General features: G+C 41.2%; 2 protein-coding genes across 11 annotated transcripts in view; both read right to left on the bottom strand.

Annotated features, from left to right (window-relative positions):
• Positions 1-5950: 5950 nt before the first annotated feature.
• Positions 5951-38725, bottom strand: ZNF793 (zinc finger protein 793). Of its 10 annotated transcripts, none has more exons than XM_023541487.2 (8): positions 37873-38725; positions 35484-35622; positions 30601-30704; positions 14417-14462; positions 12207-13337; positions 11693-11828; positions 11064-11159; positions 5951-9066 (listed from the first exon to the last, which is right to left on the bottom strand). In XM_023541487.2, the coding sequence occupies exons 5-8, from the start codon at positions 12357-12359 to the stop codon at positions 8084-8086; spliced, it is 1368 nt and encodes a 455-aa protein (XP_023397255.1). In that variant the 5' UTR covers positions 12360-13337; positions 14417-14462; positions 30601-30704; positions 35484-35622; positions 37873-38725; the 3' UTR covers positions 5951-8083. The 10 variants fall into 10 exon arrangements, with proteins under 10 accessions (XP_023397255.1, XP_023397266.1, XP_064149337.1 ...); XM_023541498.2 differs by having other exon boundaries at positions 12207-12288; positions 37873-38719; XM_064293267.1 differs by lacking the exon at positions 30601-30704.
• Positions 38726-57307: 18582 nt separating this feature from the next.
• The window catches only part of LOC100660932 (zinc finger protein 875), a 19193-nt gene continuing 9860 nt past the window's right edge, over positions 57308-66640 (bottom strand). The window contains exon 5 of the mRNA XM_010601592.3: positions 57308-64152. Coding sequence (XP_010599894.2) covers positions 62654-64152 — 1499 coding nt within the window. The 3' untranslated portion in view covers positions 57308-62653. The remainder of the gene's footprint in view (positions 64153-66640) is intronic.

Below are 66640 nucleotides of genomic sequence, written 5' to 3'. Positions count from 1 at the left end.
ACATCTATCTTTATGAGTTCAATTTCATTTTTGACAATTTCCAATTTTCCTAGTTTCATACTTTGTGCATTCCACTTTCCAATTATTAATTGATGTTTGCAGCTGTTTCTTCTCATTTTGAGTTCTGCCACATCAGCAAATGCAGGTCCCAAAAGCTTGACCCCTTCCATGTCATTAAAGTCAACGCTACTTTGAGGAGGTATCTCTTTCCCAGTTGTCTTTTGAGTGCTTCCCAAGCTGAGGGGCTCATTTTCCAGCACTATATTGGACAATGTTCCACGACTCTTCATAAGGTTTTCACTGGCTAAATTTTTTCAGAAGTAGACCGCCAGGTCCTTTTTCCTCGTCTGTTTTAGTCTTGACATTCAGCTGAAACCTGTCCACCATGGGTGACCCAGCTGGTATCTGAATACTGGTGGCAAACCTTCCGGCATCAGAGCAACATGCAAGCCCCCACAGTACAACAAACTGATAGACACATGGGGGTAGGTGCAAGTATGACTTTGTAAGCGTTATTATTTGGAGATTACTTATGGATTAAGATGTGCCAATGTGACAAGGGGTAGACTTTGATGGTTAATGTTATCTGTCAACTTCGCTAGGCTATGATTGTATGATTTGGAAGTCACTATGTAATCTATTTTGTGATCTGATGTGATCATCCAATCAGTTGAAAGGGGAGTTTCCTTGGGGGTGTGGCCGGACCTCCTGTATTATAAATTGCAAAGCTCTCTCTCTGGCCCCTGCACTCTTTTTGTCACCTGACCTCCACCTCTTTTCCAATCTTTTTCTTTTATTCTGGAATTTGTCTTTCCATATCTTCTGCCAATTTTTGTATTTAGTTGATTTTTCTTATTTTTTCAAAATTGTACTTTAGATGAAGGCTTATAGAACTAGCTTCATTAAACAGTTAGTACACAGATTGTCTTATGACGTCGGTTACCAACCCCACGACATGTCAACACTCTCCCCTCTCGGCCTTGGGTTCCCTATTACCAGCTTTCCTGTCCCCTCCTGCCTTCGAGTCCTTGCCCCTGGGCTGGTGTGCCCCTTTAGTCTCGTTTTGTTTTATGGACCTGTCTAATCTTTGGATGTAACCTCCACTTCTTGGGACGTAAGCCTGCAAAAACCTTCAGCCTGCTGCCTGACCCACGGATTTGGGACCTGCCAGCCCCTACAACTGCATGAGCCATTTTCTTTAAGTAAATCTATCTATTTATATATAAATTTATATATTTATGCTCCTCTAGAAAACACAGATCAAGACATTCTGTTTAGTGGAGAACTCCCAGCAGGCACATCTGTTATCTGTGCTGTCATGACGCCCATAAGCAGTATGTTACTCATTTAGACCTCTGCCCTAACGCTCACTTAAAGGAGTGCAAGGAATTTCCCTGATAATGTAGGTAAGGTCCAAGATGGCCCCCCAATGACCTCTGCATCCTTGCAGTCATGCCCTTCTGTAATTCCCTCTTTGAGTGTGGCTGGGACCTGTAACATGCTTCTAACCAACAGAATATGGCAAAGGTGATGGGATGTCACTTCCATATTGTGACATCCATATTGGATACAAACTGTTTTCCTTGCTGGAAGCAAGCTGCTATGTTGTGAGCTGTTCTTTTAAAAGGCCAGTGTGGCCAGGAACTGAGGGTGCCCTCTAACTCACAGAAACCTGAGGTAATAAATATATGTTGCTGTAAGCTACTAAGTTTGTGGTAATTTGTTAGGTAGTAAAAGAAAACAAACATGCCTGAGTTACAAAAGTTAAAGATCAATGTCCACTATGGTCATAATTCAGTGTTTCTCATTACTTATGTTCTTCCAGGAAGAGGATATTTTGTTTTGGGCTAATGATCAGAGGTGTGATCCATAACAGCAACCCACCCTTGGCTGCCCACCAGAATTATTGGGGATGCCCAAGCTACTAAAATGATTTCTGGGGCTGGGGCCCATTAATACATACTTAAAACAAACAAACAAAAAAAACACGACTCTCTCTGCAGAGTATCTCGCCAAAGATATTTATTAACCACAAAGGAGAAAAAATGCTTTATAAGTGGAATAATTAGCAGTGACCACCTTAACCAAGTGATTGTTAACATCACCAGTAAAACATATCAACATCATATATCCTCTGATATGATGCACTTCTGTGGTATTACTGCCAAAAATGTAAGAACCTCAACAGAATCATGAAAAAACACTGGATAAAACCCAAATTGAGAGATATTCTATTAAAAAAAATTGGCTAATATTCTCCAAAAGGAGCCCTGGTGGCGTAATGGTTAAGAGTTTGGCTGCCAACCAAAAAAGTTCAACAGTTCAAATCCACCAGCCACTCCTTGGAAACCCTATGGGGCAGTTCTACTCTGTCCCATAGGGTCGCTATAAGTCAGAATCGACTTGACCATGAGTTTTTTGTTTTTTTTTTTTGGTTCATCCTCCAAATGTGTGTAAGTCATGAAAGACAAGAAAAGACTGAGGAACTGCTACAGATTGGAGGAGATGAAAGAAAAATAACTAAATGCAATCTGAGATCCCAGGTCGGATCATGGGCTACATAAAGATCGTCAGTGAGAAAATCAGTGGAATTTCAGTAAATTCTATAGTTTAATTACTGGTATTATATCAATGTTAATTTCCTAGTTTTGATAATTGTACTATGGTTATACAAGACTTTAAGGGAAGCTGAGGGAGGGATATATGGGAACTCTCTGTTTTGCAACTTTTTTATAAGTTTAAAATCATTTCAAAGTAAAAACAAACAAAAAGCCTCTATTTGAGGGTTTCTGAAAGTCTTTACTTTTGCTCTTCAAAATCTACACGTTTTCCTCTTACTTTGATGATATCACCAGCGTTGGGCTGGGGGAGAGGCAGGAGACCATGCCAGAGAGCCATCTTGTCAGAAAATAGAAATATTTGCAAGGCTTCATGCATTCTGAAATATTTTTCCCCTTTGTTTTTCAAATTACAAGACTAATATATGTAATAATGAGTAAAACAATACAAAGACATTTAAATAAAACAACTACTTATATTTCTCTTCCCCGCCAAGGTAGCCAATGTTAACACCTTGGTGTGTACCCTCTCACTTTCTCCTTGTTCACATAAACATGCATGTGCATATATAAACATACAGGCGTTTATAAAAAGCAATTTAAATAGAAACAGAATCATACATATTATTCTGCAGTCTTTTTAATTAACGATATGCTATGAACATTCTCACAAATTGTTATAGTTCTAGCTCCCCCTTCCCTCTCCCAAAATTTCTTTACTCACTCAGACACATGAGATATACTTTTTTTGTTTTTGGTCTAGTCATCTACATACTTTTTCTTTTGGCTTTCCTTTCCCTCTCTGTCTGAATCCCCTATAACCTATAACAAGCCCCCCTCAACCCAACACACTCTTCTATACCTTTTTCCATGCATATAAAACCATACACAAATATGGACACCACTTATCAGTCATAAACTAGGGGCATTTCGTCACTTGTTTACAAAAATGGGGTCATACATATACTTTTCTCTATCTTGCTTTTTTTCAGTCAAGAAAATACTGTGGAATTCCTTTCAAGTCCACAAATATTCCATTAATTTGTCCACTTTAATGGCTGTATAAACATCTGTGGAATGGACATACCTCCCCCTCCACATTTCCCTACTGATGAACATTTATTTTGATTCCAGTGTTTTTGACATCAGTAATAATTTTACAATAAATGCCCAAGTTCATCTGTCCTTTACGTACTGGAGCTTTTATTTCTAATGGGAAGATTCCTCAAAGTGGCATTGTGGGGCCAAACGATTTGTATGTTAACTTTTAACAGACACTGCCAGATTGCTTTTCAAAAGAGCTGTAGCAATCTGTTTCCCCCAGCTGTGTATAAAAACATCCTATGTGCCTATAGCAAAAAGCATTCCTGCTCTTAATTTTGCCAGCCTGACTGCAGAGTGTTATCATAACTTCAATCTACATTCCCCAAAGACTCCTAAATAAGCCTAGACATTTTCTGATATGTCCATCAGCCACTTGCATTTGTTCTTCTCACAACTGTCTTTTCATGTTTTTTAATATTTATCTTGATGTTGAGAATATACACAGAACATGTATCAATTCAGTAATTTCTACATGTGCAATCCAGTGACACTGATTACATTCTCCAAGTTGTGCAACCAGCCTCACCCTCCTTTCCAAGTTGTTCCTCCCCCACTAACATAAACTCACTGTCCCCTAGGATTCCTATCTCATGAGATGCTGTTGTCAATTTGATCCAATATAGATAAATCTTAAAAGAGCACAATGCTCAAGGAAGACATTCTTTACTAGTTAAGCTAAACAATTTTGGTTTAAGAAGGCTTCAGGGGATATTTCTGGTTTAAGGTTTAAAGACTATCTCAGGGCAATAATTTCAGGGGGTCACCAGTCCGTGGCTCCAGAAAGTCTAGAATCCATGAAAATTTGAAATTTTCCCCCATCTGATCAGAATTCTTCTATAGAATCTTTTATCAAAATATTCAGTAGTAGTAGCTGGGTACCATCTAGTTCTTCTGGTCTCATAAGAAAAGGGGCAGCTGATCATGGAGGCAATTAGCCACACATTCCATTTCCTCCTCCTGCTACTGACTTTGCCTCTTACTCTGTTCCTCCAGGAATACAGAGACCAATTTTTGTATCTCAGATGGCCACTTGCAAGCTTTTAAGACCCCAGGGACTACAAAACTAACTAGGAGGTTGAACAGACACATTAAACACAATATTAGGCTAATTAACTGGGCTGTCCCATGAAACTACGACCCTAAACCTCCAAACCAAGGAACTAAATCCCATAAGGTGTTTGGTTGTACATAGTAGCCTTAGCAGCTAATCTTTTTTTTTTTTTTGTCGTAAATATATCTATACACAATTTTTTCAATTCAACTTTTTACTGGTGTGCAACTCATTGCCAGCAATTATAATAATCAGCTGTGCAACCCTATCCTTAATCGATGAAATTTATTCACACTCTTTACCCATGTTTTGCTACTGGATTATCTTTTTCCCGTCAATTTGAGGAATACCTTTTCTCTGATGTCCTCTGTAGATATTTTCTCCCAATCTATTGTGTATCTATTTTGTTGATGACACCTTTTGTGATTTAAAAGACTATATATTTTATGTATTCAAATATTATTCTAAAATAACTTTTGAGTATTTTAAGCTGGTAATCTCTCCCAACTCTGAGACTATACATGTAGTCGCCTTGATTTTAAGTATTTTATTGTTATTTTATAATTTTAAGTCTACCTGGGATTTATTTTTAGAGACAGTGTGTACTGTTGGTCCAACGTTTTACTTTTGCATATTACAAGCCAATTATGCCAGAATTCTTTTTAAATAAACTACTCCCTTCCCCTATGATTTTTTATTCCACTTTTTCCATGTATAATAAAACCTCATATACACTGAGGTCTATTTCTGGATTTTATATTCTGTTCCCTGATGTATTCATTTATTTCTTTGCTACTGTTATATTAATTTGATTAGAGTGGCTCCATATTATATTCTGATATCTGGTATAGCATTTTTCTTTTTCATACTTTTCTTGTTTATTCTCAGTCTTTTTTCTATATGAATTTTAAGATCATTTCATTAAGTTAAAAAAAGATCATTGAGTTTTAGTGTAATTCCAAAGGAAATGCACTTTAAATTATTAGGTGCTTGTTTTGATTGCAAAGAAAAGCTCTTGATTTCTGTACCCTGCCTTCTCAGAAAATGATCTTAACTAAAAAAAAAGAAAAAAAATTAGTTTCCTCATTTATTGGTATATAATCAAACCATCAGCAAAAAGGAAGACTTTTACCTTTTCCATTGTTTATACCAGTTATTTTTCTTTTTTGTTACTTCACTGGAACCTCCAAGACAATATTTAAAAATAATAGACATATTTGATAATAATATAGTGGCACCCTGATTTCCAATACTATTAAATTCCTGGGCTTTTTTTTTTTTTTTGGTAACAGGACTCTAAATAGCTACCATCTATTACAATTTAATTTACATTAGAGTAGAAATGGCTGCAAATTCTCTTAAATGCCTTGTCAGCATCTATTGATAGTTTACATGAGTTTTCTTTTAAGCTATTAATTTTATCGATATACGGTAAGACCTGATCATCTGACTTACGGACAACTTGTACTTGCCCTTTAATGTTACGTAAATTTGCCCTCACTTTGAAACGATCTAACCAACCCCTACTCACAACAAATTCTTCATTACAATCACCTTCGCCTGCTGCACACGCAGCTTTCACATCATTGAAAAGGCTTCAAACCTCGTCTTGCACTGAAGCGAGGCTCAGTAAGAGCTGTATGCACCTGTTCTGACTCACCTACGTTCGACTTAAAGACATACCTAGGAATGGATCTTGTTTGTAACCTGGAGATGCCTGTACTTCCTGTTACTGAACTGGCGCTGGGTTCTTGGAATAACTCTGGTTATTCCGGTTATCACAATATAGCATTCATTAAGTATACTGCTGAAATTATTTGCTGTCACTTTCATTATAATTTTTGATTCTGTATTCATGAATGAGACTGGTCTGGAGTTTTCAATTTTTCGACTATCTTCACTAGGTTTTAGTGTTAAATTTATTCTGACTTCATAAAATAAATTGGGGAGCACAGTTCATGGACTGAATATTTTAAGTAGCAGTGGAATTACTCCTTCTGGAGAGGATAGAACTAATCATGAAAGTAGCTAGGCCTAGAACATTTTTCAGTCATAGATCTTCAATCACTTTTCCGAATTCTTCAACGGTAACTGCCCTACCAATTTTTCTACTTCATATTACAATTTCTATAACGTATATCTTGCTAGAAAACCACCTGTATCTTGTTTTAAATATGCTAGTCTAGAGATGTATGAGGTATCTTCTATTATTCTTTTACTCACTTCCACATCTGAGGTTATGGCTCCTTCCTCATTCTGGATCAGGCATTTTTAAAAGGGAGACAAATTTTGAACAACGTAGTTTCCAAGTAGCCATTTCTTTTCTTGTATGGATGACACAGCAGTTCAGGGAAGCAGAGAGATTTTTTGAAAGTTGAGATTTAGTGTCCAGGGTGTTCACAAGGAAATATAAGGAAGATAAATGGACATTGCTGAATTAATTTGAAAAAGGTAAAAGAAAAAAAAAAATCTCCTTCACAGGTCTCTGCATGAAACATTTCTGGATTATAAAAAATAATAATAACACACACAAAAAAAACAGAGCCATCTAAGACCCATAAAAAGAGCATCCCTTCTATTAACATGTCGTAAGCTATTTTAAGCAAGACTAACGGGAATAGTGCACAATATACCAGTCACACTACTTTTTGTCAAATAGTGCATGTGTTGAGTAATCAAGTTTACAGTATTTTGCTCTCCCAGCATCAGGTTGTTAAAGTATTCCTTAACTTTGCATTTTCAACATAAATAACTATGTTTTTAATAAAGTGTTTTGCTGAGTTAATAGGTTTATAATAAAACATTGATTTATTACTTAAGAAAGGGCTCAGTAACAACTGCTATACCCACTAACATTTATTATGAAAAGACGGAGAAAATGTAGGTATACGGTATGTTAAAGTTATTTTAAAATAGCTGACCATGTTATTTAAATTACTAATGTTGGTTTTTGTATATTTATGACACCAAAAGACAATGGTGGTATCTAGAGTGTAGAAAACCTTGGTCGATGGCATTCTATGTACAATATGGTATATGTGTTTGATATTCAAAATTTATGTTAAATTCATTTATAATTCCAAAATACAAATAATACTTATTAAGTGGCTCATTGAAGAATGTACCATAAGACACCTCTAAGTCTCTTCACATACATTTTGTATTTTGTTGTCCTTCCAATTAATACATTTTTGAATTTTCATAAGCCAGGGTGACCATTTCTATGGTTTATAAAGTATTTTCTATAAAAGTCTGTATCATAATTGGAGCATGAGTTCTGTTATGGCATAACACTTTGCCCAAATTCATTAAGGTCCTAAAATTTCTCCTAAGGATGAATTTCATGACATAATGAAACTGGGTATCTTGCTCAAGGCTTTCCCACAATTATTAGGTTTTCATTCCTGTAGGCATTGTTCCTAGCATGAATTTTCTGATGTCTACTCAGGTTTGTTTTCTGGTAGAAAGCTTTGCCACACTCATTGCACCCATAGGGTTTTTCTCCCGTATGAGTTCTCCAGTGTTTATTGAGACATGACTTTTGGCTAAAGGACTTCCCACATTCTCTGCAACGATAGGGTTTTTCTCCAGTGTGCATTTTTCGATGTACATTGAGGTACGATTTCTCACCAAATGACTTCCCACATTCACTGCACACAAAGGGTCTCTCTCCTGTATGTGTCCTCTGATGTTCTGTGCGGTGTGACTTTTGGGTAAAGGCTTTCCCACAGAAGAAACATTCAAAGGGTCTTACCCCAGTGTGAATTCTCTGGTGTTTAATGAGGGTTGACTTATGTGAAAAGGCTTTCCCACAGTCAGTGCATCCATATGGCTTCTCCCCAGTGTGACTTCTCTGGTGCCTAATGAATTCAGACTTATAGCAAAAGGCTTTCCCGCACTCACTACAGACGTGGGGTTTCTTTATAGGTAGAATCCTCTTCCGTTTATACATAAGAGAATTGGTTACTGATGGTTTAGACATAAGTGCTGAGTTATGGCTGAAAACTTTCTCACACTGACTGCATTCCCAGGGTTTTTCTCCATGAGGTCTCCTGTCATGATTCATAAACTGTAACAACTTCCCATATCTGTAACATTCATCTTGCTTTTTTGAACAGTTTTTCTTAAAACCAATCAAATTTAAATTATGCTTCAAGCTCTTTCCACATGGATCCCAGTTACTGGAGCTCTGAATTGAAGGAAAAAGTTCAGCCCTCAGAAGAGATATTTTCCCAAACTTATTACATCCATGGCTTCTTTCCTTGGGCAATGTTTTCTTGCTGATGAATGTACCTTGCCTCAAAGGTAGGTCTTGATGTCTTTTCCTGTGGACATTAACTTCCCAGGAGTCTTCTGGAGAAAGCACAGTGAACCATTCTTTATGAGTCTTTCTAATATTACGACCTGGAATAAAGCTACTTGAGAATTGCCCTCCAATTTAAAGGGTACACAATATATGAATAGAGAGCATGTAACCAAGGACAATGAAGGGAAGAGTGTTGTAAGGGTAGCGAAGATTCAGAATACTAGCATATATGGAATGAAATGTTAGTGACAGAGTACAGAAATAATTTTGAAGAAGACGGGATGATATTTTAAAGCACGAGTTAGCAAACTCTTAAAGGGCAGGAGAATAAATATTTTAGGCTTTGGGGGCCATACAGTCTCTGCTGCAATTACTCAACTCTGCTACTGCAGTGCAAAAACAGTCACAGACAATATGTGAACATATGGATGAGGCTGTGTTCTGATAAAACTTTATTTACAGTAACAGGCAGCCAACCCGGAGGCTGGAGCCTGCTGATCCCTGTTACAGAGGAAAGGGGATTTAATCTCATAGAGCATCTTGCTGCACCACGTGTGGTTCTCCAACAGGCAACCTCAGCCTCACCTGACAGCCTGTTAGCCGCATAGAACCTCAGGCCCCAGCCCAGACCTACTGCATCAGAGTCAAGTTTTAACAAGATGCCCAGGTGACTCTTAAAACATTAGAGTTTGGCAAGCACTGACACGGCGGTCAGTAGGGGAGTTCATCACGTTGGGTTAGTGGCCAGGCAAACGGCAGCAAGCTCTAAGGGGAACTGGATAAGAGAACGGAATCAACAAAGTTAAATAAGACTTAAAGCAGGGTTTCCTGACTTGGTAGATAGAATTCAGGGGGGTTGTGAATTTGGATAGGAAAAATATTACATCTTTATGTTTTAATAAGCTCTAAACTGAATCTAACATTTCCTTAGGTTATGAATGTAAACAATAAAATACAGTTGTATTAGCAGTTCCTGTGGCTTTGTGTTGGTTTGTGAATACGATATTTTGTCACATAATAGTTGTTGGCAAAAACACCAGTTGTGAGCAACATGTGGTCTCAGAATGGATGGGCTCTTTGAGAGAGTTACACCTGGGGAGGACAACCAAGTTTGGATGACCAAAAATGCAGCTGCTGCTGGGAAGGAAAGGGCTGGGCTGGAGCCAGGGAAACAGAGGGTACAGGGCACCCAGAAAGGAGGGCTGACCAGATATATTTTTGTGGGATTTACAGTTAATCAACAAAATTCTTGAAAGAGTCAAATGAAGCAGAAACACACCCTAGAGGGCACCAGTGTGTAGTGGTTTAGAGCACTCGTCCTGGCGCCTAACATGAGTTCAAATCCCTGCTCTGTCCTCTACCTGCCGTATGTCTTTATAGACAAGTTTTTCAACCTCTCTCTGACTGAGCCCTCACTTATAAACGGGTAATGAAGCTGGCAACCTCACAGATGTTGTAAGGGTTAAATGTGTCGCTATATGTAAAGTGCTCGGGGAAGACCCTGGTATAACCGTGAATGCTCCCTAAGCGTTAGCCAATAATCCTAATGCTGCTGCTGCCACTTCCACAACTACTGAGAGCTGGATGTTGGTAACTCCAAAGGCCATGTTTTAGGGAGAAGCATGAAAACGACCCGAAGGTTTTTTGGTTTGTATACAGTCATGCACTGCATAACGTCTGTTCAGGCAATGTCCGACCACATACATGTTCGTAGTCTGATGAGGTTATAGCAGAGTTCAGAAATCCTGATCGGAATCGATGCACGTCACAAAGCAGCACCCGTTTGTTATTACGAACCATGGTATGTATCTCGAACTTTTTAATATAATAGGCTTTATGATGGGGGTTGGTTCGTAAGTTGGATGTCTGTAACCCCAAGACTGCCTGTATATAATATGGTGTCTGCCCAATGTCCAAATCACATAACGTCCTATTTCACAAAACGTATTGTGGACGTTAAGTGATTACAACACTAAGTAGCATAAGAAGACTCTGAGCAAAATTTCCAAGGTGCCAGCCCCTTTGCTGGATTTATCACACTCACCCCGACAGTGGCAACCTGGGCACGCCACCTCAGAAATCCACGGCGCTTCTTCCCGCTCCAGTTTGAGTATCACATCTGGTTTGGTGCCTTCATAACCTGTCCCAGGGAAACGATCCAGGCCTTGGGCTGAGCTCCTTGGTCTTCGGGGTCTCTCAAGGGTGAGGACATGCAGTTTTAGAGGCTGTACAACAGATGGTGTGCTGGGAGCAGACTGTAACTGTACACACACCTCATCCAGAACCCAGAAGGAACTTGGAATCTAGGACCACTGAAACTCGGGCCAAACTCAGTGAGGCAGCACAGTACAAGCCTATGAACGCAGACTGTGCAGCCAGGCTGCTGGGGGTTCAGACCCTGGTGGATTACCCTGGGCACGTTGCTTCACCTCTCTATGGTTCTGTTTCTCGATCTGTAAATTAGTCGTGTTAACAGCACCTACCTCATAAGGCTCTTCTGAGGCTTAAATGACTTAATAGTTTTAAAGTGACTAAAACTTCCTGATACGTAAGAAGTACTAGACAAGTGTTAAATAAATAAATTAGATACCTCAGAAGCTCTACTGCTTTTAGCAACTGAGAAAGAAAGGTGGTCATTCAAGCCTGTAAGTTATACAGTGGAGCTGTCCTTACCCACTGAGACGAGGTTGCTATAGGTCTCCAGCATCACATCCCGGTACAGGGCCCTCTGCGCAGGATTCAGGCGTTGCCACTCCTCTTGGGTAAAGCCCACGACCACATCCTTAAATGACACCAATTTCTGTGGAAGCTGAAATGATTGACACTGAGTCATGTGGAAAAATGCTGGCAGGAGTGGACGGGTATTGACTTTTACAATGTTCACAGGTCAAAGCTTACAGTGATCATTTATGTAGCCATGATTCCTTTTATATTTCTAAAAACCCAGTGCCGTCAAGTTGATTCCAACTCATAGCGACCCTACAGGACAGAGTAGAACTGCTCCATAGAGTTTCCAAGGAGCACCTGGTGGATTCAAACTGCCGACCTTTTGGTTAGCAGCTATAGCTCTTAACCACTACGCCACCAGGGTTTCCTTTATATTTCTAGCTTTGTGCTATAGAGAAAAACAAAAATCATGCTGGAAAGTGCCCACTGTTATTCATACTTAGAGTCAACAAATACTGACTGGAGACCCACTGTGTGTCTGGCCCAGTGCTGGCTGCTGAGGACACAGTCTCAGATGGCTCCTGACCTCAAGGAGCTCGCACCTGGAACAGGGAGAGCAACACGTAAAGCCATCAGGGTGACAGGTGTCATAACAACTGTGATGGCAGGACATCCAGCTACGGCATGCAGAAAGAGGTAAATGAGCCGCTAAATTGCTCAGGGTCTCGTCTGGCTTCCAAGCTTAGGGATGCAGGGAGCTGAGTCTTTTCTGCCAGAAGCTGGGGAAAGAGCTTTCCTTGCAAGAGGAGCAGCAGGAAGTAAGGCATGGAGGCAGAAACGTGATTTTAAGGGCAGGAAGTCACTCAGAGTGACAGGAGAAGAGTATGCAGAGGCTTGTGAGTGATACAAGGATGGGCTTTAAGGTAACTGGGAGTCTATCAAGGGAGACAGGTGTGTGGAAAGCACATTCTAGAATGTACATGATGAGTTTCTTACATTTTCCATGAAGTCATACAGTGGTAACTCTAAGCTTACTGTGAAAAGTCGAGGATATATATTGTATCCACAGAGTTACGACTAAATAACATGGCAAAGAGTTGTTCCTAAAATAAAGTATAAAGAGTTAAAAAAAAAAAAAATTCAGTTAATCCACACAAACGTACACAAAAAAGAAGGAATAGAGGAATAAAAACCAATGGGACAAACAGAAAGTAGATACTAAAACGAGAGACACAAATTTGCCCCTACCAATAATTACACTACACGTATTTTAACGTGAAGACTAAATATCCCTAAAAGTCAGAGGCTGTCAGACCGGATAAAAAAGCAAGACCCACCTATACTCTGCACACAAGAGATACGCTTCAAATACAAACTGACAGCTAGGTTGATATCAGCCACATGAAGGCCCCGCAGGGAAACGTCTTCAGAAGGAAGTACCTGAAAAGCTAGTCTTCCCCTGGAGATGACAACAAGCCTCTTCCTCACAGACAGTGCGAAGCATGGACTAACTGTGTCTGGCTTTTTGCTGGGCTGCCAGGAAAACCAGTTCATGACTCTCTCAGGTGCTCTACTTTGTATATCTGCATTCCAGCAAAAAATATTCCTTGTATCACTGTTGTAATATCAAGTTTGGAAACTGCCTGAATGCCTAGAAATGGGGAACCAATGAAATCAGTCATATCCCGTGCATACGATGGAGCATTACACACCCGATAAAAAGAACAGTGTGACTGTAAGTACTCCTATAGAACAATCTCTAGGATGTTTTAATTGGTGGGAAACTGGAAGAGCAGTACACATAAGTGTCCTGCCGTTGTACAAACATGCAGACAGGAGGCCGTGGTGTCCCACCCAGATCCCCCTGCAGCAGTGAGGTGCTTATTATCCCAGATGATGGGAGAAGGGTGGCCGCTGAGACACTCTCTGAGAACTGCTCTCAGCCAAAGGGAGCTGCCCCACCCAAGGTTATGTCCACTCCCTGGGGCAGCCCACAACCAATGGCTGGGTGATTCTGGAACAGGAAGGCCCCCCTGCCTCCAGTCAGGACACCACTGAGGGCCACCCTAGGTCCCTTGCATCTTGTAAGATTAGCTAAGGCCTTTGTTCAACAATGCCCTCTGCCCAACCCTGCTCCCCTCGCTTCCTTACAGGTGCTGTTCGAGAGCCTCCCTAGTAAACCTCCTGTATGCAAATCTCCATCTCAGTCAGTTTTCTTGAGCACCCAGCCTATGACCAAGTGCATTTTCCCCAAGGAAGGAAACTAGCATGCTTATTTTCACTATGTGCATTTTTGTACCTTCGGATTTTTTTAAACTCATGCATTTCCCGTTCAAAAAACATAAGTAACCAAAAATAACTCCTGCAGTCTTCTTAAAACCAAACAACAGCTTCGCTAAACAAGTGAAATATGTCTGCCTCGAGCATTACACTCTTTTAAGAACGTCTAGATGGCATCAAAGCGACAAGAGCAACGTGAAAAGTTAGATAGAAACCTTAGGGGGCAGTGAGTTTATGTTAGTGCGGGAGGAACAACTCAGAAAAGGAGGGAGAATGGTTGCATAACTTGAAGAAGGTAATCAGCTTCACGGAGCTGTACGTGTAGAAACGGCTGAACGGGTGTATGTTTTGCAGTGTACGTTGTCCGTAACAACAAGATACATTTTTTAAAAAGTAAAAATAAAATCTTAGATGAGAAAAAAAGTAAATTCCAATAAATGTCACACTCACCTGGTATTCAATCATTTTCTGCTATTCTTGGAAAAAGAGCTGAGACCTGTGAAGACAGAGATGGGAGCAGGGAGGGGGAAGTTGGAGAAAGAGAGAACAGAGAACAGCCTTGAAGGATGGACCAGGCTCGACTTCCAATTTGCAAATCACCTATTGTAAATGTTGTACAAAAATAATGCTTTAAATCACAGTTGGCAGAAGAAAAATGGTGCCTTTAGTCACAGCTGTGGAGACTGCAATGAATCATCCACTCAGAACTCCAGAAATACCCACCGCCATAGAGTGGATTCCAACTCATAGCGACCACATAGGGTTTCTAAGGCTATAAATCCTTATGGAAGCAGCGTGCCATATCTTTCTCCTGCAGAGCTCCTGGTGGTTTCGAGCTGCTGACTTTCTGGTTAGCAGTCAATCGCTTCACCCACTGCACCACTCAGCTCAGAGATACAGAAAACACTGTCCAGCTGCCACCGGGGAAATAACAGTTTGCTAACCCAAGCCATGGTGTTTTCAATCGCCTCCTAAGCATGAGAAAGCTCGCCAATGAATAAGGAAGACCAAAGAAGAATCAACACCTTTGCATTACGGTGCTGGTGAGGAATACTGAGTATACAATGGATTGCCAGAAGAACAAACAAATCTGTCTTGGAAGACGTATAGCCAGAATGCTCCTTAGAAGCAAGGACACCGAGATGTCATCTCACATACTTCGAACATGTTAGCAGGAGGGACCAGTCCTGGAGAAGGACATCATACTTCATAAAGTAGAGGGTCAACAAAAAAGACGAAGACCCTCAATGAGATGGATTGACACAGCGGCTCCAACAATGGGCTCAAACATAGCAACAATTGTGAGGACGGCGCAGGACTGGGCAGTGTTTTGTTCTATTGTACATGCAGTCGCTATGAGTTGAAACTGACTTGATGGCACTTAATAATAACACACACTACCAAGGAAGAACTGAAAGTTACGAAAAATAAAACAAAACCAACATCCTTAAAACTTAAATAATTGGACCCAAGTGTATACTGCACAAAGGCTTCTACAACTGCTGTGAAAATATTATGAGGAATACAACGCAAAGTAAAATAGTTGTATAACATTTCTTCAATGCTCAAACCATGATAACAGGTAATTACTATAAGGCTAAACCTTGTTATTTATCCAGTAGATTATTTTTAAGTGTTGTCATTAAAAAATAATTTTCAACAGATGAAAGCAAACAATTGTTAGTTTTAAGCAAGGCGTTTAATTAAAGAAATAACTATATGGTACACAAATTAAAAAGAAAAAAGGATAAATCATATTTTAGGAGTGTAAATAAGTATTTTATGATGTACTTGAATATTTAATGTTAGAACTGTATTAGAATGATCAATGGGACAAGTCATGATTTTTAAAACAGCCTTTTGTGGCTTTTCTCACTGAAATGACCCAGAGTGATGTCACACTGTCTTAGTCATCTACCCAAACCAAACCAAACCCAGTGCCATCGAGTTGATTCTGACTTATAGCGACCCTATAGGACAGAGTAGAACTGCCCCATAGAGTTTCCAAGGAGCGCCTGGCAGATTCGAACTGCTGACCCTTTGGTTAGCAGCCGTAGCACTTAATCGCTACGCCACCAGGGTTTCCCTTAGTCATCTAGTGCTGCTATAACAAAAATACCACAAGTGGATGACTTTAACAAAGAGAAATTTATTTCCTCACATTAAATAGGCTAAAAGTCCAAATTCAAGGTGTCAGCTCCAGGGGAAGCCTTTCTCTGTTGGCTCTGGAGGAAGATCCTTGGCATCAATGTTCCCCTGGACTAGGAGCTTCTCCTTGCAGGAACCCTGGGTCCAAAGGACGCACTCTGCTCCTGGCACTGCTTTCCTGGTGGTACGAGGTCCACCCCCCTCTGCTTGCTTCCCTTTCCTTTCATCTCTAGTAAGATAAAAGGTGGTGCAGGCCATACTCCAGAGAAACTCCCTTTACACTGGATCACGGATGTGACCTTACTTAGTAAGGGTGTTACAATCCCACTCTAATCCTCTTTAACATAAAATTACAATCACAAAATGGAGGACAACCACGCAATACTGAGAATCATGGCCTAACCAAGTTGACATATATTTTTGGGGGGACACAATTCAATCCATGACATAGCCCAACTGGAAAAGCCTGCTGTCCCCCACGAGAACCCAGATTCTCATCTCTACCACTAATTTCCACTAATAAGAACTGGAGCTCCTCGGAAATTGGCTCAGTCCACATCTGGAGCAAATAATACAAGATGTAGCTCTGTAATCTTGGGGGTGTCAGACAGCTGTATACTTCTTCGGAGGATAAGTCCTATCCAGGGTGCTCAAGATCTTAGTCTGTAAAAACCATGAATTTATAATGATATTCAAAATCAAAACATTAAAATTCATTTTCTTGTAAATAATCAGTACTATAATTACAGTGTGACAACTATAACATGGGGGATACCCATTTCTAAAACATTCATGTTTCAAAAAATACAGTATTCAGTACAAAACATTAATAATGTTTAAGGATTTCGCTCACAGGAGCAAGAGACTCTCTAAATAGACCTGAATATACTGTGCCATTATCTATGCCCTGGAAGGAAAATCCACAACTAGGAGTAACGAGAACTCTCACACATGGCTTGTTCGAGTGTAAGCTGGTTCACCTATTTGGAAAACTGGTCACATCTATTAAAGCTGAACACAGAATCTCCTATGACCCAGCAGCTCCGCTCCTAGGTCTACACTAGAGAAATAAATACATGTTGCCAACAGAAAGACTTGGATAAAAATGTTCATTGCAGCTTTCATCACAATAGCCCCAAACTGGAAACTGCCCAGAAGAATAAGTTGTGGCACACCCATGCAATGAGGTACCACCAACAAGAAAAAATAAATAAACCGCTGTTATCTGTGCAACAGCACGGAGAAACCTCACAGACATTGTCAGTGAAAGAAATCAAGACGCAGAGAGAACACACTGTGTAATGCCATTTCTATAAAGTTCTAGAAGAGGTAAAACTAACCCATGGTAACAGAAGACAGAATAGAGTTGGGAGGGTGGAGGTGGAGCATAAAGGAGCCTTCTAAGGTAGGTGTCAGCAAACTTTTTCTGTGAAGTGCCAGGGAGTAAATACTTTAGGCTTTGTACATCATAAGTTGTCCGTCACAACTGCTCAATTCTGTCGTTGTAGCACGAAAGTGGCCACAGATGATAATACGTAAACAAGTGAGTAGCGCCACATTCCAATAAAACTTTAATTACAAAGATTGGACAAGGGCTTCCATAACTGTTTCACAGGCCATAGTTTGCTAACCCATTTTAAGGTGACAGAAATGTTGACCTGAATGGTGGTTACGTGACTGTATACATAGTTTAAAATTCATCAAACTGGGGAAGCGGTCTAAGATGGTGGCATAATCAGACACCTTACAGCGTCTCCCTCACAACAACACTAGAGAAAACAAGTGAATTGGATACAGATGACAACTTTGGAGCCCTGAGCATCAAAGGCAAGGCTGAGAGTCAGACCAAACGCCTAAGTGGAAGGAGAGACTACAAAAACCATGGACACAGAGAATTACGGATCACAGGTGCCCTGACAGCCAAACCTGCAAAGCATGTCATATTGAGACAAAGCAAGCAGCGTTCCCAGCTGAAGTCCCCATCATGTGATGCTGCCAAGCAGGAGCAACAACTGTACCCAATGTCCAGAGCCAGAGGGGGTGCTCCCCAACCTCCAAAAGTTTAGTGCACTCACCACATTCACGTCTTCCCCAGACGCTGGTGCCAGAGGCCCACAGACCTGTGGTGCCCCTCCCACCTACCTCATCCATCCCTTCCCTTCTGCATGCACTTGCAAATCAGAGGCACCCCCCACCACCCCACCCCATGTGCCAGGAGCCTGAGGACTGGCAGTGCCTGCTCCTACACCCAGCCATCCATGTGGGGAAGAAGGATGGGCGGCAACCACTACTCCACGCAGCCACCTGCGCTGGAGACCCGTGGACCAGCTACACCTGTGCCTATGCCCAGCCACCCATGCTGGGGGCCCACAGACTGGCGGCACCTGCTCCCACACCCAGGCACCAGTGCTGGAGGCTTGCGGCCTGGCAACACCTCCACCTCCACCCAGCCACCTGTACCAGGGGCCCGCAGACTAGTGGTGCACCATTCCCTGCGTAGCGTTCGAGTGGACGGGGGTGCACCCGCTGCGCACGTGTGCCTGCCTCACCCCACACACTGCCCTTCAGCAAGCGGAGGCTCACACTTGCTTCAACTACCCCTGCACAGCCCCGCCCACCCAAGGCCCTTGGTGCAAGTTTCCATGCCACCCACCCGATGATCACTGACCCATACACCCTTGCCCCCAACCGTTCGGCAACCGGCAGTGTGCACACACATCACCCAACCTAGTAATGAGTGAGAATGCTCCCTGCACCCATACCCAGATGACCAGCAGACAGACACATCACCTCACTGGCAATGCCAGCTACATCCTGACAGGCGCCAGCTACAACCCTGCCCAGTGATGAACAGCAGACCCTAGTGCCCTCATCTAACGTCCACCCACTGCAACAGCACACATTCCACACCCAGTTCCCGCAAGCCGTTTGCACCTGCGCTGAAACTCCTCCACATCTCACCGCCTACTGAGACACAACTTGTCCACTCAGAGCAGGCATATCTCGTCCATTTCTGTAGCACTCCTTGATGGCAGATATGGGGAAATTCTGCTCTCACCTCCACAGAATGCACTAACCACTAGAACCAAATTTAATGCCTTGGAGACTGCTGGCAATAATAAATCGTAACGAAGAAGGAGGATAAGATGGTTCAAACAAGTGGGCAAAATAAAAGGGCAGAAAACCTTCCTGAGGAAGAAATGGTAATGGAACTACCTGACAAGGAATTAAAAAGGCTTACATATAGGATCCTCAAAGACATCAAGGAAAACACAAACAAAACCTACAAGAATTCAGGAAAACAATACAAGAAAAAAAATGACAAAATAAATGGACAATTAAAAACCATACAAAAACAGCAACTAGAAATTAGAAGATTAACAATAAAATATCAGAAATAGATAACTCACTGAAAGGACACAGAAGTAGAATTGAATCAATAGAAGAAACAATTAGTGAAATAGAGGACAAATCTCTTGATACTAACTTGTTTGAGGAACAATCAAAAAATGGATGAAGAAAAACGAAGAAACCCTAAAAGTTATGTGGGATATTATCAAGAAGAACAATTTATGTGTGATTGGATTCCAGATCAGGAGGAGGCCAAAAAAAAAAAAAAAAAAAGGCACAGAGAGCTTTTGAGAAATTGCTGGCAGAAAACCTCTCTAATATCATGAAAGACGAGAAAGCTTCCATCCAAGAAGCTCAATGAACCTTATACAGGTTAGACTCCAAAAGAAAGTTTCCAAGACATATCATAATCAAACTTTTCATAACCAAAGACAAAGAATTCTGAGAGCAGCTTGGGAAAAATGAAATATCACTTACAAAGGGGCAACAATAAGAGTAAGTTCTGACTTCTTGTAGAAACCATGCAGGCAAGAGGGCAACTGGATGACATATATAAAACCCTGAAAGAAAAGAATTGCCAACAAAGAATCATTTACCCAGCAAAACCGTCTCTCAAATACGACAGTGAAACTAGGATATTCCAAAATATACAAAAATGAAGGGAATTTGTAAAAACCAGACCGTTACGAGAAATATTAAAGGGAGTTCTTTGGACAGAGAATCAATGACATCAGAACACAACCTGAGATTAAGAACACAACAGCAACAGCCAGAGACCAACACAGAAAGAACTCTTAAAAGTAAAATAAAGCTACAAAACTGAAAACAGGGAACCAGAGATATCGATTTGTAATTCATGATAACTTCAAAACACAAAGGGGGAATAAATGGTATAGGTATAGAACTTCCAAATGGAGATGAAGTCAAGGCAATATAAAAAATAACAGATTGTAGAGAGGGCGCAAGGCAGCACGCTCACCTGCAGATATAGGTTTGGTTGTGCATATTTCTACATACATAATTGTAGGTGCTGCATGTATATTGATATAGACAATAGAGCCCACGAGGGGCGGAGTCATGAAAACTTCTAAGACATAACCAACACATCGCTGGACGAAGTTCCTAGGCTCAAAGGCAAAGGACCATAGGACTGGGGGACATCCACATCAACTGACACAACATAGTTCATAAAGACAATGTTCTGCACCCTACTTTGGTGAATAGTGACTGGAGTCTTAAAAGCTTGTGAGTAGCCATCTAAGATACAACTACTGGTCTCTTCCCATCTGGAGCAAAACAGAGTGAAGAAAGCCAAAGACCCAAGGGAGCAGTTAGTTCAAAGGACTAATGGACCACAGGAACCTCAGCCTACAGGACCCTAAGACCAGAAAAACTAGATGGTGCCTGGCTACCTCTACCAACCACTCTGAATGAGATCACAATAGAGCGCCCCGGAAAAACAGGAGAAAAATGTAAAACAAAAAAATCAAATTCACAAAAAAGACCAGATATTACTGGTCTGACAGAGACTGTAAGAACTCCTGAGACTATGGCCCTAAGACACAACTTCTGACCTGGAACTGAAGCCATTCCCAGAGACCATCTTTCAGCCAAATGACAGACAGACCATAATATAAACAGTAACACCCAAGAGGAACGCGCTCCTTAGAACAATCAATCACACAGGATCAAACGGGCAACATCTGCCCAAAGGCAAAGATGAAAAGGTAGAAAACCTGGACAAAAGGAAACAGGGAACCCAGGGCGGAAATGGGGAGAGTGCTGACACATTGTGAGGAATGCAAGCAATGTCACGGAACACTTTACGTACAAATTGTCAAATGAAGAAACTAATTTGCTCTGTAAACTTTCCCCTAAAGCACAATAAAAAGAAATTTTAAATAGAAAAGATTTAACAGGCTGTTTTAAACTTAGGAGGATAAAGGTAAATTTCAGAATATCCACAATTAATACACCTACTCGCTAAAAATGGAAAAGAAGAAAATCTTAGACTCAGTAAACACAAAATCAACAACAAAGAAAAAGGAGAGAAAATTAAGAAGAAAACAGAAACTGTCATACACACACAAAAAAGCATAACAAAGTAAAAGCAATAAATTCATACCTATTGATAATCACCATGAATGTAAATGGTTTAAATGCACCAGTCAAGAGACAGAAAGGGGCAGAATAGATAAAAAAACATGACCCATCAATATGTTAGACACAAAGACACAAATAGGTTAAGAATCAAAGGATGGAAAAAAATATATACCAAGCAAACAGTAACCAAAAGAGTAGGAGTGGCAATATTAATCTCTGATAAAATAGACTTTTAGTCAAAATCTATCACAAAAGACAAAGGCATTAGATAACCATTAAAAGGTCAATCCACCTTCAGGAAATAATCATAATAAATATTTACACACACAATGACAGAGTTCCAAAATACATAAAACAATCTTTAACATATTAAAAAGAGAAATAGGCAGTTCCACAATAACAGGAGGAGACTTTAACACACCACTTTCAATGATAAGACCGACAACTTGAAAAAAACTCAACAGATACAGAAGATGTAAATAACACAATTAACCACCTTGACCTCACAGACATACAGAACCCTCTACCCAACAGCGGCACAGTACATATTCTTCTCCAGCTCATAGGGACCATTCTCCAGAAGAGACTACATTTTAGTCCACAAAGTGAGCCTTAAGAAACCCCCAAAATACCAAAATAATACAAAGCATCTTCTCAGATCACAGCACTATAAAACTTGAAATCAATAACAGGGAAAACAAAAACGAAATCAAATATATGGAAATTGAATACCACTTTGCTTAAAAACCACTGGGTATCAGAAGAAATTAAAAATGAAAGTAAAAAATTCCTAGATTCAAATGAGAATGAAAACACAACATACCTAAACCTTTGAGCCATGGCAAAAACAGTGTTCAGAGGAGAAGTTATAGCAATAAATGTATGTATCAAAAAAGAAGAAAGGGCCAAAATCAACAGCTTAACTCTACAACTCAAACAAATAAAAAAAGAGCAGCAAAAGAAGTGCACAGTCACCAGAAGAAAGGAAATAATAAAGATCAGAGCAGGAATAAATTAGACAGAAACCAGAAAAACAACAGAAAGAATCAACAAGACTAGACATTGGTTTTTTGAGAGGATCAATAAAATTGACAAACCACCAGCCAAAGTGACAAAGGAAAAGAATGAGAAGATGCAAATAACCAAAATAAAAAATGAGATGGGTGACATTACAACAGAATCAAGTGAGATAAAAGGGATCATAACAGAATACTATGAAAAACTGTACTTCAACAAATCTGAAAGCCTGGAGAAATGGACAAATTTCTAGAAACACACTACGTAACCAAACTAACACAAGCTGAGGTAGAAAATTTGAACAGACCCATAACAAAAGAAGAAATTGAAAAGGTCATAAAAAAAAAACCTCCCAACGAAAAAACCCGTCCCAGATGGCTTCACTGGAGAATTCTATCAAATATTCAGAGAAAAGTCGACATCAATTCTACTCAAACTACTCCAGAACATAGAAAAGAAAGGAATACTCCATAATTCATGCTATGAAGCCAGTATAACCATGATACCAAAGCAAGAAAAAGACACTACTAAAAAAAAAAAAAAAAAATCCTCATGAATATCAATGCAAAAATTCTCAACAAAATTCTAGCCAACAGAATTCAACAGCATATCAAAAAAGTAACACATTATGACCAAGTGGGATTTATACCAGATATGCAAGGATGGCTCAACATTAGAAAAGCAATCAACGTAATTCACCACATAGATAAAATAAAGGAAAACAACCACAAGATCATCTCGATGCAGAAAAGGCATTTGATAAAATCCAACACCCTTTCCTGATAAAAACGCTCAGCTAAATAATAAGGGAAATTCTTCTGCATAATTAAGGGCATATACACAAAACCAACAGCCAACATTATTCTCAATGGAGAGAGGTTGAAAGCATTCCCCTTGAGAACGAGGACCAGACAAGGATGCCCCTTATCACCACTCCTATTCAATATTGTACTGGAAGTCCTAGCTACAGCAATGAGGCAATAAAGGGCAACCAAATTGCTAAGGATGAAGTAAAACTATCCCTATTCACAGATGACATGATCCTATACCAGGAAATCCCAGAGATTCCACAAGAAATTACTGGAACTAATAGCAGGATGCATCAAAGTGGCAGGTTAGAGGATCAACATACAAATATCAGTTGGATTCCTCTACACCAACAAAGAGAACTCCAAACAGGAAATCAGGAAAACAATACCATTTACAATAGCCCCCCAAAATATAAAATACTTAAAAATGAATCTAACTAGGGATGTAAAAGGTTTATATAAAGAAAATTACAAAACACTACTGCAAGAAACTAAAAGACACTTACATAAATGGAAAAACATACCATGCTCATGGATAGGAAGACAGAGCATTGTGAAAATGTCAATACTACCCAAAGCAATCTATAGATACAGTGCAATCTGATCCAAATTCCAAAAACATTCTTTAGCGAAATGGAAAAAAAAAAAATCTCTAACTTTACATGGAAAGGAAAGAAGTCCTGGATAAATAAAGCATTATTAAAGAAGAACAAAGTAGGAGGACTCACACTTCATGATCTCGGAGCCCACTATACAGCCACGATAGTCAAAACAGCCTGGCACTGGTAAAACGACAGACATGTAGACCAGTGGAACTAAGCTGAGAACCCAGAAGTAAATCCATCCACCTAGGCACAGCAGATCTTTGACAAAATGTCAGTCTATTAAATGAGGAAGAGACAAGCTTTTTAATAAATAGTGCTGGCAAAACTGGATATCCATTTGCAGAAAAATGAAACAGGATCCATACCTCATACCATACACAAAACTAACTCAAAATGGATCAAAGGCCTAAATGTGAAACCCCAAACTATAAGGTTCATGAAAGAAAACACAGGGATAAAGCTAGGGGCCCTAATTTATGGCATAAACACACTACCAAGCATAATTAAAACTGCACAAACAGCAGAGAATAAACTAGATAACTGGGACCTTCTAAGAAGCAAATACTTATGCTCATCAAAGACTTCTGTAAAAGAGTAAAAAGAGAACCTACAGACTGGGAAAAAAAATTTTGGCAACAACTTATCTGACAAGGGTCTAATCTCTAAAATTTATAGAAAACTTTAACACCTCAACAACAACAACAATAACAAAATTCAATTAAAAAATGGCCAAAATTACGAGGCGGGGAGGGAGGGAGGGTGGGAGAGGGTTTTTTACTGATTAATTAGTAGATAAGAACTGCTTTAGGTGAAGGGAAGGACAATACTCAATACATGGAAGGTCAGCTCAACTGGACTGGACCAAAAGCAAAGAAGTTTCCGGGATAAAATGAATGCTTCAAGGGTCAGCGGAGCAAGGGCGGGGGTTTGGGGACCATGGTTTAAGGGGACTTCTAAGTCAATTGGCAAAATAATTCTATTATGAAATCATTCTGCATCCCACTTCGAAATGTGGCGTCTGGGGTCTTAAACGCTAACAAGCAGCCATCTAAGATGCATCAATTGGTCTCAACCCACCTGGAGCAAAGGAGAATGAAGAACACCAAGGTCACACAATAACTATGAGCCCAAGAGACAGAAAGGGCCACATGAACCAGAGACCTACATCATCCTGAGACCAGAAGAACTAGTTGGTGCCCGGCCACAACCGATGACTGCCCTGACAGGGAGCACAACAGAGAGCCCCTGAGGGAGCAGGAGATCAGTGGGATGCAGACCCCAAATTCGCATAAAAAGACCATACTTAATGGTCTGACTGAGACTAGAGGAATCCCGGCGGCCATGGTCCCCAGACCTTCTGTTGGCACAGGACAGGAACCATCCCCGAAGACAACTCATCAGACATGAAAGGGACTGGACAGTGGGTGGGAGAGAGACGCTGATGAAGAGTGAGCTAATTATATCAGGTGGACACTTGAGATTGTGTTGGCATCTCCTGTCTGGAGGGGGGATGGGAGGATAGAGAGAGTTGGAAGCTGGCAAAATTGTCAGGAAAGGAGAGACTGGAAGGGCTGACTCATTAGGGGGAGAGCAAGTGGGAGTACGGAGTAAGGTGTATATAAACTTATATGTGACAGTCTGACTTGATTTGTAAACGTTCACTTGAAGCTCAATAAACATTAATAAAAAAAAAAAAAAAAACACCAGACTCACTAGCCTGACAGAGACTGGAGAAACCCTGAGAGTATCGCCACCAGGCACTCTTTCAGCTCAGTAGTGAAGTCATTCCTGAGGTTCATTCTTCAGCCAAAGATTAGGCCCATAAAACAAAACAAGACTAAAGGGGCACAGCAGCCCAGGGGCAGGAACTAGGAGGCAGGAGGCAACAGGAGAGCTGGTAACAGGGAACCCAAGGTCGAGAAGGGAGAGTGCGGACATGTTGTGGGGTTGTTAACCTATGTCATGAACAACACGTGTACTAACTGTTCAATGAGAAGCTAGTTTGTTCTGTAAACCTTCATTTAAAGTATGATTTAAATAAAAAGGCATCTGTAAAAAAAAAAATGGCTAAAAGACATGAACAGACATGTCACTAAAGAAGACATTCAGGCGGTTAACAAACACGTGAAGAGAAGCACGCAATCATTACCCATTAGAGAGATGCAAATCAAAAACTACAATGAGATACCATCTCACTCCAGCAATAATGGCACCGATCAAAAAAATAGAAAACAAATGCTGATGAGGTTGTGGGGAGACTGGAACTATTATACTGCTGATGGGATTGTAAAATGGTACAGCTGCTATAGAAAATGATATGGGGTTTTCTTAAAAAGCTAGAAACAGAAATGCCACATGATCCCAGCAGTCCCACTTCTAGGTATATACCCTAGAAAAAGAAAAGCCATGACACAAATAGACATACGCACACCCATGTTCACCGCAGCATTATTCACAACAGCAAAGAGATGGAAACAACCTAAGTGTCCATAAACAGAAGAATGGATAAACAAATTGTGGTACATCCACACAGTGGAATACTATGCAACGATAAAGAATAATGATGAATCCGCGAAACATCTCACAACATGGATGAATCTGGAGGACATTATGCTGAGTAAAATAAGTCATTCAAAAAAGGACAAATATTGTATGAGACCACCATTATGAAAAATCAAGAAAAAGTCTACACAGAGAAAGAAACATTCTTTGATGGTTAATAGGAATGGGAGGAGGGAGAGATCATTAACTAGATAACAGATGTTTGTTAATTTTTTGAAGGGAAAGGCAATACACAATACGGGGGAAGTCAGCATAATGCACCCAGAGCAAAGAATGGAACTGAGAGGTATGCAAGAAAAAAGAGCAACTATGGTAAATACTACAGCATATACAATCTTGCAACAACAATAATAACAAACAATAACTTGTAAGTGGATACACAGTAGATATGTATGCTAAACAGGTGTGGGAGGTTGGACTGGAGTACACCCATGCACATAAATGGGTATGGTTGTGGATATTTCCATATACTTATTTATATGTATGGCATGTATATTTATTTATTTAATAGAGCACACATGGAGCACAGTTATGGAAACTTCTTAGACATAACCAAACATCTCATGGTACTGGGATTGAAGGTTTATGACCAAACACAGCCTCAGGGGACATCTGGGTCAACTGGCATAACAGAGTTCATAAAGATAATGCTCTACATCCTACTGTGGCAAGTAGTGTCTGGGGTCTTAAAAACTTGCTTGTGGGTGGCCATCTAAGATACAACTATTGGTCTTTTCCTGTCCGGAGCAAAGGAGAGTGAAGAAAACCAAAGACTCAAAGGAGCATTTAGTCCAAAGGACTAATGGCCCACATGAACCACAGCCTCCACTAGCCTGAGAGCCGAAGAACTAGATGGTGCCCAGCTACCACTACCTACCGCTCTGACCAGGATCACAATAGAAGGTCCCACTTAGAGTGGGGGAAAATTTGGAACAAAATTGAAATTCACAAAAAAAGACCAGACTTACTGGTCTGATAGAGACTGGAGAAACCACTGAGACTATAGCCCTAAGACATCCTTCTAACACGGAACTGTAGCTACTTCCAGAGATCACCTTTTGGCCAAATAACAGGCAGGCCTATAAAATAAACAGTAACACCCATGCTCCTTAGAACAGTCATCAATACGAGACTAAAAGGGCAATATTTGTTCAAAAGCACAGATGGGAAGGCAGGAAAGGGCAGGGAAACCGGATGAATGGAAACGGGGATGCCAGGGTAGAAATGGGGAGAGTGCTGACACACTGCGGGGATTGCAACCAATGTTACTGAACAATCTGCGTATGAATTACTGAATGGGAAACTAATTTACTATGTGAATGTTTGCCTAAAGCACAATGTTAAAAAAAAATCATCAAGCTGTACATTTAAGATCTGTACACTTTATGTATTCTGTACCTCAGAGCTGACTCATCTCTTTTCAGGGCAGGAAAACCACCTCACCACTGTGGGGCAATAAGCATTTGTCTCCTGATTGGCATTCCTGAGCTGTGGCCCTGACAACTCAAACTTCATCGTTCCCACAGCTGATTCCCACTAGATCCAGACACTGTCCGCCAATAAATAATCTAGGAGGAGAATCTTTAAAACAGCAACGGCACCCATACCTGTCCTCTGCTAAAAAAAAGCCAATTCCTCTGGTTGAAGCCAAGCCCTCTTCTACCATGCAGCCGTGGAATGCCCTATGAGCTCTATAGGAAGGACACCCCAACTTGGGTCTTGATTAGCATCTGGCCAGGGATGATGCTATTTCCCGTTACCTGGGAGTCTCTGCACGAGCAAGAGGTCTGAGACTCTAGGTGACTCCTCCAGAAGGGGATTCTTACCCCAACTTCCCTTTTCCTGGACCAGCAGGTCTTTTGTCTGACCTGCCAAAACCTCAGAGCCCCATCTCTCACTAGTAACTCACCTTCAGCTACAGCCCCTGGCAGGGCCTTCTGTGGAGGTGGCCAAGGTCCAGTGGCCCTGAGGGCTGGCGAGAGCTGGAGAACCCTGCCACCTAGTGAGGTGGTCAGATCTCACGGTCTGCAGGGCATCCAACGAACCTGAAGACAGGCAGGCCTCTTGGTGACACTCACCCAACAGTCCCTCCTAAAACACTCCTAGGGTCTCAGGGGAAGGAGACTGAGAGGACTGTGTAGGAGACAGCTGAGTGATGGCTCTACTCTGGGTTTGGAGTACGGCAACTTCTGGAAAGACCCTGAACCTGGGAGTGACTCAGACACAAGTCTGACACCAAGCAATTCGTCTAACTGACTGAGGGAATCTGGAACAGACACTTATTTCTCACAGCCTCAGTTTCCTCATCCACGAAAACAGGGAGAGGCCATGAACAGAAATTAAGGAGCCAGACGGCCTGGGTTCAAATCCAGGTTCTACCACTTACCTTGGATGAGTTACTTACCCTCTCTGTACCTCAGTTTCCCCATCTGTACCCCCTCACAGGTCTATTGTGAGGATTAAATGAATTTATAGAAAGCCTGAGGACAGTGCCTAGCACATAGAAATGTTTGCCATTATCACTATTATCCTAGCTGAATTTAATGAGTGCCTACTGAGTATTGCGCTAAATAACTCCCAAGGATTGCCTCGCCACAATGCTGAGGTCAGCGTTTTTAATTCTGCCTTTTTTTTTTTTTTTTTAACTGATAAGAACCAGAGGCAGAGGTAGATTGGGAAACAGGTCTAATTTCACAGCTGAGAAAGTCCAAGCTATGAGGCATTCCTGGGTAAGTATCAAGGGGACTGCCTTGGACCCCAGGAGGAATCCCAGGGAACCTTTCGGGCTCCCTCCTAGGGATGAGGCTTCCACTGCCCTAGTGATGACTGAATACAACCTGGTTCAGCTGCTCTCAGCAGAACTGCATGTGTGTATGTGGACCTAAGGCTATGAGGAATGGCTCAAGATGATCGATTTATCCTTGAAAGCAAGCGTGAGGAACTTAAATAGCTGCTTCTCACCCTCTCTTCTGTGTGACAACTCTCCCTGTTACAGCTCTCCCTGTCTTCTGTGTGACAACTCCTACTCTCTCTCTGTGCCTTCCTTTAAGCCTAGTGGGATGGCAAAACTGACCAATCTCCTCATTAGGGTTCCATATACCTCATTCGCATAGTCCCATCCAGTCATTTGGTGGGAGCTACAATGACTATAGCTAGAAGGGCCATATTAAGTAATTCGCTACATTGCAGGAGAAACAGCAGCAGCAGAACCAGGAGACTGGCAGGAGACGGCACGCTAGGCTTCCTGGCGGAGTAGGGTGTCTATGGGCACTTGGCGGAACTAGGTTTGTCAACACAGAGCTAGAGCTGAATGTCTCAAGGCACTTATCGGCAGAGCTAGAAGAACTTTTAACGTTTGCCAAAGCAGGGGCAGAAGTGAGGCTGAGGGACCAGAGAGAGGCATGTCTGTGGACACACCTAAGAGGCTGTCCTGATTGAAGAACTACATCCTGAGCGCTGAACCTCAGTTGTAACCTGTTACTTCCCTAATAAGCCCCAAAATCATGAGTACCGTCTTTGGGTTCTATGTGGCCACTGCAACGAATTTTTGAACCCAGCGGAGAAGTACAGAGTGCCATGAGAGGGGCAGCTGGTGTCAGAATTGGTAAAAGGGTTGGAGGGTGGAGGCATGTGTGACCTGTCTCGTAGGAATCAGCCTTGGGTTGCTGATCTTGATTCTCCTTCCCCCACTTCAGGAAGTTAGAGGAGGTCTGACACCTCTGCCATGCGAGTTTTACACCATTTTTCTGTAAACTTGAGATTGTTTCAAAATAAAAATCACTTTTATTATTTAAAATAAACCAGTGGAGAAAGAATGGCTTATTTGATCAATGGGCTGGTGTTATGGATTGAATTGTGTCCCCTCAAAATATGTGTTGTAAATCCAAACCCCAATACCTGTGGTTATGATCCCATTTGGGAGTGGGTTATCTTTGTTAATAAGACAGAATTAGTGTAGGGTATGTCTTAAATCAATCTCTTTGAAATACAAAAACAGATTAAGCAAGCAGAGGTGGGGGAAGATAGATGCCATACTCACAGTCTGTGAGCAAGAGCCCTGCTCTCCAACGTGCCAATCTTGGGTTCTCCTGTGAATCAGGCGAAGCCTCTGTTCCGATCCACGCACTTGGGACGTTCCAGCCTCTACAACCACGTGAGCCATTTCCTTAATACAAATCTCTCTCTGTATATATTTATACACTTTACTGTTTTCCTTCTTTAGAGAACCCAGCCTAAGACAGCCAACAAGTACATGAAAAGATGCTAAATGTCATTAGCCATTAAACCAAAGCAAACCTACTGCCGTCGAGTCAATTTCAACTCATAGCAACCCTGCAGGACAACACAAAACTGCACCATAGGGTTTCCAAGGTCGTAAATCCCATGCAGCAGCTGGTGGGTTCAAACTGCAGACCTTCCGGTTAACAGACGAGTGCTTAACCACTGCGCCATCAGGGCTACTTCATTAGCGATTAAGGAGATGCAAATCAAAACCACAATGAGATACCATCTCACCCCTATTAAAATCACGATAGTCAAAAAAATGCAAAAAAAAAAACAGGTATTGTCAAGGTTGTGGAGAAACAGGGATGCTTATCCATTGCTGGTGAAAATGTCAAGCGGTACAGCCACTGTGGAAAACAGTTTGGAGGGTCAAAAGGATGAACACGGAACTGCCATATTGTTATGTGCACTTTTGTGATGTTCTCAAATACTGAATTTTATCAATATCCATGTATAAAACAGTATTACGGATGCTTCTATAATGCTTTTCACACTGTTACAATATTTTTCATGTTTTTAAACACCTCTGTATAAGTCACTTGTAATGCGAAGTTAGAGATTTTCCGAACTTAGAAACATGTATACTTCTATAATGCTCTTTAACCATTAACTAAAAATTGTTAAAAAGTTGTTCTAACCTTGGAAATAGATAACAGAAGTACATGATGTTGTAAATAACTTCCCTAAATTGGGCTATGCACCCACACTCTCTGATAATATAAAATTAATCAAATCTCTGTAAAGTGGCCTTGATAGATAAATATGTCACTAAACAATTACCATAATTTTTAATTATTTTGGCCTTGAAACAAAAAACATGTCACTAAATAATGTCATAATTTTTAATTAATCAATCTGACCTTGAAACATTAATATGTCATACAACAATTCCTTTAAATGGCAATGAAACATACCAATTATGGTTAAACATGACAGCACCTAACCCACATCTTATGAAGTCAAGGTGACAAAATTGTATATAACCATCAATTTCTGCTCAATTGCAGAGAAGCCTGTGGCAAAGGTCTCTCTGACTTCTGCTCCCTCTGAATACCGAGAGCCTGCTGAGATACTGTCTGCTGTAACAGGCCCTGAACTCTAGCTATGGGGGACTTGCTCTGAGTTTGAGGGGCGCTCAACATCTCTAAGTCTGGAATTATTTAAAAGCAAAAACAAAATAAAGCAAATCCTTATGTTTGTGGAAGGATGAGGAAGATGAGAAGGGCTGTAAGTTCAAGAAGGAGGTTCTTGGTGGTGTTAAAAAGGAAAATTAACAGACATCTTTGATTTTAAGGTTTTCCTTATCCAAAAAACCAAATATTAACCATAAAAAAGCTTGATTCGAACTGCAAAAGCCTGCCAGAAACTGCTCTACAGCAATGTAAATGTGTCTTTCCCGACAAGAAAAGGATAGTCAACAGAACCATTACCTCCTGATTTAATGAGAAAGACTCAAGGCTCTCCTAATGAATCTCAGAGTCTCAGGGCTGTAGGCGGGTGGAGGGTCAAATTATCAGCAGCTAGGCCAGGAGCAACCTGCTAGCAGGTGATCTCAGTAAAGGGGTAAGGCAGAGTTCATCAATCATGTGAACACTGGCCAATGGTTGATATTGTATTCTCCCTCCTCTTCTCTTTATACGCTGGTCTCCCTACATGCATACAGAATAACTGCTCAGAGTAAACCTTATGTTTCAATTTCTTTGAGTCTGGATTACTTTTAACAATGGCTTTCCTAGTTATGCCAGGTTGTATGCATGAGGCAAAGACCTGGAGTGAATCTACCAGCATCTTCCAGAATCCCTGAGAAAGACTCCTCCCAGAGTACCCTACATTTGTTGGACCCTACCCTAGGACAACTTATTATTTATCTTCAGAAGACGTATGTAATGACTGTATCTGTTTGGCTATATAAAGGGGTGAGCTAGCTAGCTAGCTAGCTAGCTTGCTTTCTTTCTTCCCAAGCTCATTAGCAGATTGCCTGTGACGTGCACTGTAGTCTGGTTTAACGCTTATTCAATAATAAAACTGTTGTCTTCCTTTTCTACATTTGTGGAGAGCATTTCCAAGGTTGGCAGGAGATTTTATGTTCATTTCATTTGCCCCAACACATTGGGATAACCATGACAAGTCCATCCTGTTCTCTTACCAGGTGAGCAGTACCTTAATCTCTGTTTCAAGTTCTTGACACTCTACTTAGTGCAGACTCACATTTATAAAGTGTAAATTTAAGCCAGTACATTAAATAATAAAAACCCATTAAAAAAAAAATGAAATGACAGGATGTTTGAGACTTGTTTTAAAGCAGTCGTGGAAGAGCATGTGTTTTGGGGGCAGAGATGAAAAAACACTAAATTGCAGTGCTCACTGCTGATCTGGGTAGCAGGTAACGGGCCTTCATTACATCACTAGTCTTCCAACTTTCGCAAGCTGCCTGCTGCTGAGGCCCAGAAACTTGACTTTTACTGCAGAGATCTCACACCAGCTTCAAAACATAAGGCTCCAGAGAGCATTTACATTTCACTCTGTCCAGAAAAAAAAAATAGCCTGTTGCCGTCAAGTCGATTCCAACTCATTGTGCCCCTACAGGACGGAGTCGAACTACCCCCATAAGGTTTCCAAGGAGTGGCTGGTGCATTCCAACTGCCAACCTTTAGGGTTCACAGCCATAGCTCTTAACCACTGACAATGAAGCCAAATTCAGAACTCTTTGGCTTTTGAGTTGTCAACATCCTGGGTATTCACTCCACCCAGCTCCCGTTCCGAGGCTAATAAAAGTGGCAGACATGTTCTCCCATCCCGTCGGAGAAAGCTGCTCCCCTGGGGGCTGACTGGGGGCTGCTCAAAGGCAACAAACTCCATTACTAGGACCCTGAGTCTCAGTTCACCCCGAACCATTTCGCTGTGCGTAGTTTTGGCTTCCAAAGGAAATAACAAGAAAACAAAAACTGGCAATCTCAGACAGGCTCTCAAAATTCTGTTCTAGCATTTGCCTGGTTTTAGAATTTCAGACAAAATTTACCCATGGCTTCTGATTATTTACAGAATTTCATTTAATTAAAGTTCAAAAACAGGCAAAACTAATCTACTGTATTAAAAAATAAAATCTAATCTACTGTATTATACCCAGCTAATTGGGTACTGACTAGGTGCTAAAAATTATACATATCTTGATTTAGATGGTGGTTATATGGTTCTCTGTATGTATAATTCATAGAATTGTACCCTTAAGATATACACACTTTACCTCAATATTTTTTAAGAATATTTAATGATCTATGAAAAATGTTTGTTGTATAAATGAAATAATTGGGATTCAAACTTAAGCATTTTTCAGACAGAGCCACATCCTGCCAAGTCCCCTAACCCCACATCCAGGTGTGAATGTTCCATTTAATTACAGTTCAAAAACAGGCAAAACTAATCTGTATGTGTGAAGGAGGAGAACGGCTCCCCTCGGCAGGGTGGTGACTGGCAGGGGAAACCATGGGGGCTTTCAAGGTAGGACAATGTTGTGATTTTTTACTTGAGCATGTTATCCAGGGCATTTTGTTTTTTTTAATTAACTGACCCTAAGCCTAACAGTGAGCCATGTAAACCCACTGCCGTGGAGTCAACTCATAGCGACTCTACAAGACAGAGTAGAATTGCCCCATGGGATTTCTAAGGAGCAGCTGGTGGATTCGAACTGCCGACTTTTTGGTTAGCAGCCAAGCTCTGAACCACTGTGCCACCAGGGCTCCCTAAGCAGTGTAGGTAATGGAAAAAAATCAGCTTGGGGGGGAAAAAAAAAAAGGAAATGGCCAAACTCCTTACTCAAGCAAATGATTTCTGCATGCAAAGCAACCACCTGTCCTTGATTCTGAGCAATAGAAAAACAGAAAGTGCCAGCACTAAGACCTGAACTCGTCACACTCGACCTGGACGGCTTCCGAAAGACGTTACCTGCCGTAGCCCTCAGCTTCCTTTGCTTCTCAGAATTTCACGGACATTCTGCTTTGTCTGAACACTACAGAAAGACTGAACATAATCCTTTTAACTTAACATAATCCATTACAAAATTCTGTTAGCACTACCAATTAAAAATATTGTTTTGGAATTGCACCCTTCAGTAGGCTAATGGTTAAAATCTTATTTCCATTTTGTTTGTAATCTTGTCTCAGCCCATCTTAATGATCATTAGTGTAACTTAATTCCAGTGAAGGACAGTTTCTAAAAGTGGCTTTAAGTTTTATTTTTGTGGCGGCTGCTGTGGATTTACCTTTACTGAACTGTTCTACCAGGGCTATAAAAGGAACCGGCTGATGGAGATCAGATGTGCTATGGCACAGTGGTTAAGCGCTTGGCTGCTAACCAAAAAGTCAGTTCGAATCCACCAGCTGCTCCTTAGAAACCTGTAGGGCAGTTCTACTCTGTCCTGTAGGGTTGCTGTGAGTCAGAATTCACTCAGCCACAACAGGTTAACGGGTTTATACCCAAAAAATACAGAAAAAGGCAAAAAAGACTTTTTTAGAACACGGTAACTTCTAGTTTCTTTTCCTACGTAATTTATCTTTAAAATGAGCCTAGATAAAAATTCTTTATGAAAGCTCTCAGATTTTGTTCTTTCAGCCAAATCTTCTACAATATCAGTTTACTTACTCAGTAAACTCTTTGTTTTCTAACCACAGGCAAGGTCACATCCATCCCAACGGCCATGGAGTCAGAACAGATTTCCAGAAACCAGGCTCACTCCCGGATGCTGTCAGATGGGTACGTCGTTACCCTTGCCAGAAAGAACCTTAAGGAGAAACATCAGGAGGGATATGCATTGGATTCCCACCAAGGGCAACAGAAGCCACATCTTTGGTAACATGTTCCTTTAGATAAATTTAACACTTGACCCTTTCAAAGCACTTTCATTACTGTGGGGAACAATGAAAAGCTGGAGGACAGTTCTGAGATGGGCCTGTTCTTGAAACCTCCGCTGAGGCTTCCCTGCTCCGCCCGGTTCCCCACCCCTAGCCCCACGCCAGACAGCGGCTTCTAACTGTGGTTTGGCCCTACCCCCGTGGCCCTAACCCCAGTTCGAATTTGGCGCCAGAATCCTTTGCGCGTGTGAACCAGGATCTTGGCGCATGCGCAGAAACTGAAGCGCTGTGTCCTCAACCTGACCCCAGACCTGAGCATTGTTCGAAAGGAAGATATTTTCCAGCACATAACGGTGTCCGAGCCCATTTGCAAAGTGACAAGTCCCTTCCTTTGTAACATGACTCAGCGCCGGGATCTCCAAATATGGGTGGGGGGGGCTCAGGGTTTTGGATTTTGGGTGCCAATCTCTGCCCCCTTGGGACTCAAGGACATAAAAGCTACCAGCTCCCTTGGGGCGCAGAGCTTGAGGTCTTTCAGCCATCAGGTCCCCGTTGCTCCTTGTTTGTGCAAACAATAAATTTCCACTTTCTGTTTCCCTTGCAGCAGGTGGTGTGGCGTCCAGGACAGGACAAGAACCTGTGTTTGGTTACATTCTGAGAGACTAGACTAAACCGGCTGCACATCAACTGGGGAATCACCTGGGTGAAGTATGTTCCCAGTATGCAAGGCTGCAGCCTTAGATCCTGGACTCTCTTATCCTCCACTTCTGAACTTTGCAAGCCTCCTGAACATCAACCTGCATGATGTCCCTCCCAATCACAGGCCCCAGAGATCCTCCAAGTCACTGATATCCCATGATGTCCAAACCTGACCACCAAAGGCCACCACTGGTTAGGGACTACAAAGCTCACTAAACCAATCTGACTGCCAAACACTGAACTCCACAGGTTCCCAAACACAAACCCACACATCTCCAGGGATAGCCCAATGTCCCACCCACCCCCCATGTACACACAATTAATGACAGTCCCAATCTTTGATCCCTCCATTCCCCATTCCCTGACCGACAAAAGTCCTCCCAATTACTAATGCTCTCAGATCCCTCCATCTCAATCACTGATGGCCCCACTGAAGAGGAAAATCAATTAAGAGACATCTTACTTTGATTTTAAAGTTTTTCTTAATCCTGAAACCAAATTATTAAGCAGCAAACCCGTGCCAGAAACTGCTGTATTAAAAAAAAAAAAAATGTTGCCAGCGAGTCGATTCCAACTCATAATGACCCTACAGGACAGAGTAGAACTGCCCCATAAGGTTTCCAAGGAGCAGCTGGTGGATTTGAACTGGCGACCTTTTGGTTAGCAGTTTTAACAACTACTACACCACCGGGGTTTCCGCAGGGGGGTGGAGGGCGAAATTATTAGCAGCCAGGCCAGAAGTAAACTGCTATCAGTTCATCTTGGTAAAGGAGGAAGGTAGGGTTCAATCAATCATGTGTATCTAGTGTCCTTGAGCCATTTGCCTTTTTCTACAATCAAAATGGACTCCCTAAATGCCTACAGAATAACTGGTCAGAATAAACCATATATTCAAATTTCAGTGAGTTTTGACTTATTTTTAACAGTCCAAAACATTTCCCCAAACTTTGATCCTCACTGGCTCTCTTAACATTGAATTCCAACCTATCCACAATCACCTATTCCAGATACCCACACTGTGGCTGCCCACAGAGCTTAGAATCCCCCAGTCACTGACCCTTAATGCTCTCCAAATCAGTATCTTACAAACACCCTCCACTTGGCCACAGACCACCAAAGACCACCAATAACTGCCCCCCACGCACCTACCAAACAAGAACTTTCAAAGAACCCTCATGTATTTATTGCCACATACTCCAATCCATCTTCCTCACAGAGCCCCTGCCAACTGGCTCCCACCGACCTCCGCCCGCTCCCACGAAAAGTCCCACGAGGCTTAGACGCTCAACCACTTAATCCTACAGTCCCCTCGCCGCTGACCCTTACGGTCGCCCATGATCGACCCTCTGAGGCCACCGTAGTGTCCAGGTCACCATCCCGCATAGCTCCCTGTGTGTACCTATTTCTCAAACCCACCCTTCCCATTTATCCTGGATCTGTACCCATAACCCCAAACTGATAACCGTACCAAACCGGCTCACCGTCGTATCAGCTGTGCCCATCCGGCCTTTGAGGGTGTCGACCGCCACGGCCCACTTCATAGCCTTCCAGAGAATAGGACTTCGGGTTTTTTTTTTTTTTAAGTTTTAATGAACGGTGTGACGGCCTCACACGTTGATCATCTGTTGGTGGAGGCGGCCATGTTTAAAACTGTGCCGTACAGTGAATGACTGGGCCTTTGCTAGACCAGAGGACTGGGCTATCTTAGGGCAGGGAGGACCAAGTGTCCGTGGGCCCCTGAACCCCGACGTTGCCGCTGCTCTTACTCAGCAGCTCAAAAACTCAAACCTCCTGTGACCAGTATGGCGGCGCCTTGACGCCGAGGCTGAGCTTTCTTTGTCCTCCACCAGCCAAGGCGGGGAAGTAAGATGGCCGCGCACGTTTATGCTTACTTTACGTTTAAAGGGCGAGGCCATCTCCTAGGAGGAATTTCCGTACGCCCAGAAAAACTTTCTGGGCGGGATTCAGGAGTGAAGAGACTCGGTCTTCTCTGGAACGGTCTGCGGCGACCTGCGGAAGGGGCGTGACCTCAGGGAGGGGGCGGAGCCGTGAGGAAGGGGCGAGGCCACTAAGCGGCCGAGCAGAAGTTGTTAAGTTATTGAAAGAAAATGTAGCGAGTAAGCGCTCTGGCTATAATATCCGCTAAAGCAAGGACTTTGTCTCAGGTGGTTTGCCCCAGAAGCAGAACTTCAGAGAAGGATGTCAGAGCAAGCAATTTATTTGGCAGGTACGACGTGGGAAAGTGAGACAGGAAAGGAATGGAAACCAAATTAGCAAATTACTCCTGTGAGCTATAGGGGTTTGGTGTTCTGGGGGAACTCTGGGAGAATTTGTGGAAACCACCTCTGAGTTGTCCCACTGAAGAGCCAAGGAAGCTGAGGTATTTATACACCAATTCCCTTTCCTCACTGGTTGAAGACTACTCACGGGGCAATAAAGCCCAAACATTTCCATTCTGCCTTAAGGCAGAGTCAGGTGCATGCAGTTAAGAAGCCATATGGGAATGGCGAGTGCCAAGGGGAAGTGGTAAGGTACATACAGCATTCCCTAGGTTCTGCCTTGAATGCTACCTAGAGCATAGGCATTGGAACAACTCTAGAAGTGATTGTCTTGTCTTATGAAAATAGCTTTAAAAAAAAAAAAAAAAACTAATTTCAGTTGGTTGTCATACCAGTTGGTATGATTGCTGACCTCCAAAATGGCTCCCAATGATATCTACTGATCCCAATGATCCCTAAAAAAAAAAAAAACCTGTTATGACAGTATTCCAACTTATGGTAACCTCATGTGTTAGAGGGTAGAACTTCTTCATAGAATTTTCTTGGCTGCAATCCTATGGAAACAGATCACCAGGACTTCTGCAGTGCCGCTGGGTGGGTTTGAACTGCCAACCTTTAGGTTAGTGGTTTGCACCATCCAGGGTCCTTCAATGACTCCTACCTACATCCTGGTAGTCACCGTCTCCCACATTGTACTAGGGTTGGTCTGTGAGACCAATAGAATACAGTAGAAGTGATGATGAGAGCCAAAGTATGACCTTGAGTTTACCCCACCTGAATTTAGAGACTATCTCAAGAATAGATTTGACACGCTGAACACTGATGACTGAAGACCAAACAAGTTGTGGAATGACATCAAGGACATCATCCATGAGGAAAGCTAGAGGTCATTAAAAAGACAAGAAAGAAAGAAAAGACCAAAATGGATGTCAGAAGAGACTCTGAAACTTGAACATCAAGTAGCTAAAGCAAAAGAAAGAAATGATGAAGTAAAAGAACTGAACAGAGATTTCAAAGGGTGGTTTGAGGAGACAAAGTATTATGATGACATGTGTGAAGAGCTGGAGATAGAAAACCAAAGGGGAAGAGCACACTTGGCATTTCTCAAGCTGAAAGAACTGAAGAAAAGTTTCAAGCCTCGGGTTGCAATAGTGAAGGATTCCATGGGAAAAATATTAAATGACGTAGGAAGCATCAAAAGAAGATGGAAGGAATACACAGAGTCATTATACCAAAAGAATTGGTTGATGTTCAGCCATTTCAAGAGGTGGCATATGATCAGGAACTGATGGTACTGAAGAAGTCCAAGCTGCACTGAAGGCATTGGCAAAAAACAAGACTCCAGGAATTTACAGAATATTAATTGAAATGTTTCAACAAATGGAAGCCCTTACTCATCTATGCCAAGAAATTTTGAAGACAGCTGCCTGGCCAACTGACTGGAAGAGATCCATATTTATGCCTATTCCCAAGAAAGGTGATCCAACCGAATGCAGAAATTATTGAACAATATAATTATTATTATTTTTTATAATTAATATTACATGCAAGTAAATTTTGCTGAAGATCCTTCAAAAGCGGCTGTAGCAGTATATCGACAGGGAACTGCCAGAAATTCAGGCTGGGTTCAGAAGAGGATGTGGAACCAGGGATATCATTGCAGATGTCAGATGGATCCTGGCTGAAAGCAGAGAATACCAGAAAGGTGTTTGCCTGTGTTTTATTGACTATGCAAAGGCATTTGACTGTGTGGATCATAACAAGTTATGGATAACATTTCGAAAAATGGGAGTTCCAGAACACTTAAGTGTGCTCATGAGGAACCTGTACATAGATCAAGAGGCAGTTGTTGGAACAGAACAAAGGGACACTGCATGGTTTAAAGTCAGGAGAGGTGTGCGTCAGGGTTGTGTCCTTTCACCATACATATTCAATCTTTATGCTGAGCAAATAATCCGAGAAGCTGGACTGTATGAAGAACAGGGCATCAGGATTGGAGGAAGACTCATTAATAACCCGTGTTATGCAAATGACACAACCTTGGTTACTGAAAGAGAAGAAGACTTGAAGCACTTACTAATGAAGATCAAAGACCACAGCCTTCAGTATGGATTTACGTCTCAACATAAAAATCTTCACAACTGGACCAATAAGCAACATCATGATAAACAGAGAAAAGATTGAAGTTGTCAAGGATTTCCTTTGACTTGCATCCACAATCAACACCCGTGGAAGCAGCAGTCAAGAAATCAAAGATGCATTGGCATTGGGCAAATCTGTTCTGGAAGACGTCTTTAAAGTGTTGAAGAGCAAAGATGTCACCTTGAAGACAAAGGTGCATCTAACCCAAGCCGTGGTATTTTCAATTGCATCGTATGCATGTAAAAGCTGGACAATGAATAAGGAAGACCAAAAAAGAATTGGCGCCTTTGAATTGTGGTGTTGGAGAAGAATATTGAATATACTACGGACAGCCAGAAGAAAGAACAAATCTGTCTTGGAAGAAGTACAGCCAGAATGCTGTTCAGAGGCCAGTATGGCGAGACTACATCTTACGTACTTTGGACATGTTATCAGGAGGGATCAGTCCCTGGAGAGGGACATCATGCTTGGTAAAGTAGAGAGTGAGTGAAAAAGAGAAAGACCCTCACGAGATGTATTGACACAGTGGCTGCAACAGTGTGCTCAAGCATAACAATGATTGTGAGGACGGCGCAGGACTGGGCAGTATTTTGTTCTGTAGTACGTGGGGTTGCTTTGAGCTGGAACCAACTCGATGGCACCTAACAAAAATGACAACAAAAGTGATGACACATCACTGGAGAGATTAGGTTATAAAACACACCTTGGCTTCCCTCTTGGGGGCTCTCTTTCTTTTCTGAGGGAAGTTAGTCACCATAACACTGAGACAGCCTGTGGAGAGGCCCATGTGGGAAAGAACTGAGGTCTCCAGCCAACAGTCCAGGAGGAGCTGATATCTTCCTATAAGCAAGTGGGTCATCTTGAAAGCAGATCTTCCTGCCATTGTCAAGTCTTGAGATGACTGCAACCCCAGCCAATTTCTGAGGGTCAAGCATCTGGGACACTGCAGTCCAACTGTTGCCCTGGCCAATAATTTAATAGAGAGACTCAGTCAGAACCACTCAGCTAACTACTCCCAGATTCCTGACACTCCGAAATTGTGTGAGAAAATAAATGTTTGTTGTTTTAAGCTGCTGACTTCAGGATAGATAACTTTGATGCTGTGGTAAAAACTCTGTAATTGATACCTCTGCGTATCTTAAACAAATTCCTAAATTTATGAGATTGCTGTATCAGATTGAAAGGATTAGCAGGTTCTTCTTGTCCTCTAAAAAAAAAAAAAAATGGAAAAATTAAAGGCATATGTTCTGCTGGAATTTTTATTTTAACAGAGAGTTTAAGAGATGTGTTTCATTCCAGTTAATACAAGTGGCTTATGTGACGGTGCTCTGAAGTGATTATTGTAATTAATAAAAATGACCATTTATAGAATGCCTGTTACAAGCCTGGCCTATACAAGGGCTGCCCTCATCCTAGGCCCAGCCACAAGCAGTAAATTATTAGTCATAAAGGGAGAGGGAAGGAGAACCTTGGAGGGTCTTGCGCTGGGAATTAAATACTCTGGCTCAGAAACGGCATACGTCCTTTCACTACTCATTAGATATTACGTGGCCACCCAACCACATGATGAACGGAAATGCATTCCTACCATGAGCCTAGAATGGGAGAGCTGGAAATACTCAGGGAACAACATTAAAAAGTGCCACAGACATTGCGAGGACAGTGTTAGTTAGCATCATTGTCTTATGGAAAAAGAGGCGCAGAGGTGGGGTGACCTGCCCCAAATCACCCAGCTAGTAGGTAGGGACCAAATGTAAAGGCCCATTACCATTATTATTAAATTTTACTAAAAATTCATTAAAAAACCAAACCCATTGCTGTGGAGTCAATTCGGAATCACAGTGACCCTATAGGACAGAGTAGAACTGCCCCATATGTTTCCAAGGCTGTAAATCTTCATGGAATCAGACTGCCACACTTTCTTCCATGGAGCGGCTGGTGGGTTTGAACCACTGACATTTTGGGTTAGCAGCCGAGCACTTAACCATTGTGCCACCAGGGCTCCTTAAAAATTCATTAGAACCTCAATGTATCTAAAGCACAGAATTAGGGAGAAAAGAGAGGATACCATTGTAAAAATAGGAGAGGGTCCTCAAGGAGCTGAGGTCTGCTTAGGGAAGGAGTATGTGTGGAAAGAGAAGACAGGTAAAAGGAATGATTTCAAAAGAGTACACACCTGTAGGATTCTATTGAGTTATAAACCTAAAAGCAATTGACTAGAGGGACTATTGGCTGAAGGGACCTTCTTAAAGTGATGAAATGTCCTATATCTTGTTTGTATAGTGGTTTAATGGGTCTATATAATTGTCAGGATTCATCAAATTGAACTTCTATGGTCTGTGCACTTATTATGTGTAAATAATACCTTAGTTTAAAAAAAAATCAGAGTGATCATATGGGTCAGGTAACAGAGGGTGTGAGAGAAGAAGTGACGACACCTTGTGTTATGGATTGAATTAACCTACCTAACTTCTATCCCCTCAAAAAATGTGTGTATTAAATAGGCCATGATTCCCAGTATTACATGGTTGTCTTCCATTTTGTGATTGTAATTTTATGTTAAAGGGGATTAGGGTGGGATTGTAAGGCCCTTACCAGGTCACATCCCTGATCCAGTATAAAAGGAGTTTTCCTGGGGTGTGGCCTGCACCACCTTTTATCTCTCAAGAAATGAAAGGGAAGTAAAGAGGGTTGGGGACCTCATACCACCAAGAAAGCAGTGCCAGGAGCAGAGTGCGTTCTTTTGACCTGAGATTCCTGTGCTGAGATGCTCCCAGACCAAGAGAAGACTGATGACAAGGACCTCCCTCCAGAGCTGACAGAGAGAGAAAGGCTTCCCCTGGAGCTGGCACCCTGAATTTGGACTTCTAGCCTATTGAACTGTGAGAGAATAAACTTCTCTTTGTTAAAGCTATCCACTTGTGGTATTTCTGTTATAGCAGCACTCGATGACTAACACACCTTGCCATGGTCTTCAGAAAGATGGGAACCTGCCAAGGCCATCATGAGCACTTACAGCTTATGACAGTGCCCACTCTGGGCAGAGGAATTAGTAAAAGAAGCCTCTGGGCTGACTTATCTCTAAGGATTCATGGCTTGACATGTAAAAGGGTCTGGGCTCACGTAAAAGGCTCTGGGCTGACCCAGTCTGCATTGACCACAAGCTCTTACTTGCTCCCTTGGCTTGATGCCTTTGTGAGGTCCTAGCCTATAGAACTTGGTATGGTAAATGCCTACCACAGTTTCTGACATAAAGAGAATAAAGGGAACTCATCTTATAATGAGTTCCCTTGCCAAACACAGAGAGAGAGAGAGAGTAGGGAGTAGGAGAACTTTGGGAGGCAATTAACAGATCCTGTCTATGACACTTGATCATCCTTTCTCACAGATGAATTCATAAGAAAACAATGCTGATGATACCTGGTTATCAACTAGAATTATCATAGATAGTGCCATGGATTGAATTATTTTCCCCAAAAGGATATGCTGAAGTCCTAACCCTGGTATCTGTGAGCACAAACTTCTTTGGCAATAGGGTTTTTGAAAACGTTATCAGTTAAATTAACATAAGGTTACAATGACGTAGGGTGGATCCTAATCCAAAGTATGTCCTTATAAACAAGAGACGAGAAAAAGACACAGGTGGCCATGTGAAGACAGAGGCAGAGTTGGAGTGCTGCATCTACAAGCCAAGATATGTCAAGGATTGCCAGCCATCACCAGAAGCTTGGGGAGATGCATGGAATAGATTCTCCCTAAGAACCATCAAAAGGAATCAACACAGCTGTCTTTTTTGGACTTTTAACTTCCAAAACTGTGAGAGAATAAATTTATGTTGTTATAGGTCACCTAGGTTCTGCTTGTGATGGTTAATGCTATGTGTCAACTTGGCTAGGCTATGATTCTCAGTGATTTGGCAGACACTGGACTGATTATTGCCATGTTCTTCTTCATATAGTCCAGCTTCTCAGATTATTTGCTCAGCATACAGACTGGAGATGTATGGTGAAAAGATGCAACACTTTCTTGATTTTAAACCATGCAGTATCCCTTTGTTCCGTTCGAACAATTGCCTGTTGGTCTATGTACAGGTTCCTTATGAGCACAATTAAGTGTTCTGGAATTCCCATTCTTCACAATTTGTTATGATCCACGCAGTTGAATGCCTTCACATAGTCAATAAAACACAGATAAACATATTTCTGGTGTTATCTGCTTTCAGCCAAGATACATCTGGCATCAGCAATGATATCCCTTGTTCCCTTTCCTCTTCTGAATCTGGCTTGAATTTCTGGCAGTTCCCTGTTGCTGTACTGCTACAATCACCTTTGATCTTTAGCAAAATTTTACTTGCATGTAATATAATTGATAATTTCCACATTCTGTTGGATCACCTTTCTTTGGAGCGGGCAAACATATGAATCTTTTCTAGTCGGTTCACCAGGTAACTATCTTCCAGATTTCTTAACATAGACAAGTGAGCACCTCCAGCACTGTATCCGTTTGTTGAAACATCTCAGTAGGTATTCTGTCAGTTTCTGGAGCCTTGTTTTTCGTCAGTGCCTTCAATGCAGCTTGGACTTATTCCTTCAATACCATCGGTTCTTGATTATATGCCACCCCCTGAAATGGTTGAACATCGATCAGTTCTCTTTGGTACAGTGACTCCATGTATTACTTCCATCTTCTATTGATACTTCCTGTGTTGCTCAATATTTTGCCCATAGAATCCTTCAATATTGCAACTCGAGGCTTGAGTTGATTACTCTTCTATAATGTAATCACCTGCATGATGTGATCTGATCTGCCAATCAGTTGAAAAGGGAGTTGCCTTGGGGGTGTGGCCTGCCTCCAGTATATCAGTGGATGTTCTGGCAAGGCTCACTTGCTCTCTCTTGACCCTGCACTCTTCTGGTCATCTGGCCTCTTGGTCTTGAGACATAAGCCAACAAATGTCTTCAGCCTGCAGCCTGACCTGCAGATTTTCAGTTCATCAGCCTTTGCAACCATGTGAACCAGCAGAAGTCTTCAGCCTGCTACCTGACCCATGGATCTGGAACTTGCTAGCTGTCCACAATTGCATGAACCATTTCCTTGAAGTAAATCTCTCTAGGTATATTTATGTACATATGCTTCACTGGTTTTGCTCCTCTAGAGAACTCAGACTAAGACACTGGGACTTTGTTACAGCAGCCCTTTAGGCTGACTTATCTCTCTTGGTAGTGTGAATCTTCATCTGATATTCTCTGACCCCAACATATGCAATGGTGGAGAGGCAATGAAAAAGTATAAAAATGAAAATAGCAAAAACAAAAATCTCTCATTCAGAAAAAGAGAGAAAAGTATGTAATAGCCACTTGTCCGTAGCAATTACAAAATACTGTTGTGTAGGGAAACCTGAGAAGGTGATGATTTTCTCCGTTGCCCAATATGATAGTCCTTGGCTCTGACCTCAGGAAGGTTCTTCATTGCCCACAAGTCTCTGGTCATATCTGGAGAGTACTAGAAGAATTCTTTTCCTGCTGATGGCATTCTAGAGCCTGGCGGCGGGGGGCTTGCTTTGGGATTGAAAAGCCAACTCTAAATTTATTTGGCAATACATGTTCTCTAAAACCTTAGTAGGGTCAATAATGGAATGATTGTTACCTTTTTTAAAAGTCCTTACCAAAGTTAACTTCTGGAATTGTGGAATAAGGACCTCTAAAACTTTGCTTCTCTATAAAAGCAATAAGAACACTGGTAAAAATTGCCAAAATAATTTTTTTCAGAACTTTGGAAATTACCTAAATGCCTGCAACAATTTGAGGAGTGTCTATAAAAGAAAAATGGCTGAATATTGGTAAGAAAAGAGCTTGGTGAGTTTTAATTTATGCTTGTGGAAGAAGACAGTCCAAGTGTAGCCTACCACCTTTCCCTGTGACCCACGAATGAACCTTGTGCTTAAGTCGATATGTGTTGTTCTGGTTTCATGGATGGGATGTGAGTGTGGGCTGACTTCCTTTCTGGAGCATCTTGACCCAGAATACATCTCATAGCAGATAGTGGTCCGTCATCACACCCCTCCCCCTTTTCCCTGAGCACATGTTAACATTTCCAGGAACTGCTTATCTCAGCATGTATGTTATATGGCATCTGGAGAACCCCACTGCTGTATCCATTCCCAGAAGGGAGGAATGGGGCCCTTCGCCTGCAGCACAAGAGGGGTGTGTGTAGACCACTCCTTGGACTGGCTTTGGAAAGAGACCCACAGGCCATGGGGGACCAACATCATCATTGAAGTGGATCTTGCACTGTCTCTTCACTATGCGAATACAGTGTTGTTCCAGTTAGTGCCTATGTGAGTTGTGTCTTTCATGGTGGCCCTGACATCTGAAAACCATGGAGTGGGTTGACATCCTAGGGATGTTTCTCCTGGTTTCAGGCATTATTATGCTGTTTGTTACGTGGTGGAACTCCTACCCTAGAGGTGGTAGCAGGTGTCACTTACTCAGTAACACTAATCTCGACACCCTCTTTCAAGCTCCACAGTAGGCTTAAAAACCAACAGCGTTCCAACTACAGTAAACCAAAAACAAAAAGAAAGAAGGAAAATCAAACCCACTACAGTTGAGTTGACTTCAACTCACAATGACCCTATAAGATAGAAGAGAATTGTCCCCATAGAGTTTCCAAGGCTATAAATCTTTATGGAAGCATGCTGTCACCTCATTCTCCCATGGAACAGCTGGTGGGTTCAAACCACTGACCTTTTGGTTAGCACCTGACTGCCTTAATCACTACACCACCAGGGTGCCTATCTAACACTTGTTGTTGTTAGGTGCCACCAAGTTGGTTCTGACTCATAGCAACTCTATGTACAACAGAAGGAATCACTGCCCGGTCCTGTGTCATCCTCATAATCATTGTTATGCTTGAGCCCATTGTTGCAGCCACTGTGTCTATCCATCTCGTCAAGGGTCTCCCTCTTTTTCACTGACCCTCTACACTACCAAGCATGATGTCCTTCTCCAGGAACTGGTCCCTCCTGCTAACATGTCCAAAGTACATGAGATAAAGTCTTGCCATCTTTGCTTCCAAGGAGCATTCTGGCCGTACTTCTTCCAAGACAGACTTGTTCCTTCTTCTGGCAGCCCAGGGTATATTCAATATTCTTTGCCAACATCATAATTCAAAGGCATCAATTCTTTGGTCTTTCTTATTCATTGTCCACCTTTCACATGCACATGAGGTGACTGAAAACACCATGGCTTGGGTCAGGTGCACCTTAGTCCTCAAAATGACATCTTTGCCTTTTAACACTTTAAAGAGGTCTTTTGCCGCAGGTTTGCTCAATGCAATACGTCGTTTGATTTCCTGACTCTTGCTTCCATGGGCATTGATTGTGGATCCAAGTAAAATGAAATCCTTGACAACTTCAAACTTTTCTCCATTTATCATGGTGTTGCTTGTTAGTCCAGTTGTGAAGATTTTTGTTTCCTTTATGTTCAGGTGTAATCCATACTGAAGGCTGTGGTGTTTGACCTTCATCAGTAAGTGCTTCAAGTCCTCTTCACTTTCTGCAAGCAAGGTTGTGTCATCTTCCTCCAATCTTTTGATACTAAGGATATTGTTTGATAATTTCCGCACTCTGTTGAATCACCTTTCTTTGGAATGGACACAAATATGGATCTCTTCCAGTCGGTTGGTTAGGTAGCTATCTTCCAAATTTCTTGGCGTAGACGAATGATCACCTCCAGCCCTTCATCCCCTTGTTGAAACATCTCAATTGCTATTCCATAAATTCTTGAAACCTTGTTTTTTGCCAGTGCCTTCAGTGCAGCTAGGACTTCTTCCTTCAATACCATTGATTCTTGATCATATGCTACCTCCTGAAACGGCTGAACATCGACGAATTCTTTTTGGTACACTGACTCTGTTTTCCTTTCAACTGCTTTTGATGCTTCCTGTGTCATTTAGTATTTTCCCCATAGAATCCTTCACATTGCAACTCGAGGCTTGAATTTTTTCTTCAACTCTTTCAGCTTGAGAAACGCCAAGCATGTTCTTCTCTTTTGGTTTTCTATCTGCAGGTCTTTGCACATGTCATTATAATACTTTGTCTTCTTGAGCCACCCTTTGAAATCTTCTGTTCAGTTCTTTTACTTCATCATTTCTACCTTTTGTTTTAGCTGCTCGACGTTTGAGAGCAAGTTTCAGAGTCTCCTCTGACATCCATCTTGGTCTTTTCTTTCTTTGCTGTCTTTTCAATGACTTCTTGCTTTCTTCATGTATGATGTCCTTGATGTCATTCCACAGCTCGTCTGGTCTTTGGTCACTAGTGTTCAATGTGTCACATCTGTTCTTCAGATGGTCTCTGAATTCAGGTGGGATATACTCAAGGTCATATTTTGGCTCTCGTGGACTTGGTCTGATTTTCTTCAGTTTCAGCTTGAACTTGCATATGAGCAATTGATGGTCTGTTCCACAGTCAGCCCCTGGCCCTCTTCTGACTGATGATATAGAGCTTTTCCATCGTCTCTTTCCACAGATGTAGTCAATTTGATTTCTGTGTGTTCCATCTGGTGAGGTCCATGTGTATAGTCGCTGTTTATGTTGGTGAAAGAAGGTATTTGCAATGAAGAAGTCGTTGGTCTTGCAGAATTCTATCATTTGGTCTCCGGTATTGTTTCAAGAACTAGCATTTAAGAATTATTATTTTTTTTTAATCCTGTATGCCCTTGAAAAGTCATACTAGATCATGGTCTAACTAGTCTAACTAGTTGGCAAACTCAGCACTATTCACATTTTGGGCCAGATTATACTTTGCTTTGTGGTTATATGCACAATACTGTGCATTGTGTAGGATGATTGGAAGCATTCCTGGCTTCTAACCACTAGATGCCAGTAGTATCCCCCGCCTTCTGTTGTGAGAATGGAAATTGTCTCTAACCCACTGCCCTCGAGTCAATTCCGACTCATAGAGAAATCGTCTCTAGACATTGCTAAATGTCTCCTGGAGGATAAAAATGCCCCCAGCTGACAGCCACCGACCTAGTGGAATATGCCTTTGCTTGACTGAGATTTTACCGTTGATTAGGATACGGACCTTGTAAAGTTAGATGTTAACTTGCAGACAATTTATGCATTTCCTGTGATAATAATTCCAACAGATTTGTACAGAAAAGGTAACCTTAAGGGTTATGGTTTTGTGGTCCTGTAGGACATTAACTGGTTTTATATCTAATTTTGCAATCTTATTCCAGCACTCTTTGTACCAGTGACTCATATATACCCATTTATCATATTGTCCTTAAACCAACTTTCCAATTATACTAGTTTCCTCATTAATAAGTTAAATGGATCTTTGAATATCCGTAAGAGACTTTCTCCTATTACCCCTATACACACACACACACACGCACACACACTTTTTTCCTGGTGTATTTTGAAGCAAATTTCAGACATAATGTAATTTCATCTGTTAATATTTTAGTATGTCTAATTGACAGGGAGTTTTTGTTTTGTTTTGCTTTTCTGTTTTTTTTTTTTTAATAGTGGCTTTACCAAGATATAATCCACACGCCATGAAATTCACTCTTTTAAAATATACAAAAATACAGTTCGGTAGGATTTAGTACATTCACAGATTTGTGCAGATATCACCACCATCAGTCATAAGATATGTGGCCTTTTGTGATTGGTTTCTTTCACTTAGAATAACGTTTTCAGGGGTCATCTATGTTGTAGCGTGTCTCAGTACATCATCTCTTTTTATGGTCAAATAATATTCCATTGTACATACCACCTTCCCTATCACACCTCAAGCAGCAGGTATAATGGAGTAATGGAATGGATTATGTAAATTTGAATTTGTTATGAGCAAGTCCTCATCTCCTAAGACCTTTCTGAACCCGTCACAAGTTCTGTATTTTTTCCTAGAGGTCCCCCAGGAGCAGGGATGTGTGGCTGCTGCCTACCTAAAAGGCACCTTGCATGAGACACAGAATTTCCCTTGAAAAATGGCAGTGATTCCATTGGTCTTTTTGTTTTCCCAGGACATCCCTGGATTTCTGGCTGACCTGTACTTTCCATCTCAAGCCCTATGCTGCCTGTTTGGTAGAGTTCTTAATCCCTACCCTCATGGTGAATAACAAAGGGGAGGGGGAGCAGGAAAGAATGAGGAGGCAAAGGAAGACCCTTCCCAGTGCTTCTTTTCCTCCTGCCTAAAACAACAACCAACCTGTTACCATCGAGTCAATTCCGACTCATAACGACCCTCATGCCTAGTGTTTACATAGTATTTGGCAACTCTTTCATCTTTCTGTGTTTTGGGGGAGTCTTCTTCCCCATGGGGGAAAGGTTAAAGGCTTTGCTGTAGGTAATATTTTGTAGAGGAATAAATGAGGCCTAGGTGGCATCATGTATCATATATCTTTGATATTCTGATTTTGGAAAAGAGGCCAGATAGGAGCTGTTTGTTTCATACATAAACTGACAGGGCCTTTGCTTGGAGAGAATGTAACAGATGGCAATCAAGTATATTTGGGGTCACAGCGATTTGGGTCCAACCTGAGGAGTTTATTTAGGAAAGACAGGAGTCAAACATTGTAGTCATAAATGAGTTTGTTTTGAGATTTGACCCCATGAATTTGTCTTACAGCAAATCTCTCTGTGGCTTACAAGAGACCATAGAACTTAGTGGTTAACAGCCTGGATTCTGTAGTTTGAGTCAACCTGAGCCTGAATCCTAGCTCTGATATTTACTAACTGTGGGTACTTGGGCCATTGACTTAAATTCTCTGGGCCATAGTTTTGCCATCTTTAAAATGATGATAATGATGACATGATAATTTATTCAATGAGTGAACACAGTAAAGAAGAAATTTTTTTTCAAGGCTCTTCTTGCTTTCACTAACAGTTTCCTCTAAGTTTTTCTAGGTTCTGTCCAATGCCACGTTTGCGTTTTTTGTTTTGGTGACACCCCATTTGCATATACACTAGCCAAAACTCAACAAACTTCATGTTTTACTTTACATTTATTTAAAGGTGGTATATTTTAATAACGGTACATTTATTAAAAGATAAGTCATCCCACTATAAGTATATTTCAGAGATACAGGATGGATACAAAGATAACTACAATTTATATGTTAAAAGACAGAAAACAGCACATTTTAGTTTTGGGAGAGAATGGAAACTCTTCTAGAAAAATAATGATTCAAATAGTATTTTCCTGAATTTAAAAATAAATGAACGAAATAACTCAATAGATGGGCATAAGAGCAGATTAGACACAGCTGAAGAAAGTATTAGCCAACTGGAATGTAGGATGTAAGCTCCAGAATCAGGTATGAGGAGAAAATGATAAAAAACAGCGAAGTCCAAGTAAAAGTCCAGGGTATACAGGCACTGAGTTCAGCTGCTAACCAAAAGGTTGGCAGTTCAAATCCACCAGGCTTGATGACTAGATGGCAATGGGTTTGGTTTTTGGTTTTATGTGGCATTGGGATCCTGGAAGGTATGGTGGGATGAATCATTTTTATATGGCCTTTCTCACCATGGACTTGTAACTACCACCAAATGATTAAGTAAAAAAAAATCCAAAACCAAACAAACTCATTGCCATCAGGTCAATTCTGACTCATAGTGACCCTACAGGACAGAGTAAAACTGCTCCATAGGGTTTCCAAGGAGCACTTGGTAGATTCAAACTGCCAACCTTTTGGTTAGCAGCCAAACTCTTAACCACTACATCACCAGGGTTTCCAATGTAGGGCTATGCAAATAAGCTGCACAGCACACCTGTGGGAGTGGGACCATGCAAATTAGGTATATGGAACCCTAACAAGGAGATTGGTCAGTTTTGCCATCCCAATATGATTAAAATGAGCCATGCCAGAGGTAGGAAGGGGGAACCTTGTACCACCAAGAAAGAAGAACTAGGAGAAGAGTTCATCCTTTGGACCTGGAGCCCCTGTGCTGAGAATCTTCTAGACAGAGACAGCTGTAACACTGGAGATGGTGAGAAGTGGCGAGAAGCAGTGGCAGAGAAATGGTGGCAACAGAACCAGGAAGCTGGCAGGAGACAGCACGGGTGCTTTCCAGCACACAGAGTGAGAAAACTGAGTGAGTGCCTTCAGGCAGGAGACTTGCTGGCAGACTGGGGTACCTCCAAGCATTTGGTGGAGCTACGTTTGCCAACCCATGGAGCTAGAGAGCTGAGTGCCTAGGGTCCAAAGCTTACTGGTGGAATGGAGTGCCTCCGGGTACTTATTGGCAGAGCTAAAAGAGCTTTGTAACACTTGCCTGAGCATAGCAGAAGCTGGGGCGAGGGGCTGAGGCCCTGTGGGCACAGCTGAGAAGAGGCTCACCTAATGGAAGAACTGTATCCTGATCCTGAATTATAACCTATTACACTTCCCTAATAAACCCCATAACTGTGAGTATGGTCTGTGAGTTCTGTGCAGCCATTGTGATGAATTATTGAACTCTGCAGAGAAGTAGAGAGTGCTGTGGGAGGTTGGTGTCAGAATTGGCAAAAAGGTTGGTGAGAGGAGGTATGTCTGAACCTCTGCCTCATAGAAATCAGCCTTGGGCTGTTGATCTTGATTCTCCCCTCTTCCCTGTGAAGTTAGAGGAGGTCAGACGCCTCCATCACACCATTTTTATAGAAGGCAAGTAGAGGGAGGTTTTAGAGGTTTGGAGACTTCAAACATGACTTGTGACATCAAGTCACACATTTAAGATGCACTTGGAAGCTCAAAACAGCTAAGGGGAAAAACAAACTATCACTTAGGCCACAAGAGGAAATCTTCTGAAGACCAAACACAAAATCCAAGAATGGCCAAGAATGGATGCATCTTACTATATGTAAATCATAAAGCAAAAGGGTTTGGCATTCAAACACCAAGTAACTTCGTACACAGAACGTATGTCAACAGAGAAGTGTATGATAGTACGAGTTCCCTGAGAAGCAAATAGCTGTTGGTAAGTAAACAATCGGTAAGTAAACATTGATTTTAGAAAGCTTGCCTTTTATTTAAAACAACCTATTTATATTGACTTCTGATGAGTTATATATGGTCCATTTGTCATTCTGCACTCTGGAATCTCAGGCTTCTTGAGACCCATTTCTATTTTACTTTTTTTTTCTTAATACATTATTAGGAGCATGAAAAAATTGCTTTGGCCCCATTTATATGGGATCTTTGTAAACTTTACTACATGTACATGTTATGAGTTGGAAACTTTACTATTGACATCTGTAAAAGGGGGCACAGATACCCTCTCCTTCATAAACCTTAAATTATGTGGGTGTTTCATCATGGAATTATAATACACATCCTCGTTTTCCCAGGGTTCTATGTAGGTTAGATGGAGTCCTGGAAGCACAATGATTAAAGTGCTCAGCTGGTAACCAAAAGGTCAGTGGTTCAATCCCACTAGCCACTCCGCCAGAGAAAGATGTGGCATTCTGCTTCTGTAAATACCAACACCCTTGTGCAGTTCTACCCTGACTATAGGGTTGCTATGATTCTGTGGTTTGCTGCTCCACGGGAAAAAGCTATGGCAGTCTGCTTTCTTAAAGATTATAGCCTTGGAAACCCAAGGGAGCAGTTCTACTCCGTCCTGTAGGGTCGCTATGAATCTTTATCGACTCGACAACAATGGGGTTTTTATTGCTTAAATGATGTTTCCGTCAATAAAACTCTTGTTTTAATTTCTAGCAAAGGGTCAGTCTAGTGTTTTAAAAAAGATATTTCTTGGAGACCACGAAGGGACCCAAAGGATTTTACCTCTGCAGAATCTGGGGCAGTAAGAAAATCGGAGTTTCTGGCAAAAGCAAAGGCCTCTTGGGCTTGTCAAAGGATCCTGGGAATTGTGGCAAGGTAAAATACTCTCAGGTCATGAGCATCATCATTTTCTTTGTATGAGAAGCTCCCTGACTTTTGTTGAAGATCTGTCTTCCTCTTTTTTCTCTGTCTTTTTAAACAGAACATAAGTTCCTTTAGTTTTACGTACTTTATAGTCGTTGCTTAGGGACCTCTGAACCGTGAGAAGCCACATTTCCAAGCTCTGTGGTACTCCTTTTTTAGAGATATTAGCTGGTTCTGAGAAGCTGAGAGCGCTGACCTTTTGTTTGAAAAGGTTCTAAAGCTAACCTTACACTGCCTTTGGAAATATTGGAAATGCCAAATCTAAGAGCTGTGTTGAGCCTCCACTGAGGACTTCCACTCATTATATGAATAAGCATTACAGTTTTTCTGCTTGCTTATTCTTGTCTGCTTGGTGTGATTTAATGAAAGCCAGTATGAATGAATGGCCACTTTATAGGACAGTTGAACTTTCTAAGTTAACTGCCCTGTGCGGTGAATTAGAACAAAAAGGGTCCTGGATTAAAACATTTCAACGGGACATTTTTCTTGATTGGCAATTTAAGGCCTCTAAACAACATCAATAAAGTAAGATAACCTCTTTGCAGAATTCTGTTTCTAAATTGACTGAACAGAATTGCAGAACTCAGTTTCTAAGTTAGCTTAAAAAAGCAAAGAACTAGAAAGCCAGAGCTCTGGTGTGCTTAAGCCCCTTGCTACAGCTCCCTCTGCTGGCAGTTGTCCCTCTGTATCCTCCTCTGACACCTTCTGCTGCAGTTCCCTCCGCCCCCTTCTTCTCTATATCCTCCTCTGCCTCTGTTCCACTGAAAACTCTGTGGAAACTTCCTTTCTCCCTTTCTTCTCAGGAGAAGCTACTAAAGATTTAAAGCCAGAAGTTGTTGTTGTTAGGTGCCACTGAGTCAGTTCTGACTCATAGTGACCCTGTGTACAACAGAACAAACGCTGCCCGGTCCTGCGCCATCCTCACAATCGTTGCTATGCTTGAGCCCATTGTTGGCAGCCACTGTGTCAATCCATCTTGTTGAGGGTCTTCCTCTTTTTTTGCTGGCCCTCTACTTTACCAGGGACTGATCCCTCCTAATAACATGTCCAAAGTATGTGACACGTAGTCTCACCATCCTTGCTTCTAGGGAGTATTCTGATTGTACCTCTTTTAAGACAGATTTGTTCGTTCTTTTGGCAGTTCTTGGTATACCTCTCCAACACCACAATTCAAAGGTGTCATTTCATCTTCAATCTTCCTTACTCATCGTCAAGCTTTTGCATGCATATGAGGCAAGTGAAAACACCACGGCTTGGTTCAGGTGCATCTTAGTCTTCAAGGTGACATCTTTGCTTTTCAACACCTTGAAGAGTTCTTTTGCAGCAGATTTGCCCAATGCAATGCTTTTTTTTTTTTTTTTTTTTGACTACTGCTTCCATGAGTGTTGATTGTGGATCCAAGTAAAATGAAATCCTTGACAACTTCAATCTTTTCTCCAGAAGCAGAAGCCAGAGGTAGAATCTGCTAAATATTCAAAGACAAACAGCCCAGAACTAGAGAGTCAAAAAAAAAAAAAGAGTTCAGAGGCAGAGAGTTCAAAATCAGAGCAGAGAGTTCAAAATCAGAAAGGTCAAAGCCAGAAAACTTACAGTCTATTTCTGAAATGCCTTTTAAAATTCACCCTGCAGAATCTGGAGTAGGACATTATGCTTGGTAAAGTGGAGGGTCAGCGAAAAAGGGAAAACCCTCAAAGAAATAGATTGACACAGTGGCTGCAACAACGGGCTCAACATAGCAACAATTGTGAGGATGGCGCAGTACCAGACAGCGTTCTGTTCTGTTGTACATGGGGTCGCTGAGTTGGAACTGACTCAACAGCACCTAACAACAAACAACAACAATATTAGATTACATACAGTAGCTACTCTCTGGTTCACCAAAATTTTAAAAACTTGGTTCTGTTTCGGTTTCCCTTTGTTGACCATGACTGAACCTGTTTGAACTGATTCGAACCTGTTTCTTACTCTTCGATCTCGTATATTATGCAAGTGGATAATCTGAGGAAATACGGCTACCAAATTTGTTCCTTATGTTGCAAATAGTATTGCATTTTTATATTAACTTGAATTTTGTTCATCCCAAGATTTTGTAATTAATTTTGAAAGTATCAATATTAAACTCTTTCTACACATTAATAATTTAATCTAAAGTGAGTGATGATCAGTTTTAAGCAGTCTTAAAACGTTTTAATACAAAGAAAAACATGATGTAAAATATATATATTTTTTAAATTCTATTTTGTAAAATATACTAGAATTCACTGCAGCATTGAGTCACTTTAAAAATAGTATTGTGATTAAAAAATACTCCTAACATACTGTGTAAGTATTAAATTGAAGATTCGAAATACCTTTTCAGTAGGAAATTCTCAACTTAATACTATAAAATATACTGAAACAAACTTAATTTTATCTGGGAATGTTTCACTACTAAAACTTAATAGTCATGTAAAATCAATAAGAATTCATTCACAAAACAGTAGAAATACAAAGTATGCTATCAACCCTCATACATCAATACATAAAGGCAAAGAATAATAAAATATTTAATACTTTAATATTTATCCCAGTTCTAAGCTGAAGAATTGCATTAACATTACATAAAATAAACATTTTATTATATAGATTGAATTTGTACACAACTATACAGTCATTGCAATAAACCATAATTATACCTAATTAAAAGAAAAAATATCCCGATATTTTTTCAATTTAAGTTATCTCTGTTGTCTTGCAAGATGGATTTCAAACCTGAGAAAGCTCTCTCAACACTGACCTGAGTAGCTGGTGCACCCAAAACTACCACAGCAATTTCATGTACATGGGGATATTGTTAGCAATTTTCCCAAAATTAAAAAATACTTTTTTTCCTCAACTCTTTGTATATCATCAAAGCTTGTTAATATAGTCAATATTAACAGTACAGTCATTTGATCTCAATTTAACTTTTTTTAATTCCATCTCATCAACATTATCATTTTAAACGAGTATTTCCTGAATTGCGTTCTTTGTTACACTTTCATATTCTTCTTTTTCAGATTTTCTATCATATCCCAAATGTTTTTTAAATGTAATATGGCCTTCACCTTAAGTTCAGATCTAATTAAAATTTGATAACGAGGATCTAGATAAACTGTTCCTAATATGCTCTCATTGTCAATGATCACTTTTTTCCTGACGCTGCACTTTTCAATCAATGTGTTCCCAAGTGTATTATTAAGAATTCTTAATTTTAGCTTAGTTTCCATCCACATACCAAAAACCACTTACGGTTAAATGTTCACTTTGCAATCTTACCACAAATTTCTTTAAAGGTTTTAAAGTTTCCAAAATTAATTTGACATATGCTTGTTTGTCATTAGAACAGTAATATTTCGTATTATTCTCAGCTAAGACATGGCAGAGATTTTTGCATCCTAGTGAGGTTTCTAACATGTACTGTTCCACCTTGTTGGGCAATCCAGTACAGATTTCCTTATTTTCCAAAAATTTGGTAAACAACGTTAGAATATGAAGTATTCAAACAAGTTCATGACAGTCTCCTAAAAATCCTTCCAGGTCAGCATCCTTTATTGCATATTTAATAACTAATTGAAGTGTGTGCACAGCACACTTTATACCAGTCGATCTTTTCTCATAAACCTTGTCGCTTTCACTGCACCCTGTAATGATTAATGTCTACAAGTCAGAGCGCACTGTCAGAGTCTTCAAAGTTGTCATTTTGCCCTGATATTTGCCATTTGATTTCACTATCATTTCTGAGCACGTCAACAAGTTTAATCATATTAGAGCCATTATTTGCTGTTATGGAATAATCTGCTGTAAATGAATGTTGTACTTCTCTAAAATCTGATACACAGTGTTTTTTTATGTCCAGACCTGTCTTTAATTCTTTCATTCCCAGTGTCAACAGATGTTATCTTACTGTCTTGCGCGAACTGAGTGTTAATTTCCAGAATTGACCAACTCAACCTACAGGCAACATCCACGTTCAAAGAGAATATTAGTTTTTCTAGACTACTACTATTTTGGGGGCTAAATTTTAAGGACAAGCGAATTATTGTTTCCCTAATATCTGAGGTGATTAAAAAATTTTGACCAGTTGAAGCAATAAATGGATTTAAAACTTTACAGAATCCTGCATATTCAATTAACTGAAAGGAATAACCGTTAACAGTAACTAATTCGACACGCATCAACAATTGTTCACCTCGAGGCATTCTGCAACGGCAAACTCGTCTAATGTTTTTGTTGCTTACGCGGAACGCTTTCTTCAATCTTCTCAGTCTTCTTGGTTTGCACTGCATTGTATCCATCCGGACAGTGACACTTCAGGTGCCTCCCTCGAAACTTATCTGTGTTGCAAATTTTACATGTGGTTTTATATCAACCTTTTCATACCTGAAAATTCTTGACATGGATTTTCTCTGATTCGTTCCATACTAGAACTCAAGGGATAAGAAGTAATATTAACATTAAGACATATTTTATACTCACTATATTACATTTTTTTTTTTATATTACATTACAGTAAAAACAGGTCTTAAACTTTGGTCACATAAACATAATAGAATGCGTAAATACATTTGTAGAAATGAATTAGAGCCAGTGTGTATTAAAGTGCTTCTAGCCGTGTATCTTCAGTATATTAGAAAAACCGGCATAACTTCGATTTTACATTTGCATAGTCTGTTGTTTTCTTCCACTTAAAGTCCCACCTTACAAGTCTTGTACATTTATCCAGCACTTTGTGAAGAAAAATCCGTGATGCCATCAAGTTGTTTTCAGTGAAATAACAGTATATAGCAATTGAAACATTAATTTTCTTCCTTCTAGTTGCAGATTTTTTTTTTTGTTTTAGTTGCTGATGTTAACATTTTGATTTGTGAGATAAATATGTGGTATGTGTATAAACCCTAACCTCTATGCCTATAGTTATAAGGCATAACCTTTGGCCTTCTACCCTTTGGCCCCCAAAATTCATGGCCTAGCCACATGCAAAACACATTCACCCCATCACATCACCCCAAAAGTCTTAAATCAACTCCAACCCTAAAATCTCATCTAAATGAAATAAGGGCGAGACTTTCTGCATATTGTATCCCAGGGCAAAATTTCTTTTTCATGTGTGAGTCTGTGAATTCTGGACAATTTATCTGTTTCCAAAGCACAATGGTAAAACAGGCACAAGGTAGACATTTCCATCACAAATGGGAGAAATTGGAGGGAAAGAAGGGATAACAGGCACCAAGCAAGTCCAAAACCCAGCAGAACAATTCACGTTAACTCTCAAGACTAGAAAATAATCCCCAGTTCTCTGAGACTATCTAGGTAATGCCCCTGTCCTCCTGAATCTGAGTATTGGCCACCCTCTCTGGACACTTGGGGGAGATCCAAGGGGGACTCAGATGGACGAGGCGAACGGGGCTGCCCAAAGTCAAGGCAGCAGGGTTGCCATCCCAGTGGGTTTAGAAAGCAGAGCTGAAGCCCACTTTTCCTGTACCAAATTCTTAGTCACCTAGTGCTGCTATAACAGAAGTACCACAAGTGGATGGCTTTAACAAACAGAAATTTATATTTTCACAGTTTGGGAGGCTAGAAGTCCAAATTTAGGGTGCTGGCTCTAGGGGAAGGCTTTCTCTCTCTGTCAGCTCTGGAGAAATGTCCTTGTCTCTGCTCCTGGGCAATCTTCCTGTGGCTTGGCATCTCTCCTCCCCCATCTCTGCTTCTTTTGCTTGTTTAATCCCTTTTATATCTATCTCGAAAGAGATTGACTTGACATGGCCTACACTAATCCTGCTTCATTAACATAACAAAGACAACCCATTCCCAAATGTGATTATAACCAGAGGCATAGAGGTTAGGATTTACAACACATAATTTTGGGGGATGTATTTCAATCCATAACATGATAAAAACTCAAAAGATACTTTTCTATTGAGTAGGAATAGATAGTCCAGGCATTGTCGTGGGGAAGGAGAAGGTCAGGCCATGCCAACTGTCCCTTGAGGCTAATATTTCATAATTTTTCACCAGGTTCTTCTCTCTACTCAAACATACTTAGATTTTGAATACATATTAAGACTTTTACACCTCATACTATTTGGGATAAAAGTCCTTAATTCTAATGCCTTTGATATTGAGACTTAAATTAACCACAAACTGGGTAGCTGAAAACAATAGAAATTTACTCTCTCACAATTCTGGAGGCCAAAAGGCCAAAATCAAGGTGTCAGCAGAGCCATGCTCCCTCTGAAGGCTCTAAGGAAGAATCCTTCTCTGCCTCTTCCTAGCTTCTTGTGGCTGCTGGCACTCCTTGGCTTGTAGCTGCATCATTCCAATTTCTGCTCTATCTTCACATGGCCGTCTTTCCTCTGTGTGTGTCCGTCTCCAAATAACTCACTCCTTATAAGGATACCATCAATGCATATAGGACCCACCCTAATCCAGCATGACCTCAACTTGACTACATCTACAAAGACCACATTTCCAAATAAGGTCAATTTCACAGGCACTGGGGATAAGGCTTCAACACATTCCTGGGGGTACACAATTCACTCCATTACACGATCCATGTTTATTTTTTCCCCTAAATTGAAAGCTAATGGCTCAAACCCTGTCCCGTATGTGCCATTTTCACACTAATTTGAAATACTGCTTTATCACACTTTAAATGCTCATGTATAGATAGGTTTTTCTTTTGTAGGGTTCTAAAGATCTATTCTAAATACCCACGTCCCACAAAAAGACATATTTTCCTGTCCATTCTTGAAAAGTTTATTTCAATAAAATTTATTTTATTTCAATAAAATTTAGAATCATTTACTCAAGTTCCATGAGGAAATAAAAAAAAGGGACTTAACCAAGGATGTACAAATTAATTTGTGAGACACTACTGTTTTCAAAAAGAGAATACTCCCAACCAGAAGCATATTTTGCAGCGTTTGGAAAGATTTACACCAACGAATTACCTGTGAGATGTTATATGGTAATTCAGGAAAAAATAGAAAGTAATTTAATTTTATACTTCAGCATATATGTGGTTTCTTAAAAAAAAAAAAAAAAACACGTTACATTTGTAGTCTAGGCACATTCAGTCAATAAAAATATCTCCAGTACGGATTCAACCGTCAATGCGAGAAAGCCTCAGGAAGAAAGCAAAGCTAGGATATTTCAAAACACAGACACCTCTTCCCAAATCTCAAGCTGGGGCACTTACTATCTTTCTCACCTATCATTACTTGGTACAATAAAACCCTCTTCTACCCATGCACAATCCCGGTTCTCATGAATTCACCATTCCCCAAACTCTCCCTGAGGCTGAGTCTCCTGGGTCATCTCTGGCCCTGGAGAATCAAAATGAAATAAGCACCAGTTTTTGCCAACTCTCTTGTTCTCTCACATAGGCCAGACCTACATCAAAAGAGACAAGCTCTAGAGGTCGCTTCCACAACATGCAGGTTACTGTGGAAGAAGTGTTCTAGGATGCTTGGGAAACCACACTGAATAGTCTGCTTCCTAATTTCAGCCTATTTTAAAAGTACTCTCTCTCTCTCTTCAAGTTACCTGAGTGATCTTCCACAAACCACCATCCTAGAGAAAGGGACAGCTTTTGGAGACGGGCCAGCAGGTCTCCTTTGGGTAGACTGGAGATGCTGACTCTTGGGCATCTCTGCTTCGATGCCTGGCAATGACTGACTGATTACTAACACCACACCACAGCCAAACTCTGCAAAAAGACCTCTGCCCTATGTGTGTCCTTTGGTGTTTTATAAAGTGTGACTTCTGGCTAAAGGCTTCACTGCACTCCTTGTAGACACAAAGTTTCTATCCTGAGTGTGTCCTCTGATGTCTGGTGAGGTTTGGCTTCTGACTAAATCGTCACCCACACTTCTTGCAAATATAAGCCTTCTCCCCTGAATGCATCATCTGGTGTCTGACGAGGTGTGACTGTCAGCTAAAGCCTTGCCCACACTCCCGGCACACATGAGGCTTCCCCCCAGAATGTGTCCTCCTGTGCCTGAACAGGTTCGGCTTCTGGCCGAAGCTTCTACCACACCCCCTTCATATGAAAGGCTTTCCCCCTGAGTGTGTCCTCTGGTGTGAGATGAGGGTTGACTTATCGTTGAAGCCTCGCCCACACTCCCTGCATAAAACGGCTTCTCCCCTGAGTGTGCCCTCTGGTGTGTGATAAGGGTTGATTTCCGAGTAAAGCCCCGTCCGCACTCCCTGCATACAAATGGCTTCTCCCCTGAGTGTGACCTCTGGTGTTTGTTGAGGTTTGACTTCAGGCTAAAGCACTGCTCACACTCCAGACACACATAAGGCTTAACCCCTGAGTGTGTCCTCTGATGTGTCTTGAGATTTGACTTCCAGCTAAAGTGACGCCCACATTCTGTGCATACAAATGGCTTCTCTCCCGTGTGCGTCCTTAGGTGTCTGACAAGATGTGACTTCTGGCTAAAGGCTTGCTCACATTCCCTGCAAACGTAAGGCTTCTCTCCAGAATGTGTCCTCTTGTGTCTACTGAGGTGTGAATTCTGGCAAAAGCCACGCCCACATTCTCTGCAAACATAAGGCTTCTCTCCAGAGTGTACCCTCTGGTGTGTGATGAGGTTTGGCTTCAGGCTAAAGCTCTGCCCACATTCCTTGCATACATAAGGCTTGATCCCTGAATGTGTCCTCTGATGTGTGAAGAGGTTTGACTTCCAAGTAAAGCCTCGTCCACACTCCTTGCACACATAAGGCTTCTCCCCTGAATGTGTCCTCTGGTGCGTGAGGAGGTTTGACTTCCAGGTAAAGCCCCGCCCACATTCCCTGCACACATAAGGCTTTTCCCCAGAGTGTGTCCCCTGGTTTTTGATGAGGGCTGACAAACTGCCCAAGTCTTGTCCCCACTCATTGTACATGTAAGATGTCTCCCCTGTGTGTCCCTTCTCGAGGTCGAGTAGATTTGACCTCTTGATAAAGCCCAGTCCAAGCTCTCCGTATTTGATTGCTTCAAATCCTGAGATTTCTAAATCATTAAAGACTTTGTCTGTTTCCTCAAGGTCTGTCCTCTGTTCTGAGCTGGGCCCTATATCCACCACTGTGTTGTCTTCCTTGGGCCAGACAGGCTGCTCTTCAGGTGGGCTGGAGAACGCCTTTGAGGCGGTGCTCTTGTTTGCTCTCCTGAGCGAGGTTTTGGAGTCCTCTTTCTGTTGAACTTCTGCTTTGTCACTTGAGCAGCGAGGATCAAAAAGGTGCTCCTGCTGCTGTTTCTGACCTCCTGGATTTTGTTTCCCTGGATGGAAATGATTTTCTGGATATAAACTTGGGAATATTTGAGGGAAATGACTGAGCCACCCATGCTGGCTGAGGGCTTGCTGACTGGAGAATGCCAGATGGCAGAAGGGATGAGGTTGAATTTCTGCTTTTGATCCTCCTAAAGAAAGAATATTTTCAGTCAGAGTTATCAAAGTTAGGCCTGCCTAGGCCACTCTGCCTTATCTAATAGATACGCCCCACTGATCATCCATAATGTGGAATTCATTCCAAGTACATTTACATCACAAGGTGTCTCCAACCAAGACATTCTTCCCCAGATCTGTCTTTTATTTCGCATTACACATTGCATTTTCTATTGCAGGAGTCAGCAAATGCCTGGTAGGCTAAATCCAGCCTGTACCCTGTTTTTGTATGGCCCACCAGCTAGAAACCGCTTTTACATTTTTAATAAAATTTTTACATTTACATTTAATAAAATCTTATATTTTTTTTTAAAAAAAGACTATGCAACAGAAAATGCATGTGGTCTGAAAGACTTAAAACATTTATTATATGTCCATTTCTAGGAAAAGTTTATTGACCCTTATTCTGTTGCAATGCAGAAAACCCACACCAAAGACATTTTCACATTATCTGGCACACTAAACATTTTCATGGGTTCTAGAAATCAACCAAAGCATATAATAAATTGAAAAACGTTTATTAGTGGGAAAACACTGAACTTAAAATAAGAACAGCAGCAGTCTCTGACATCATTGCCTGGAGATGCTGTCACCCCTTATGGCCCCCAGCTCGGTCAGCGTGGTCGTTTCACCAGGGCAGGCCATGAAACCACCAATTTTGTTACTGCTGGAGGGGGTGCACTTGATTTGGAATGGAAGGTGAAAAGCCAATGCCTAGTGGAGCTGTCAATAAAAGTAGTTATCCGGTGGTAAACAAAAACGGACGGCCAGCAATTCTGCTAGTATGAGGCTGTGGTTTTAGTTGGGATGAAAAACAGACTGGTGGACTAGTCAGAAATTTAACAGGGAGACACTGGAAATAAGACAGGAAGGAAAGGGCTTGATAAGGTCTTCGAACAACTCTAGCTGACTAGAAGGCTGTGATCACAAATAAGAAAGACTACAAGGGGCCCAAGCTATCCATATATCCCTGCCTGACAAGGAGGCTGCAACCAGGTATAGAAAAGGACAAGAAAGCCCAGTGGAAAGTAATAGCTGGGGAAGACTGAACACTGCCTGAATGCCTTCTACACCCTGAACACTTACCCGTCAGCGCAGCGTTGCTGGCTCAAGGCCTTTAAGCACAACCCGTGGCCGATTATTACAGGCTGCTGAGCCATGCAGACACAAAGCTGACATCTACAAAGCCAGGGTGAAAATAATCACAAGAATGCTTTTTTTTTTTTTACATAATGAGCAGAAACATCATCTCCACAGAGGAGACGTATTTCACAGACTTAATCTAGAGAAGTCACAGAACAAAGACCAGCAACAACAATCTGCAGGCAGGGAATATAAGCAGGTATCGGAGGTGTAATATCTAAATATTATAAAAATATAAATAATAAAGTACAACATATATTTATCAAAATATGTTATAAAAAGTTATACTGTAAATAATAAATATAAAATGTAGTTATTTAAAATATCAAATTTTAAAAGAAGTAGGAAAAATGGACTCATACTTAAGAAACTGTCTGTGAGTGGTTTCAGATGTTGGTTTAGGAAAAAAAATTTCAAAGCTGATACCATATATATGTGTTCAAATACTAAAGAAATAGGTAAAAAAAATTAAAGGAAAGTACGATAACAATGAAGGAACCCTGAGGATGCCATGGTTAAGTGCTCAGCTACTAACTGGAAAGTCGACAATTTGAACCCACCAGCTGCTCCATAGGAGAAAAGACCTAGTGATCTGCTCCTGTAAAGATTACAGTCTAGGAAACCTTACAGAGCAGTTCTACTCTGTCCTATAGGGTCACTACGAGTAGGAGTCAACTTGAAGGCACACAACAATGACAACAGTGTAACAGTGACTCAACAAATAGAGAAAATAAAGAATTGCTGTTGTGCGCCATCAAGCTGATTTCCCCTCATAATGAGTTTGTATTTTATTATTATTCGTAGCTTGCTGTAATCTTAAAATACTGCGTAATAAATTTTTTAAAAATATGGGAGCTGGAAAAGTGGAGATCATCAATTATGCTCAGCGTTAAGAGCAATTGGGAAGTATTTAGGAGCACAGCAGGCTTAACGTTCATGGGTAGGTGCAGTCTTTAAGATTCGTGAAGGAGAAAGGAGCTCAGGTTGAGGGAAGACAGCATGATGGAGAAGGCAGGCCACGTGAGAGACGATGAGGGGAGGCTTCCTAAAAAGAAAACAAGGAAAGCCCTTCCTTGAACTGAAGATGATATTCTAGAACGGAGATCATGCCAGGCAGTCTTACTAGCGACCTAACAGACCTCATACGCCCGCAAAAGCTGGGTGATGAATAAGGAAGACAGAAGAATTGACACCTTTGAATTGCGGTGCTGGCGAAGAATACTGAATATACCATGACTGCCAAAAGAACGAAGAAATCTGTCTTGGAATAAGTACCTCCAGAATGCTCCCTGGAAGCAAGGATGGCAAGACTAAATAATA

This window comes from Loxodonta africana, chromosome 11 (genome assembly GCF_030014295.1).
Source record: "Loxodonta africana isolate mLoxAfr1 chromosome 11, mLoxAfr1.hap2, whole genome shotgun sequence".
Lineage (NCBI taxonomy): Eukaryota > Metazoa > Chordata > Mammalia > Proboscidea > Elephantidae > Loxodonta > Loxodonta africana.
The sequence above is the reverse complement of the archived record's forward strand: the minus strand, read 5'-3'. Positions and strand labels throughout refer to the sequence as shown.

What these genes read in the sequence shown, in the direction of transcription:
- ZNF793 (XM_023541487.2), bottom strand. Translation starts at nt 12,359, where the DNA reads ATGTCCTGCCATCACAGTTGTTATGACACCTGTCACCCTGATGGCTTT. An exon ending in AGACACACAGTGGGTCTCCA is followed by an intron (nt 11,829 to 12,206) that starts GTCAGTATTTGT and finishes CAATCATTTCAG; the next exon opens with CTTCCACAGAAATTGGTGTC. An exon ending in CCCAGGTTGCCACTGTCGGG is followed by an intron (nt 9,067 to 11,063) that starts GTGAGTGTGATA and finishes TGCTTTCTCCAG; the next exon opens with AAGACTCCTGGGAAGTTAAT.